At 35.3% G+C, this 72089-nt stretch overlaps 2 protein-coding genes across 2 annotated transcripts; both read left to right on the forward strand.

The window, feature by feature from the left end:
- The first annotated feature begins 28603 nt into the window (after window positions 1–28603).
- On the forward strand, window positions 28604–29650 carry LOC111992465 (VQ motif-containing protein 20). Its single transcript, XM_024024323.2, has one exon. The coding sequence runs from the start codon at window positions 28695–28697 to the stop codon at window positions 29340–29342; it is 648 nt and encodes a 215-aa protein (XP_023880091.1). The 5' UTR covers window positions 28604–28694; the 3' UTR covers window positions 29343–29650.
- Window positions 29651–57544: 27894 nt separating this feature from the next.
- On the forward strand, window positions 57545–58616 carry LOC111992553 (VQ motif-containing protein 20). The gene has a single exon (XM_024024435.2). It carries the CDS (start codon window positions 57676–57678, stop codon window positions 58312–58314), a length of 639 nt encoding a protein of 212 aa, XP_023880203.1. The 5' UTR covers window positions 57545–57675; the 3' UTR covers window positions 58315–58616.
- Window positions 58617–72089: the final 13473 nt, after the last annotated feature.

Raw genomic sequence — 72089 nt, forward strand, 5'->3', positions numbered from 1 at the left:
TGACAAAATAATAACGGAGGAGCCTGAAATAGGGTCTAGGGTCTCCCTTATATAGGAAAAGTGAGTGAGAGGAAGGGACAGATGAGACCCTTCCTTTCCTGCCCATTTTTCGTTTTCCAAAGGGTCCATATGGCTGTCCATTCAGCAACGCGCGTTGATGATCGTGGGGCGAGAAGCACAAGCGTGTCTGCGGCATTTATTGCCTGACGCCACCACTATTCATAAATGCCAGTTAATGATTGCTGCATTTTTTCTTGAGCCACGATCCTTACATCAGTTATGATGACTTGGAGATTGTGGGGGGCTATTGTGGGGAGTGGAATAGTCACCACTCGGCCCTGAAGCCCAAGAAGTAATTGGGCCATGAGGAAGAATTGGGCCTGGCCTGTGGGGAGGAAATCAATAAAGTTAAGGAAAAATATCCATGAGACTCTGGTAGGCAACAGGACAGCTGTAGTGATAAAAGCAAGGATTAAAGCTATAAAATGGAGGGGAGAAGCAAAAGGGGGGTTAAAAAAAAAGGGCACATTTAGAAGAAAAATCAGTCAAAGAGAGAAAGGGTAACACCGTGGGAATGTGAGAGTTATCTATTGTAATATCTAGGTTGAAATTGTAATATTTGTGGTCAACGAAATCAATTGCTTGAGTTTCCCATTGTGGAGTGTTTATCCTTTGTTGTTTACTTATATGTTGGTTGTTTGAATAATTAAACTGTGAATCCATGAAGAACTCCACAAGGCCAGTTTTTGCGTCCCCACACACGTATTAAAAGATTTAAAATCAACAAACAAATCAAATAAAACAATTAGAGAAACTACATTAAGAAACTCATGTGAATCCTATCAAACAAAGAAAAAGTTCATGGAAAAAACACTCACCTTACTGAAAATTATGAGTTTGGATTTTGTTTAACTTACCCCTCAGTGACTACAACACAAAGATTAGATTGATGGAACAGATGAATTAAAGAAAACAATATTTTTAGGAATCACAGCTTAAGAAAAATTTTATTTTAAAAAAGTTTTTGAGAAATCAAATTAGAACATTAGTTTTTGCCTAAGAACTAACTAAAGAGAGGTTTTGAATGTCTAAAAAGCATGCTAAGGTGCTGTGTGGGAGTTTTAGAAAAGAAAAATAGGGTTTTAGAGAAGATGGAGGTAAAAAAATAACTCTCTTTAGCTAGGGTTTTGATTGGAGACATAAGGTGAGTATTTATAAGTTAAAATTAAGGTCGAAGCCTTTTAATGGTGTTTGGACATTCCCAAGCGTCTATGGGCTGGACAACATCAAAGAATGATGTTATAGGCCTTTAAAAATGAAGTCACATTACCCAAAATATGAGTGTGTGTATGCATCTTTCGAGTGTGCGCACACACACTTGATTCACACGTGTGCATACCCTAATTCTTGACAGCTTTGATAGATGGAATTCAAACAGTCATAACTCACTCAATATAAATCAAATTAGGAAAAATTTGTGTTTAAGTTGAAACCTAGGATGTCTACTTTCCAATGAAACAAATATCACTCAAAAAATTTCTTTGTGGATCAAAAGTTATGGTTAAAGAAGTGAGCAAAGGTCTTTTTCAATATTGTTTTCAAAGCGATTAAGTACTTTTGAATTGTGATTACTTCCAAACTATTGTGAACTCTTTAATTACCCTTGTGTAGACATTGCATTTTATACCCTTTATGACTCGGGCTCCTGTTCCCTAGTGATGTTAAAATTCTAAGGCCTAAGGTTGGTTTAGGGCCCAATCAGATTATAAATTGACTTGAGAGGTGTTAAAATGGAAAATATAACTTTTTATGAGCAAATAAATCTATTTTCAGAAAATAAAAGGCCAAGGAACCCACGGCATGCGTACACAGGTCTAATGCATGCATATGTAGGCAAGGATCTGCGCATGCAACTAGGGTTTTAGTAGCCTATGAAAGGAAAGTTTTTTGCATTAAAGACTGAGCTTTGGAATGAATCCCATATTGCCTAGGAGTTGTTCCAAACCCCTATTTGTCAACTATATAAAGCCTTACATGGTATATTTCAAATATATATAGGAAATCCTAAGGGAAAACCTAAGATTTATTAGAAATAGTGAATTAAAAAGAGTTTTTAATAAAAAATCCTCAGGTCAATTTTATTTGATTAGGGCATTTCCTAGTCTTGATCTTTCAAGTTTAAGATTACTGATCACTTTTGTATTTGATTGTGAATAGATTGACTGAGAGGAATAGTCAAAATTAAGCTTGAAAATCTTTTTATTTGAGGCATTGAGTTATAAACCTTTTCTTTTCATTTTGATTATTTATTAATCTATTTTCTTGCTTTTATTTATGTGTAAATATGTTTGTTTAGTGTAAGTTTTGTTTTTCCTTGTGTTTAAAAGCATGCTTGGTTGTTAGATTTTAGTGTGTGTGTTTTTTTTTTTAATTTTTTGTGTGTGTGTGTGTTTGTTTATGTTCTGGGTTATGGTTTCTGAAAAAGTTTGCATATGCATGCTTTTTGCATGCACACGTAGACTTGCATTATGCATACGCATATAACTGACCTGCGTACGCAGGCTTATGTATACGCAAGCATACTCATGCATAGAAACCCTAATTCAGGATTTTTGCTTTTGATTCTTTGTTTCTGTCACGTCATATGCCTTTGTTTGGTTCCTTTTTATGCTTTCTAAGTCTCTGTTCCTCTATTTAGTTGTTTGTTTGTCTTTAACATGCTAGATTAGGGTTTTCTCTTTGTTTCTTGCTTTGATACCATGAACATGCATTAATATTATCATGTATTGATGCTATAGGTGTTGTGATGCAGTAAGGTAAGCAAGGTAAGACATGCATTGGTATGAACATACATTTTAATGATGAATATGATTGTTTGATGCTTGATTTCATGCCTAGATGTTTGGGATGTATTTGATAATTGATACGTTGTTTCCATGTTTCTACCATGATATGTTTGCTGCCTTGGATGAGATGTTTGCCATGATAGATGTATGCTAGGGTTCATGATGTGATGATGTGATGCCATGAGATGCTTTGATAAGAACATGTTATGGTTTGTGATGGTTGATAAGTGTGATAGATGTATGTTAGGTTTGGGATGAAATGTTGTGTTGTATGCTTAGTTGTATGCTAGTATGTGTGTGAGTTTTAAGATGCAATATTGAACATGCCTTTAAGACTTAAGACACAATGAGTGGAAGCTGACCAATGGATTGAGCGGCTTTAGGTGTCTAACACCTTCCCAAAACTGTACCTAAACTCCGAAGGCATACTCTGGTAGTAAGATTAGTCCTTCCATGTAAGGGCATTATATTCATGGTTCCTAAACCACAAAAATAGGTGGCGACTCCTTGTTTCTTTGCTCCGGTCCACTCGGTCGAGGCGTACTCCCCCAAAGGGCCAAACTATGCCTTGCACCCGCAGTTGTGACTCCATTGGGGACAGAGAGTTTGATTCCAATGTGTTCTATTTCTTAATCTTAATAAAGGCTTGTTCAATAATTTTTTGAACACACTTCACTTGGTTCTTTCGTCCCTTTACCTCGGTTGGTGATAAGTGGGAAGATAAGTACACTCCATTTAGGCCAAAGTCTTTCAAAGTTCATCCCACCAACTCACAATGTGTGCCTGCCTATGATGGGCTTTGAGTACATTAACGGTTTGCCACCAATCCACAAAGGTCCACTTAGGCTCTCAGTTGGAATCATGGCACACCTTGTTGTGAGTGGCCAACTAATCTATCCTTTTAGCTTTAAGGAGCTTACCCACACTTAGAGAGATCTTAGATCCTGCTAAAAAGAGGTTACCCTTTATATTTCTTGTTTGTTCAACCATATATATTGTGTTCACCTAATTCTAAAGGAAAAATAAAAGGTATAAAATTAGAGGATGACCTAAAAGTTATGGCATTCCCTAAGATATTTGGGATAAAAGAAAAGAGGTTCTCACATGTAGAAGGCTTATCCTAAAGTCCTAAGGTATATCTTAACTTGAAAGGTTCATAAGATCATAGCTTAATTGCTATCATAAGCCTAAATCAAAAGGCCTTTCGGAAAAGAGAACTTTGGGCTTAAGGTAACAAGTATGCTATGGACCTAGCATCCAACACCCTACAAAGTCAAAATGAAATTCCCTAATTTTGGGCCTCCTGGTTGTATGCCTAGGCCCAAAATGATGAGAAATTCATGGACTTTGAGAGGAAGACTATAGTGTATCCTAGCTAGAAGGCTACTTCAAAAAGAAAAATGATGATAATGAAATAAAGAAAGAAAAGCCCAAAGGTGATGTATACATTGTAGGCCCATATTTGAGACAAAGGGTTGAAAATCTCTAAGAACATTCTAATGAAAGCCCATGAGAGTAAGATGAGAGCACTATTGTCAATGGCCTAAAGCCCAAAAGAAACAGAGGGCAAGGTTCAAGAGAGGAAATTGAGTGATTTTGTAATTGGGCCTTCATTAAAATGGATTTAAAGACCTTCTAAGAACATCTAAAGTTAAAAACCTTTTAATTGGAACATGTACATATTAAAATTTCATTGAACTTGGCCAGTTTTCCACTTGCCAAGATGTCTGATAATTTGACTCAAGAGGATATCAATCGAATGATGACTGAAGGGAAAGTCTGCCTTCTCCAACTAGAATTCTTGTCGCAACTAAAGAGCGCTATCGGACCATGGAATTTTAAGAGGGCCTACGTCAACAATTTCTCTAAATTAGGAAATGCAGGATCATGGGAGGATCACGACTGGCTGGAATGAACCTCGATAGCATAGACAACTCAGGTCGCCCCAACTCACTTGATGCTCAAACGCGACATGGACCCTCCTTTCAACTATGATCAATACCTTGTGCTGACCCAAGATGAGGAGGAGGAAGGAGATGATGTAGTGATTAGTTATTGGAGTGAAGATGATGGTGACTGGTTTTTCGATGTGGTAGGAAGAGCAATATGGTCTAGGGAATAATAAAAGCAATGGCAAAGCCCAACCAAAGGAACACAGTTGTTTTTGAAGAAGCGGTTGACCATGACTGAAATGCGCCACCATTCCACTACCCATTGAATATCTATGACATCGATGTGCTTCATGAACTTAGTGAACTCTTCAAAATACATCTCACTGCATTTGGGCCCATGATCACGATAGTGCTTGAGGAGATATTGACTAGGAGGAACAGTGGAGGGATGAAGTAATCACAGCCTCTCATATTGCCATATCTGAAAAAGGAAAGGGAAGAGAAGGGAAAGAAAGCATGAGTAGAAAGAGGAGAGATAAAATGAAAAAAAAAAATGACAAAGATAATATAAGCAGCCTCAATGGTTTGAAAACTGAAAGGCAACCTATGCAAAAATTAGAGGAATCCTGCTGGGTTGAAAATCTAGGCAAAAATTAGGGATTATACCTAAAGAAGGAGAGGGCTCCTCGCAAAGAAGTTTGTTTCCTCCCTATGAACAACGTCCAAGCCATTGAGAGTTTCATTCAAGATCATAACTACAGGGCTTCCCTTGTCTAGATTGTTGACCACTAAGCACATCCTTTGATCTATTCGATGTGTTTCATGCACCAAGAAATACCTTGCAAGGAGACATAGATAGAAGCTGTTGAGATAGTGAGAGCATCTCCTACCAGTCACAGGAACAACCAACCGAGAGAAGTATGCAAAAACCATATGAATGTTTAAATGGTCAAGTGTACACCATTACTGTGCCACAACTAGAGAAATCCCTAAAAGGTCATAAGCTAAGTCAGCAAAGTCCTCGTCAGTGGTGGGGTGGATAAGAGTGCTAACTTCGGGTTTGCCTATGATTGCACTAAATTATTCAAAAGTGGGACATATCTCCACACTATTGAAGTGAAAAACATGTCGAGTAGGAATCCAAAAATCAGCAGCAGCACGAAGGAGAGGTTCATCTACCTTGATTTAGTGATATGGAAAGATGTAAGAGAGACCGAAAGGAATGAAAGCCTCTTTGAAACTAGGGCCAAGCTTTTTCATCCATGCCGAGGCTTCTAAAGGAGAGAATTTAACCATTGGAAAGCTTTAAAGAATGTTTTCTAAGCTTAAATTATGCTTGGTAAGGGTTTAGAGGCCCCTAATGGCTATTTTATACTTGAATAGGGTGGCTAGGGTTTTTCTGACCCATGGCACACGTACGAATAGTCAAAGCTACGTATGCATGGTCAGTACTTGCATATGCAGGCGCGCGTTTGCGTACATATAAAGGGAGGCAGAGCCAGGTTCCTTTTTCTACTTGGAGTATGATTCCTCCACCATGACCCCCATGATTCCTACAGCCTAAAGGACTACTCAAGGCACACTTAAGCTCATATTTTCAAGCATCAAAGATCAAGAGAAGCAAAATTTCATTGAATTGTACAATTATCCCAATGAGTTTTAAATTAAGCACATGTTCTAAATAAAATCATAAATGTAAAAGATGTTCTCAAATACAACCCAATCTCAAATAAAAGCTAAAATGCAGAAATACATGCTAAGAAAAAAAAAAGAAAAAAAAAAGAAGTAAAAAAGAAAAAGAAATATGTTGTGTGTCTGTGTCTGTGTCTGTCTATCTATCTGTCTGCAAGATCACCGAAAATGCCTCTTCCTTGGCTGGTAGTTAGGAGTTGCCTCTGAATCACCATCACCATCACCATCATCATTATCATCATCATCATCGCCCGGGTAGGTAAACACTCCAGGACCATAGATCAGCCAGGAGTACTTGGTCATTTCCAACTTGAGGTTCCCTGCGAGCTAAACCAGCTCCTCATGCTCCTGAACAGTGAGTTGAGTTTTGAAAAAAGGAAGTATTAGAACTAGTATTGGGATGCAAGAATGGAAAGGAAGGAGAAAGAGGGTCACCACTTATGTACTCTCAAGAAAAGGGTAGCCCATGACATTCATGTTGTGGCTAACTGCACGCTCACGAGCAAAACCATCAAGACCATAGATATAGATTGACCACGATAAGTGATAAGGGTCAATAGCAGCACTAGCAGCAAGGCCAGCCTAACATGAGTATCTCATGTGAACATCATTATGCGAAGCTATGCAAAGGAAAAAAGGGAAATGAATGAGAACGGAGAACATATATTACAGGTGTGAGGGAAGGCATGAGGTGAGTATCATTGAATTCCACATAATCCAGGTCATCTGAAACCCGCTAGGTATAGGGAATGCCATTCCTCCATAACTAATACTCAGCATCTGTCATGGAAAGCGAGGCAAGCATAAACATTGAAGGGTCCATCAGAACCTGTGGGGCATCCCCACCCACCAAATGGAGGAGTACCCTCTCCACCAAGTAGAGCATAAACATCGAAGGTGTGTGGGAAGGCACCCGCCGAAGGATTTCAAATGATTTGTAACGGCATATAGGGTTAGAGAAGGAAAACCCTAAAAGACATGTAGGAGAAAAAACGAGAGGCATTAAATTCCTAACTCACCTCATCAAAAGATAGCCCCTTGAAATTACAAGATTATAGTTTGCAAGATGAATGGGTACTATGCGTAACATGACAATTTGCAAGATGGATAAATACAGTTTGCAAGATGATTGTTTGCAAGATGAAGACATAGATACAGTTTGCAAGAGCATGATGTGTGGTTTCCTTTAAACCTAAATAACATGAGGGTGAAAATAATTGCCAAAATGGGAAGTACAAGAGTTACAAAAGAAGAGAAAAGAGAACTAACCTCAAGGAGCTTCCAAGGCCCCACAAGCTGGCACAAAGTCCCCTGATTGAGCATGTCCAAGGAAAAGTACAAGTAGACAAGACACGCCCACTCCTAGTTGGCCTCTCGAGCCTCCCTAAAGTCTCAAAAGAGTGCTAGCCACCTTAAAGATACTGTCTACCCTCATTTGGTGAAGAGATATACCCTTAGAGGGTACAGCAAAAAGACCCTAGCCATCTTGGCCTAGTCGTTAGCCGTCACCTCTAGGAAAGGCCAGTAATCTGCCTTGATGTTGATGTTAGGACATATGTGATTTCACTTGTTAAAGAACATATGTCATTATTTTATGTAATTGGCTAATCCTTTGACAAAATGCACTCAACTTGTAATTGGGTAGTTCTAGATGTTTTTAATACTTCAAGAAACAAGGTTTCAAGATCAAGTGTTGAAGTCATCAAGTCTGTCCAAGAAACAAGCTGAAGAAGTACTGAATCATTAAAGCTCGAAACCTGCTTGATAGCTACTCGATAGCTTCTATTTGTCGAGATTTATAAAATCAAATTTTCTGATCTGATTTCTTGGGATCCGTGGATGTGTCTTTGGGCCTTCTTTTCTTCTAACCCTAGGCATATAAAAGGATTGTTTTAAGGGTTGTAAAAGTGTTTACAAGTTGAAAAACATTGAGCAAACTCTGTTCAAGCAAATTGTGACTGAGGATAAAGTTTTGCCCTAGTTCATCTTTTCTGAAAAAGTTGCTGTATATGTGCACCTTTGGGTTTTGTGAGCAAGCATCTTCTTAATCTTCATCGTAGATGAACTAAAGAACTTTGTAGCCAACAACTCTTTCTAGTTGGTGATTGAAGTCGCATACTGGGATCCGCGCAATTGGTTAATCACGTACTTGGGCGCTGTGCATTAAAATTGGGAATTGGGGTAAGGGTTCAACTGTAAGTTGGTAAGGTAGTTGGGATTCCTTTACTTGTAACCGCTTGTTGAGATAATAGTGGAATTTCGGGAGTGGTGACCTGAAAATCACTCGATGAGGTGTTTGCCGTCAGGTTTTTCCCCATTCATAAACAAATCACTGTGTCATTTATTTTTTGCTACATAATTAGTTTATTGGTGATTTGTTTGTGCTACCATGTGTTTGCATGTTAAATTGATTAATTATTAACTTGGCTAATTAATTAATTGGTTTAATCACAAGGGGTCAATACGTTTGTGGCCTATCAAGTGGTATCAGAGCAGGCACACTCTGATTATGTTTAATCTTTGTTGTGTTGATCCATTGACCCCTGTTTGTCATGGATAGAGGACAGTCATTAATCATACCTCATTTATTTGATGGCACTAACTATGCATACTGGAAAGTACGCATGAGAGCTTTCCTGCAGTCATTAGATGAGAAAGTGTGACAAGCTGTAGAGATTGGCTAGACCAAGCCAACAGAAGCACTGACCGATTGGGATGAAGCAAAAATCAAGACAGCAAACTTCAACAGCAGAGTATTGAATGCCTTATTCAGTGCAGCCACCAATGAGGAGTTTAAGAAGATATCCTCCACAGAAACAGCAAAGGAAGCATGGACCATCCTTCAGACAACCTATGAGGGAACGAAGGCTATCAAGGATTCAAAGCTTCAAAGGCTTACCACAAGCTTTGAAGAAATTAAGATGGAGGAGGATGAGTCGTTTGATGAGTTCTATGCCAAACTCAAGGGCATAGTGAACTCAGCCTTCAATCTTGGGAAAACCATTCTTGTACCCAAGATTGTGAGGAAGGTGCTCAAATCTCTACCCGAGAGATTCCATGCAAAGATTACAACAATCGAGGAATCAAAGGATATTAACAAGATTCCGTTGACTGAGCTGGTTGGAAACTTGCAAACCCACGAGCTACGACTATCTAGGATTGGTAAGTCGGGTAAAGGCAAGAGCATGGCCTTGAAGGCAAAGAGCAGTGACACAGATGAGTCCTCCAATGATGAAGATTCCAAGATGGAGTCCTACATTACAAGACAGTTCAAGAAGTTTACGAAGAATGCCAATGGAAGGAACTTCGATAAGAACCGTAAGCAATCCAGTTCTACCCAGTTTAAAAGCCAAGACAAAGGGAAAAAGGATGCAAGGGATGGTGATCAGTATACTGTTCCCACAGGACCTAAGTGCTTTGGGTGCCATGGCTTCGGTCACATGAAGCAAGAATGCCCCACATATCTTAAGAGCATTGGGAAGAGTAAGGCACTTGCTGCAACCTTGAGTGACACTGAGCCTAAAGATGATTTCGATAATGAGGATAACAGAATCTTAACTACCTTCACTGCCACAGTCAATCCTACTGAAGGGATTGTTGAAGACATGGAAAAAGAAGAAGAATTCGTGGATTCTAAGTGTGAAAAGATGGATGATCAAGATGATATCCATACAGCCTATGTGAAGCTTTACAAGCTCTCTAAGAAGCATGAGAAATTGTATAGGCTGGCCACCAAGAAGCTCAGTGATGTGGAACTTGATCATGAGGAACTTTCCACAAAGTTTGATGAAGCTAATCAAACAATTGGTGCATTGAGGTTTAAGAACAATTTCTTGGCAGAGAAGACCAAGAAGCTTGAAGTGGAGCTATTTTAAGTCAGAGCTCAATTGGAGAGGACTTCAAGTGCAAAGCTTGATGAAATGCTCAGCATTTAGAAATTTGCTTCAGATCGAACAGGTTTAGGGTATGGTCTTTCTTCCTCTAATACTGCTTCTACTAGTGCTACTATTTTTGTTTCTCCTACTAATAATACTGAAATTGAGAACACTAATGTTAAAACTGAATTAGCTAGTGAGAACCTAGACAAGGGTAAATCTATCTTAGGAGCACCCCCTAAGTAGGATAAGAAAGATGTTAACAACCCTAGGGCTAAGAAGGCTAACTCTCAAAAGCCTAAACAGAAGAAGCAGCATCTCTGTCATCATTGTGGAGCTGCCAGTCATACTCGACCAAATTGCTACAAGTGGCTAGCCACTCAACATAGTAACAGTACGATCCCATTTGGAAGCCAGAATCAGCTTCAATCCTCTCTTGCCCCTCTTGGTGATCTTCTCAAAGCCCTCATGTTCCTTTTGAACTTGAACGGTTTCAATTCTTCCCTCTCACCACCAGTTCAAGGGTTTAATCAAAGGAAAGGTTCTTCCAAGTTGTGGCTCTTGTTTTTGTTTGTTGCATTATTTGTGTTTTGCATTTAATTTGAGTCAGTCTAGTTTTATGCTTTGCTTTGTTTAACATGTTTTTGTTTGTTTGTTTTCAATTTTGACTATTTTGTTTTTAAAATAAAAATTAAAAAAATTGAAAAATCAGAAAAATACAAAAACAGTGTGTGTTTTGTGTACTTTGGTACTTGTGTACCTTGGATGGCCATTGGAACAAAGTTTATAAACTTTGTATCATTTGTAGCTTAGATAAGCACTCTTATGCACAACTAAGCAAGTAAGCTTTGTGGCTCTTGTTTGTGATGAGTACGATTAAGTTATCTCTTGGACTTAACACTCGTATCACTCTTTTTGACGGATAGGACTAGAAAATCCTAAGAGGAAGACATAAATAATCATCTCACCACTGTTGCCCGCCAATCATAATATGACACCTGTATGCTTTGGCATAGCAAAAGTGCAGTGTCAAATGCTTAACATTTTGGGTATTTCGTTTCTCTCTTTTATATGCCCATGCATGATATGCTAAAATAAAAGAAAATATGCGAAGAAAATAAAAAGCAAAAAGATCAAAAATGCTTTAAATATGGTTGTAAGCGTGTATTCTAGGAGATGTGGGAGTTATAGGATGTATCTCGATGGTGATAGTCCCCATCAAACAGTTATGATTGTGTGTGAGTTAAAGTTATTTTCTCATATCTCAAATCGTCATAACTTGTATACACATATGCAATCTTGTGATGTTTTTCACACACAACACGCAATATTCTTTGTTACTTTTGAAACATGTGCAGGTACAATGTGATTTGGCCATCACAAAGGTTTTACATGTGCTAATTTATGCTCACTAAACTGTCTTGACTTGTTTTTCAAATATAAAATTGGTTAGACTTGTTTAGTGTGTGTGTGTGTGTGTTTTTGAGGATCCATGTGCTTAAATCTTATGTTTAGAGATAATTTTGAGAGCTTAATATGTTAATTGGATCATTAGTTGAGTTGTATGTTGGATTGCATTCATGTACGTGTTTTTCTCTTCTCGAAAAATTGTTTTGAAAAGCTGTCTCGACACCTCCCCGATACCTAGTTGTCTGTCGAGCTTCTCAAGCTTTTTCTTATCGTAATCTCGACACCTATTAGATTGATCGAGAAAGTTCTTGCCTCCTCAATACCTTCTCGATACCTGGTGGATTGATCGAGCTTCTGTTCCTTGAAGGTGATTCTTGTTCCTCAATACCTCTTGACATCTTCAGCTGTCGAAGGCTATTTTTCTCGACACCTACCTCGACAGATGTCTCAACACCTTTCGACACCTCATCTGTCGAGATTTACTGAAGTTTCTATATAAACTCCTTGCACAATCCGGTTCTCATTTCTATCGATCTCCTTCTCGATAGCTCTCTGTTTTCTCTCCCAAACTTTCTCATCTCACTCCAAACTTGCTCCTCAAGGTTTCTTCAAGATTTTTCAAGATTTTCTACACTTGGTAAGCTTCTAATCTCTCATTATTCATGCATTTCATGATTTGAAACCTAGGTTTCGGGTTTTTGAAAAATTTTGGGGTTTTTCAAAATTGATTAGTGTTTCTTGAAATTTTGGGTTTGGTTTTCATTTAAATGTGGTTAAAACCTCATACTTTGCATCACATATGCATTATAACTGTATTTTTATGCATTTATATGTATGCAATATGCTTATGTGCTGGTAGGATTGGATTGGGCTGAGCCCATGATGAATTTTCTTTTGCATGTCACATGTTCATGCATTCCCTATGCATACGTACTCTCTTTTCAATATATTTGATATATTTGAATTGCTTGGGACTTTTCTGAGTGTTTCTCTCTCTCTCTCTCTCTCTCTCTCTCTCTCTCTCTCTCTCTCTCTCTCTCTCTTTGTTCATGTTAGTCGTGTCTATGGCACATTGAATTGCTTGGGACTTTTCTGAGTGTTTCTCTCTCTCTCTCTCTCTCTCTCTCTCTCTCTCTCTCTCTCTCTCTCTCTCTCTTTGTTCATGTTAGTCGTGTCTATGGCACTTAAACGTAAGTCTGCTCCATCCCAGAACCCTCTGCATTCTAGAACATCTTCATCTTCTGATCCTACTCCTTCTAACATTCGGTTCCACGATGAGAATGCTCGTAAGGCTTTCTCGGAGAACTTCTCTAGACGAGGTGTTCATTCGGAATGCCAAGTCATTTTGGCGGACTTCGCTGACACTGACCTTTCCTCTGTCATTCATAGTCGGGGATGGGAGTCACTGTGTGACGTCCCGGTCACTTGTCCTCTCGTGCTTATTTAGGAGTTTTACTCCAACATGCATGGGATTGATAGTTCAATACCTCTCTTTTTCACTCGTGTTCAAGGTATGCGCATTCCTGTCACACCGCAACTTGTTGCGGATGTGCTTTGGGTTCCTAGGATAGAGCATCCTAACTATCATAGTTGTGAGCGTCTACAGACTGTGTCCAAAGATGAGCTCATGGCTACTTTTTGTGAGCGCCCTGTTGATTGGGGTGAGCGTCAGTATACACCATGTAAGCCTTTTGCTAAAGGCCCTCGCTTCATGAACATGGTGATGACTTTTGTACTCCATCCACTCTCTCACTACAACTCCATCATAGAGCCTCGTGCTCGATTTTTGTTATATCGTTTTGAGCATCTTACCATAGATTTTCCTTCTCATTTCATTCTTTCTATCATAGATGTTCATTTAGATTCGGTGTCCCGTGATAAGCTCATTTTTCTTTTCGCTATCATGAGGATCTTACGCCATTTTTCTGTCCCTTTTCCTATGTTTGATCACTTCACACACATTTGTGCCATAGACGCCACTACCGTAAAACGTAGTGCAGCGCAGTTTAGGTCGCGACAGCCAAATTCCACTCCTCCCTCCCGTCCGGCTCCATCTCGTTCAGCTTCACCCACATCCACTCCCTCCACTTCCATGGGTGATGTATCACTTGGAGACATCATGGCGCAGCTACAGCACATGGATGCTCGCCTTGATACACTTTCTACTGAGTTGTATCAGGTGAACGTTCGTGTTGGTCGTATTACACGACGGCAGGCAACTATGGGTGGTTTTGCTCTTGAGGCTACTCCTTCACCACCTCGTCTAGTGACTTCTGATTCTGATGCTGAGGATGATGATGATGATGGTGATGACGATGACGCTTTGGATGATGATGGAGATGCTAGCTCTTCTGATGAGATGTCTACTTGACACTCTTACCCTTTGTCACTCGTGACAAAAAGGGGCAGTAGTTTTGGATATTGAGAGTAGTCATACTTAGGGGGAGAGTTAGTGTAGGACATTTTGTTAGGGGGAGAGTGTTGATATGAGGGATGTAGTGAGGATATAATGTATCTTTTTCTTTTCTACCTTATTAGATACATTGTTCTTGCACTTTGGGTCTTGTGACCAGTTTTTACATATATTGTTCTTATTTTCTCTATATGTGGATGTATGTTTCTTTCACCTTCCTCTACATGTGTTGTTTCTTTTCTATCTTTATACACATGCTTCTTATTATTGTATGCAATCTGTTATTTCTATTTTACACAAAGATGCCTTGATGAGTTTTGTTTAAAGTGTTTTAGAAATACAGGTTGCCAAAGTTTACTTGCCATAAATTCTCTTCTTGCAAAGTTTTTCAAGAGTTTGTGTTAGGATAGATTTTATTATCTTCCACAAGTGAATATGAGTTGAGCGATTTATGACTTCTCTCATATGTTCATTTGTTTGTTGTGGTGTTGTCACAGATTGCCAAAGGAGAAGATTGTTAGGACATATGTGGTTTCACTTGTTAAAGAACATGTATCATTCTTTTATGTAATTGGCTAATCCTTTGACAAAATGCACTCAACTTGTCATTGGGTAGTTCTAGATGTTTTTAATACTTCAAGAAACAAGGTTTTAAGATCAAGTGTTGAAATCATCAAGTTTGTCCAAGAAAAAAGCTAAAGAAGTGCTGAATCATTAAAGCTCGACACCTGCTCGATAGCTGCTCGACAGCTTCTATCTGTCGAGATTTATAAAATCAGATTTTTTGATCTGATTTCTTGGGATCCGTGGATGTGTCTTTGGGCCTTCTTTTCTTCTAACTCTGGGCATATAAAAGGATTGTTTTAAGGGCCATCAAAGTGTTCACAAGTTGCAAAAACATTGAGCAAAGTCTGTTCAAGCAAATTGTGATCGGAGACAAAGTTTTGCCCTTGTTCATCTTTTCTGAAGAAGTTGCTATGTATGTGCACCTTTAGGTTTTGTGACCAAGCATCTTCTTGATCTTCATCGTGGATGAACTGAAGAACTTTGCAGCCAACAACTCTTTCAAGTTGATGATTGAAGTCGTGTACTGGGATTCGCGCAATTGGTTAGTCACGTACTGATGTGAATACTAAAATAGAATTATTATTTTAATGAAATGTAATGTAAAATAGATAAAAGTCAGTATGTAAAATAGAAAAAGTAGGTTCTTATACTAAAATAGACATGAATTTTGCACAAACTGATGTGAATACTCTAATGTGAAACGAGATCCTGTGCAATATCCTATCAATAATTCCAATACAACAACCTATTCCACATATTTTGTTACAACTATCTTATGCCACAATTATACTACGTGACAGACTTTAATTGGTTGTCTGTTATTATCATATGAATCCACTACTTTTTCTATATCCTCAAAGCTAGCAACATAGGAGAGTTGTGGCAAAATCTATGTAATAAGTTGTGGTCCTATAATTTTTTTATATCCAACGGATGTTTGAGATGAAAAATCAAATTCTAAATTTTTGTCTTAACGGTTTGTCTGACCATTAATGATATATATATATATATAATTGAGATCATGTGCAATTGTAATGAATGGGTTGAGATTAATATTTGGAAAAAGCAACTTTCAATCTTAATCATTAAAAAAATTAAAAATTAAAAAGAAGTAAAAAGTTAAAAAGTTAAGAATGTAAAACTTTTTGTGAAGGAAGTGGGGTTAATTGCATGGTGCAATTGAATATTGCAATTGCATTGGATCTCAATTCTTGTGTGTTAGGAAATTTAGACCCCGGTTGATAGAATTAACAAGTTTTAATCTCAAGTTGTTAATTATATTTATTATGAATAAAACTTGTTAAAACAAACAAACATCAATATCATGTCAAAATCTTGCAGCGGAAAAAATAAATAAGACAAGATATGATGACCCAGGAAAACTAATGAAACCAACCAGTTTCACAGTAAAAAACCTGGGGGGAAACTTTCCTGAATAGCAATCCATTATAGTAAAGAAAAGTTTCAGATCTAGTACAAAACCTTTGTCCCCAGACTCTACAATCCCCGTAGATGAACTCACAGCAGAAATCTTCTACCGCTTCAGAATCTCTATACTCTTCAATATATGAACGCCACTCTTTGATGATGCACGAATCCCAATACGTGACTAACTAATTGTGAGGATCTCAATACGCGACTTAAATCACCAACTAGAAGAAGATGTTTGCTACAAAGTTTTTCACTTCATCAACAATGAAGATCAAGAAGCACTTGGTTACAAAACCTTAAGGCGCAAAAATGCAATGGCTTCTTTCAGAGAGAATAAGGCATCGGTCACCTATTGCATATGTTCTCCTTGTATTCTCTTATGTGATGGCCTCTAAAATAAGTCTTATATAGGTCTAAGTTTGTGAGAAAAGAAACCCTACTTAAATACATAAGCCTGGCCCAAAAATAGAAATCTGAATTTCCGTAACCTCGACAGATAGCAGGTGTCGAGCAGGTGTCGAGAAGGTATCGAAGTTTGATGAATCTCAACAGATACAGCTATCGAGAAGGTGTCGAGGGGACAGAAACTTTCTCGATCGATCGACCAGCTATCGAGAAGCTATCGAGATTGCAATAAGAATCAGCTGAAGAGCTCGACAGATAGCCAGGTGTTGAGGAGGTATCGAGCAGCTATCGAGCTTTAAAATTCAGTACTTTCTCACTTGATTCTTGGACAGACTTGCATGACTTTAACACTTGAACTTGAAACAAGGTTTCTTGAAGTATTAAGCACATCCAAGATCTACCCAAATACAAGTAAAGTGCGTTTTGTCAAAGGATTAGCCAACTACATAAAATAATGACATATGTTCTTTAACAAGTGAAACCACATATGTACTAACATTGTGTGTGTGTGTGAATATAAGGAAAAGATAAAGAGTCTAGCTCTATGCTATAAGCAATTGATGTGGTCACCTAAGGCCCTAATTAGAAAAAAGGCTCCAAATTTTAACCAATAAGGTTATTTCTTTCATTGTAATAATATTAGTTTAGCCCAAATACTAGTAAATAAATAAAATAATTTTTTTTAATAAATGAAAAACAAAGAAAAAGAGAATTCTATGTCTATAACATTTTTCACAACACTTTTACAACAAATCCTAAATGGCAAGTTGTTACAAGCTATTATTGATGGCAAAAAACTAATCTTAGTGGTAGGTTCAAATTAGAACTAGTAAAATTTAACACCTAGGATTTGTTGTTAAAAAAAATTGTGAATGTAGCACTGAGAGAGAGAGAGAGAGAGAGAGGGAGAGCAATACAAAAAAAAAAAAATCACAACATTTTTCACAATAGTTGAGTTGACAAACTTTTACTAGTTCTCATTTAGGTCCACCACTAACATCACTCTTTTACTTTCCACTATCAATCTACCACATTAACAGGTGTGAAAAGTTTTTTCAAATTTTTTGCGTCTATAGACTTTCTAAAAAAAAAAAAAAAAATCTATGTGGTTCATGTTAATTAGTAGTAATTTTACATCTAAAATAAGATAATTAGTTTTCACATTAGGTCCTCAAATGCATCAAGCCACCCCTTGGATTGAGAAACAATAGTGTAAGGCTCACATTGATGGATCTTGTGCAATAGTTTGCACACAATACAATACTCAATCATCCATGAGTTTTACTATTGCATCTTGTGTCATAGCCAGCTAAGCTATTGCATGATTTCTTGATTCATCAATGAGAGTCCTCCACCCTTGTTCCCTGTCTATATGCTCTTTATCTTTCCCTTATTTTCAAACCAAAAAATAAAAAATAAAAATCATTAATTATTTAAAAATAAAACAATAAAATGAAATCCTATAAAAATAAAACCAATAAAAAATAACTAATGTGATTTTGGTTGGTAGCCTACGACTGGAGAGTCTCAAATAATATCTTTACTATTCTAAATTATATATTACAACTCTATATCTCAGACGTGCCCCTCATGGAAGGAGTTCTCTCTCACCTAGGGTGAGTCTTCCTCTGTTGCTGTCACTAGATACAGTCTTTTGCTTTCTCTTTTCATACTTTCGACACTACTCTAGTCTCCTCATGGATTCCAATTTTATTGAACGACTACAATGGATTAAGTTAACAATAGAGGAAGGCGAAGTTATCCAGGTCCGTCCTAGCCAAAGGGAGAAGATCATCGAGGAATGCTCACTTAGCCTCTTTGGGAGATTCTTAACTAGTAGACTAATTAACCTAAGGCAGCTAAGAATTTACTTCGTAATAGTTGGAAATTTGGACCTGACCTAAAGATACTAGAAATTGGGGAAGGGCTTTTACAATTCAAGTTCAACATGAAAAGCCAATTGCAGTGGGTACTGAATAATGGGCTATGGAGTTTTGACAATTCTTTCCTACTATTGAGACGATGGGAGAAGGAATGACAGTGGGAATGGTTTCTTTTACTCATTGTCCTTTGTGGGTGCAAGTATAGGGACTTCCATTTGATCTTTTCACTGAAGAAGTAGGGCCAGACATTGGAATGGGGTTGGGAGGGGTTATGGAAGTTGACTATAAGGGATTCACCTCTAATCGAGTTAGGTTCCTTTGGATATGAGTCAAGATCCCATTAGACAAGGCTCTTTGTCGTGGGAGTCAAATTAAGAGCCCGAAGGGAGATATAGTATGGGTGGCTTTCAAATATGAGAGGATGGTTAGTTTCTGTTTTCATTGTGGAATGATCGAGTATGAAGTAAATATTGTGAAAGGCTGAGGGATAGGGAAATTCTGGACTACTGGTATAAGGAATGGCTGAAGGCCAATTATCAGAGAGCTGGAGAGGTTTATAGAAGTAGAAATCAAGGCCAAACAGCGGCAGAAGTAGCAGCCAGACCTAATACCAATCCTAGGGTTACGCCACAAGGTGTCCAGCTGCCAACGGATATCTTGGGTAACAGTTTCGAAAATCTCAAAAATTAAGGCACTGATATGGAAAAAACCATGTTTCATGTTGATGGTGGGGAAGTTAACAAGGATAGAGGTTCCTTTCCTAATATAACGAAGGTGCAAACTATGGATAAGGCAGAGAAATTGGTACATCTCGATTTTGATGGAGACAACTTATTTAGCATACCTATCCTTTATGTAGGGTCCACCAAAATCCCTAACCCATGGGAACATGCAACCATGGAACAAGCACATGATGCCATAAGTGTGAAATGGGTAGTGCAAAACGCTGAAGGCAAATCTAAAACAACAACATGGAAGAGAGTTGAATGCAAGGTGGGGAATACACAGTCTAGACTAAAACAGGGAAAATAGTAGGGATCGAAGGAAGCAAGAGGGAACAAATACAGGATGTCAATACCATTTTTCTTAATAAAATGACAAGAATGATTAAAAGAACATAGCACCAAACTTTCTCAAAATATTTCAACATGAAACTACATACTATATACTATGAGCTTTCAAAACACTATTACAAAATCTGAAAATCCAATCCAAGGCCATATGACAAGCCACCATAAAGATTTTATGCCACGAATACATTAGTTATGCCACAAAGACATCAAATTATGCCTCGAAGACATTAGTTTATGCCATGAAGATATTAGTTATGCCACAAAGACATCAAGTTATGCCATAAAGATATCAAATTATTCCACGAAGACATCAAATTGCCACAAAGACGGGGTGCCAAGATACCAATCTCACAAAGACTACGGCATTTGGCTGGGGTAATCACACCTATCATGGCACAAGGGTAAAGACAACATAAAGCTCACAGCTAAATAAAATTGAAACTCACAATTCATTTCCAAGTAGTTCATAAAACTTTATAATATCCAAGCATTTCACAAAGTTCCCACATTGTTCAAAATCATTTCTTGTCAACAAGATGTTTTTTCAATTTCCCAAATTATACAAGTTTAGATAACACATCTTTAGTATTTCTAAATAATACCATAAATTCAAGAAATACATTATCAAAAGAATTCAAAGATGCTTATCTTTTTCTATGCCAAATACTCATCATACATTTCCCCATATGCAACATTAAACATGACTTGCTTTCATATATAATCATATATAGTAAGGTCACAACACAACACTTTTTAAGAAAACATAGTTCCAAAAATAATTTTCCAAAATGTGTTTGACCCAAAAACAATGTTATGCAACATGGTTATTTTCTAAAAATCATATTAAAAAGCTACTTACCTTGCAACCCGCAAAAAGCCTAATTCTCCAAGCTCCAAAGGAGATTAGCTAGAACCTGAACAATACAAAGCAAACTTATCATGATAAATATCAAGCTTGATATTGCATCTAGCTACAAATTAGAAATCACTAAATAAGAAATTACTTAGGCAAGCCGAAATATTTAACCTCACAAGTAATGTCTTCCACTTCCAAAGTTTCTCAACAATTTAATTTACAAGTGAATGTTCAAATAGCGTTGAAAACACTATGAACGTTTAGACCCCCAAAATACAAATTACCAATTCAAGCTTTATATCAAACAATGTATGTGCGAAAAATGATTATAAGCTTATACTAGAATTGATAAACAATCTATACCAAATAAAATCACATCCACAGCAGAAATTAAATGGCAAAGATTAAGGGAAGAGAGATGCAAACACAAAGACAACACAACGATGTGTTATCGAAGAGGAAATCGAAACCCTCGACGTAAAACCTCTCCTCCACCCTCCAAGCGGTCAATAATCCACTAGAAAATGAAGTTGGGCTATATGAACAACAATAGACCCTCCAAGTCTAATCTACCCAGGTACTTAAGCCCTCTAAGCTTCTTGTTCCAACGAGGTTACGCCGAATATTTGTCTTTTCTAGCTTACCAGATTCCGCTATAACCCATAGTATCAACTAATAACCATTGGTCCCTTCTTAACTGCTTCCTAAAGCACCAAATAGCATTCTCATAGATGTAGGTATGGTGAGAAAAGGATTTGGGTAAAAACCTCTCAAGGATGTAACAATGGAGAGAAAAAGAGTAGAGGGATTTGAAGAGTCTCTATGTAAAGATTGTGGATGAATCAATCTTGTTTTTCTATAGGGTTTCTCTCTCAAAATTCTCTCTAGAAGCTTTCTACATTTTGTGGGTTTAAAGGATATTTATACTTGGGTGAGAAAGGAATGCGAAAAGTCAGTTTTTCCCAAACATGGTGGTCTGGCGCTTGGCTTTGCGACTTGACTAAGTCGCGAGATAACAGAACGGCCAGGCTGGACTTTTTGTCCTGCAGTGCTCCAGCTCGTGCGACTATTCATCTTCTCGCACGCTTCACTCGTGTGCTACATTTGGCAGCTTGCCAGTCGCGAGTCACCCGCGAGTCCCAACTGTGAATCTCTGCATCCTTGCATAATCTTGAGCATTTCTTCATACTCTCTCACTCACTACCCTTACATGATTCCCACCTAAATACAGGATTACTAATTACTAAATTACAAGCAAATTTGGCACAGAATAAAACCAATACAATGGTTGATTAAATTCAACCTTACAACAAGGCATAGACTCCAATTGTTAGACTTAAATCATTCAAAGTATTTACCCTAACATCAAAACCTCAACACTTTATAAGTAGTTCCCACAAGATTTACACCACATCAACAAGAGACTCATGATACCAAAAATCACAATATCCTCCAAGACTAACAATTCAAATTTTTAACTAGCTCCAAATAAACAATAATAATTATACTTACCATCTATTTCACATTAGAAAGCCAAAACCCCCAAATCTTTACCATGGGTAAACCTCAAATTGCTACCATTGTACAAAATTCAAAAACAATTCACTAGATATGTCCACCAAAACAAAACCCATATACATTAACACATGAATATCAATACCAAAACTTAGATTAGAAGAATCTCTAGCAAAAACATATAAACCCACCAAAAATATTAGAAATTTTTACCTCAAATTAAAGATGTGAAGATGCAAACGTTCCTAAGAAGTTTTTCTGGTGATATTGCCAGAAAAATGATTGTAAAGATGGTGGTGTGGAGTGGCTACCGGTGGGAATGTGTGGGAGTGAAAAGAGTATTGTGTTTGTGAGAAAAGAAAAGAAAAGAGAGCAAAGTGAGGTATGGCCGGCCAAAGAGGAGTGAGATATTTTGTGGTAGGGAATTAAAGCACGGGTTGTGTTTGATGTTGGCAGTGGTCCCTTGTGTGGCGATGATGTCACAGATACTATTGCAAGAATGTTCCCTACAATATCATTGCTGACAATGCTGTTTCTGACAACATTGGTTTGGCTCGAGCTAATGTAGAAAGAACTACACTTGATGCAATGCACATTGCTAAGAAAGACTTGCAAGAAGGGGACTTCATAGATGATAATGACTTTATTGATGATGAAGTCAATGATGAGGACTATAGCGACAATGAGTACAATGACGATTAGTAGTGTAATGTACTTAGATTATCCTTTGAACTACTATATTCCTATTATAACACTTCATATTTAAATATGCATTTTGATTGTCACCTATCCTATGTTTTAACTTATGTAAATGGAAACTCAATTGATTCCCATATGTGTGGCCTAGTAATGTGCTTGTTGTGTGCTATAGTGTAAAGAGTTTGTTTTTGATTGGTTTTAAACATTGTAAAGAAATAGTAAAATCAAGGTGGATTGGTAGAGACAAAGATGACACACTATTGTACTAGATTCATGTTGATATATATCCTTCAAATGGTCATGACTTGGTTAGTAAGAGTAAGAATAGGTAATACAATTTCATCTTGTTTTGAGGATTGTTTTGTGACTTTTTCCCTCTTATAATTATATTGGTTCAATTTATGAGTATAACGCGGTTGATATCTAGCATATAGGGTTGGTTTTTTCTAGTCTGACAATATGATCAATGGTAGCTTGGTGTGTGTGTGTATATATATATATATGTAACATTATGTTTTTTATAACTATCAAGTATGTATTGTTTAGTTATTGCACACAAGAATGGGAAGGAAACAGGGGCTTGAGTTCGTTGATGTTGGTCAGTGCTCCTCATAAGTAGAATCCAATGAAGACCATGCAATCCAAGAAGCCCCTCCAATTGAGGATGACAGACGACATTCCCCTGGGAGTAATAATGAGACACAACCACCAGGTTTGGGTTATTTTGTATGATCTCAAAAAAAATATTGATGGAGATAGGTGGACTAACCAATATCCTCAGATTTTTTTAATTTTTTTTATTCATCTCTAATATAGAAAAAAAAAAATAGAACAGAAATGAAAGGAAAGACTTGCATTTTGAGAATACAAGTTCTGTTTACAATAAATAAAACAAGCAAGTCACACACACACACACACACACATATATGTGTGTGTGTGTGCGTGTGTGTGTGTGTTTTAATTGGTTAAGGTTCATTAGAACTCACATTACCTGGAAGACAGAGCATTTTTATTTTCTGACTACTTGGAAGAATGAGTTACGCATGCAACTAGTTGCAATTCACACTATGAAGCAAAAACAGTAATATTCAACACGTTTGAAATAAAATTGGTTGACCGTTGGGTAATCAACAAAAGTTCTTTTGTACATAGTGAAACTAAATTTGCCACTTTGTTATATTTTCAAATTCTCAAGTTGAACAGTATATTATGTTTTGAAATTCCCAAGTTTTGTCATGTAGAAATTATTGGAAACCTAATGGCTTGTTTGATCACCTTTAAAGATAGTTAAAAAATTTTAGCCAAAAAATTTGATACGGTCAAAGAACCATTTGAATATATTGATGATTTTGTTGACAATTCATTGTCTTGGTATCATTGTAATTTTATTTTATTTTGTTGGTGTTGTATTAGATACTGAGGACATACCCGTAGCTAGAGCAGACAATGTACGTAAAAAACGCGAGCCTAACAGGTTTGATGACATTTGGCATCTTCTCCTGGGGAAAAAACTCTTCTTGGAAGTAAATAAAGCAAGCCAGTCGATTGGAATAAATGCTAGATCTTGGGCAAGGTGGTTGGGGACACTGTCTAGGATGTCAACCATGTGCCCAATTAATTATGTTCATTGGCCTTTAGTGCCACAACAATACAAGAATCTGTGTTGGGCAGCCGTTCAGGTATTAGACTAAAAGCAACATTGAAAGGGATTTCTTTATTACTTTTTCTAAGTATTATGCAAGTTTGTTATTATGTTGAAAATGTGATGTGTGTTAACTCAACTTTACACATGGTAGGAGTGAAGGATAATTCCTGCAAACTGCATCAAACCCGCCAGGAAGAGGAAGTGAGCTTTGTCACAAATTAGGAAGATGTGGAGGAGCCAAAGCACAGAATTGAAGGAGAAGTACTGCATGGAGAGCATTAGTAAGGAAGAGTTACTCTAGCTAAAACCACCAGAGGTTGATGCCGATCAATTTCACATATTGGTGGAGTACTAGTTTTCTAAGCCGGGCATGGTAATAATATTTTCAGTATTATATATGTTTTGCTTTTATATGATCTATATTTAAGAGTATTATATATAGTAGATTCGAAGAATATACTAGCCTTTTGTTGTAATTGGTAGTAACTTTGTTCAAATGTTCATAAGAATTGTCTAGAGATAACAAAGAACGGCGTAAGAAGTAGAAGGAGATGCATACTTTTGGATCCAGAAGCTATGCTCAAACGGCGGAACTCCTTGTAAGAACAAAATTTTATACATTACTAACATGCAAAAAAATGACAAAACTAAAGTTATTTTACTTTTTAAAGTAGAACAAAATGTGTTTCAACACCATTGCTCTAATTTACCGAATGTAATGACCATGTTGTAGGAATAAAAAGAAAGGAAGGCAAATAGAGAGAGCAGAGCTTTATAAAGTGGTGTATTCACACAAGGATGGTACTGCTATGATAGCAAAAGCGAATGCAAACATTGTAAGTATTATATAGACAGTACATGGAGAGATATTATACATTACTCATGTTGTCAAGTGTGTTAGTGTAATCGTTGCTAATATGTTGTCTACTTTATTTATGAGTATTAGGCAAAGATGAGAGAGCTATTGGCATAAGGATCACAGTTGCAGGTGAAGCCGGTGTGGGAGGCGTTCTATGGCGGTTGGATGATGCATTTGCACAAGTCATAGGTGTAGAAAGAGGTGGCCATGTCCAAGGGTTAAGCTTTGGACCAACCCTGTCTGGCACTCATACGAGGAACATGGAAGACTGTACACCACCATCGACATCCACTGCAATAGACCAGAAGGTTAAGGAGCTGACTGCTGAAGTATAGTTGAGTTGATGGAGAAATGCAGTTGTGTTGAGTCCTTGCAAGCTGAAGTGATGATGATGAGGAAAATTTTTTCTCAACTCAAGCCAATGTTTACTATCTCTTAGGTAAAAAGTTTGAATTCCATTTGCCACGTTTTTTATAACTTGGACTTGTAACAATATTTATAGTGTTGCTAGGGAATATTGAGATATAGGTGGATTGCACAAAATATAACAAATTGCACCACCGGCATTGATAGCATTTATAGCATAGAAATATATATGGTGCTACCAAATTATTAAGCACATTGATAACATAGAAACTGCCTTTAAAGCAAAAATACGTGATATTTGGCTAGCATTTTTCACTGTGTTGCGCTGAGAAATAGGAGATGGATTTGTTTGATGCAAGTTTGATTCTTACTTATGTTTGCTGTGAGTTTGATTCCATGCAAAGTTCAAATAGTTCCTTTGATGTGAGTTTGATTCCTAGCAAAGTTTGATGTGTTCAACTAAATTTGCCATGTTATTCATGTAGTTATGTAATGTGTGTTAGACTAGTGATATTGTGTCATTCAGCTATTAACATTGCTGTTAAATATACTAATTAATTTTGTGTTTATTAATTTGTAGGATGGTGATGATGATTCGGCAGTGGATGTCCATTCTTCTTGTGATCAACGCTTATCATCCAATGATAGACATTAGGTGATGACGACGTAGGATGTGGGCCTTATTTTGGAGTAGCTAGTGTTTCATTTTTATATTTATAATAAAGTTTCAAACTTTGATATATGTCATAGTTGGACACTTTATTATAACATTCTAGACAATTGGAATGTATTCTTTTGTGTATAACATTCTACATAGTTAGAATGTATTATTTTGTTCATAACATTCTACACATTTGGGAATATTATTTTGTGCATAACATTCTAGACATTAGAAATGTATTGTTTTTTATATATATTTATTGATATGGTATTATTAAATATAATTGGTTCGTTGGTTTAAAGTGGTATTGTATTTTGATTACATTACAAGTACTTGGAAAATATGTATTACAGGTTTATTACAAGTGATTGGAAAATATGTATTACAAGTTTATTATAGGTGCCTGGAAAAAAAAAAAAAAATTCCTATAGCAGCGCTTTTTAACTGTTGGAATAGGCAAATTGCAATAGTTTCGTTGATCACCTGTACAGGCCGTTTTGAAACTGTTGGTATAGGTAGGACCTATTACAGCGCTTTCAAAAGCCCTGTAATAGAGTGCAATTCTATTTCCATAAACAAGGCATATTACGGCGTTTTAAAAGCACTAGTATATGGCTTATATATATATATATATATATATATCCTTAAATGACCTATACCAGCGCTTTTGAAAGCGCAGGCATAGGCAATACTTATTACAGCGGTTTAAAACCACTAGTATAAGTTGTTTTTCTATTTTCGTAAATACCTTGAAGGGGCGGTTTTAAAACCGTTGTTATAGATACACCTATACTGTACCAATGTTTTTTGGGGCTGTCCTGATGGTTTTGTAGTGAGTGCAATTAAAAAAAGCATATAATTTGGGATAAGTTACATAGTTGGATAGGAGGGTAGGTTTTGGGTTTTGGGGCACATAGTGGAGCACCGGGAGTGAGACATGAGATTTTAAAATGGAATGGTGCAATTTCATGCTTCTTTCTCTCTGACCTATTGATTATGTGCTATGGATCAATCTCAACAAATTTTGAAATATATATATATATATATATATTTTATGAACATTCTTCACTCATCATCATAACCTTCACATATCAATAATCAATGTTAAATCTAAAATGTATGTATTATCCATATATCTATTACAATTATTACTTCCCCAACCCCGGCCCTTACAAGTTCAAGTGGATTTATCAAATCCAATTGTTCACCAGTGGCTATGTATGTATGTACGTGAGGGAATATGCTTCCTAATTGGTTACTTACAATTCCTAATAAACTCAGCATTTCCCATTTGAAGCATGAAATTTTCTCACTAGTGTTGTAAACTCAAGCTGGCATGTTCGAGGGCACAAGTGGCACAAGTATCGCATTTAATTTGTTTTACTGCCTAGTCGCTACATAATAGCATCGATGACTAAAATTTTAAAGACAGAAAGCAAATGAATACATAAGATTAAATGGTTCTTCCAAACTGAATCCAGATAAGATCATTTTCATTTATATAATATAAGTTCTTAATCACATGACTAATTATATATAGTTACACAACTGACATAGTAATTAACTATATAATAGTTAGAGCAATTCTATTGTAATGTTCTTAAAATTCCAATCAATCATAGTTAAATGAAATGTTCAAATTTGAACACATAATCAACATTTAAATCAAAATATTATATGCTAAAATACAAAGTTCACTCTTTAAGTTTGGCTGAAATTTATTTAAATTCTCTAACTTTACTTTCATTTAATTAAATTGTTTAAGTTTCAAATTTATTTAATTCAAGCATTCAGTTAAATTTCATCAAAAATTTACCGTTAAATTTACAACTAACTAATAAAAAAAATTTCCAAAAAAAAAAATTAGAATAAAATTTCTTACATGAAAATTTTTTTAAATTAAAAAAAAATTATTAGCAACAAATTTTTAATGGAATTAGATTAAAAGTTTGAATTGAATAAATTTGAAATTTAAAGAACTCGATTAAAAAAAATAAAGTTAAAAGCCTAGAATGAATTTTAGTTAAATTTAGAGAATATAATTTACATTTTAACTTATATTATATTTACTAATACTATTTCGGTATTCATTTTAAGAGAATTATCACACGCATTTAAAACACAGGTGAATGACCTCAAGAGGGAAAAAAAGAAGAGAGAAAAAAATAGTATATACATTGATAGATTATCTATGCATCTCTCCCTCCACCCAAAAAAAAAAAAAAATCCTACTACTTTAGACAACTACGGTGCCTCTGTCGAGCCAACGAAGACGCCGAAGTGAACAACTAATTGTAGCGTCCAAAAGATTCTAACCGCTAAGCTTTAATATTTCAATACCTTATATCATACTCTTTTTTTTTATATGTATGTATAAAATATGTATATATGAGCTTTCAAAAAAAAATATATATATGTATATATGTATGTATGTCAACGGTCAGAATCGCTGGCTATAAAAATCTTCTTAATCTCTATCTCAAACAAACCTCCTATATATGCTCTGTTCTCTCTTTTTCTCCCTCTTCATCTCAACAAACCCTTCCATTATTTATATAAGACAGCCTTTTCTTTTTTCCATATTTGGATCAAAGAAAATCTCAACAATGAGCCCTCCAAAGTTTCATGTTGATCATCATGATAAGGTTCCAAGGTGGGAGATGATCAAAGGTCCACGTCCATCTCCATTGAAGATCAACAAGGAGTCTCATGCCATTCACAAACCATCTTTTTCTTCGTCACCTTCTTCGGTTTCTGATTGTGTTGCTACCACAATGTACAGGCAGCAACAGAGGCAACCGGTTATTATATACACTCATTCTCCAAAGATTATCCACACTGAGGCTCGGGATTTCATGGCTCTTGTCCAGAAGCTCACGGGTCAGACAGGATCCAATGATGATGATGACCAAACTGCTGCACTGCCAAAAGCCCAGAAGAGTTTGTGTGCGAAAGGAAATGATCATAATAAGGTGATGAAGCCTGTTGGGCATGATGATAATAAGACATCTTCTGCTCTTACCGATGAGAATTGTGGTGACATTAAGTCAATTTCGTCATCCTTTTCACCAATTCTAGACCAAAACAATCCATATTTTGCTGATATCCCTTTGTTTACCCCGAATTCAACTAATTTCTTCTGCTCACCTCGGCCGGTTTATAGATATCCTGATTCAGCCTTCGTGTCTCCAAACATAGGTAACTTGATGTCACCATCTGTTTTAGAATTTATAAAAGGGCTGCCAGATCATTGAGATGGAGTGGACTGTTTTAGGTATTGGATTGAAGGGGCTTAAGTCAGTTTGTTTGCAAATTGCAATTTTTCCTTTGCATTTTTCATAGATTTTTTTTGTTTTTGTTTTTGTTTATGTTTCTGTTTCTGTTTTTGATGTTTCCAATGTTATAGATATCGGTCAGATAGAGGTTAGATAGCATCGGATGTCAATTATCAAGAAATATATTTGATTCTTTGGCCACCAAAGGGAAGATATATTGATCTCCCTCTCCTGATAGGTGGGGCATTGATTTCTAATAAATATATAGTGTAGTGCATGCTTTTGAAGATCAAGTTTTCATGCACATCTGTCTATTGCTCCTTCCTTATTACATCTTCATGTCTTGGGACTGGAGGATCCATTAAGAGTGCAATTTATTTCAGTGAAGAAAATAATACCATACAGTAATTAGTGGTGGAGCCAAAGCCAGTTTCCAAGGGAGGACAAATTAAATTTTTTTAAAAAAATTTAAATTAAATTCAAAGAATTACATACATACATATATATTTTTTGAAAGGGGGATGTTCATTCATTTAAATGGATAGAGAATCATGATACAAAGCATCCATGGCTGGTGGTGGAGAATCCTCCATCCAGTACAAATCCTCATCTAGTGTAAATCTAGCATGTTGAGCCAAAGCATGTGCTACCCGATTCCCACCCCTCCTAATACAACCAACAGCAGACCAAAGCAATCCCCTCAACAAATGACGAATATCATCAACAACATTACCAAACAGCGAATTATTTTCTGCAGAAGAAGAAATAGCATGAATGACGTTACTGTTATCACCCTCAATGAGTAATCTATAGAACCCAGCATCCACAGCAAACTCTAAGGCTCTCCGGCAAGCGAGTAACTCTGCTTCTTCACTGGTGTGTACAGCCGGTCCACAAGCAGTCATAGCAGCCATTACCTCTCCCTTTTCATTTCAAATAACTGCTCCTATCCCTGTTCTGCCTAAGTCCGAAAAACAAGATGCATCAAAATTGAGTTTATACGCCCCTGATGGTGGTGGTTGCCAAATCTCTCCATGAGGTTGCTGCCTTGACTGAACGTTTAGCTAGTTTTGAGCATTTTTAAATTCTTCAATGCACTCCTCTGCCCTTTTGTTCAAGCAAGTTGGATTTTTCATCTTCCCTCCATGCAGCAAAGAATTTCGCTGATTCCAGATCAGCCACGCTTGAGTCCAGAACAGCTCAAATTCTTCTAAGTTCAACCGCTCCACAAGTTCCTTCATCAGGTGCAAAATATCGGACTGACCATGCTTAAATTTCTGTAGCTTACGTATACTTCCAGCCCAAATGTCTTGAGCCACTAGACAATCCCACAAAGCATGAATGGTAGACTCCGATTCTGTGGTGCACACCGAGCACTTATCTTCATAAATTACTCTTCTTCTAGTCAGATTTACGGCAGTTGGTAAGATTTCGTGGCAAGCTCGCCATGCAAAGACTCTTATTTTGTTAGGGGTCCGTAACTGCCAAATTATATCCCAAACCTGTTTTGCAGCACAGCCCCTAGAGGTTCTAGCCCGAGCTGCCTCTATAAGGATTTTTCTTGCCACATGGTAAGCAGATTTTACAGTAAAGACACCCCGTGAGTTATGCAGCCACACTATTGTATCAGCAACATATCTTCTGCTCAATGGAATTTGACAGATTGCATCGGCTTCATCTCTGTGAAATATGGTCCGAATATCCTCATATCTCCATACATTCAGTTCCGGATTGATCAACTCACACACCATCAACTCTCCCCAATTATCTTGGGTCGGATTTAGAACCTTATTTGTGGGGAAATTTGGGATCCACTTATCCTTCAAGGCATTGATTGAGACTCCATTACCAACCCTCCAACAATGGCCGGAGTGAAGAATAGGCATTGCAGCCATCAAGCTTCTCCACACATACGAGCAATTAGGTGATACTTTAGCCTCTAAGAAATTTGATCTTGGAAAGTACCTTGCTTTAAAACATTGATAGAGCAATGAATCATTACCTTGGACCATCCTCCAACCTTGCTTGGCCAATATAGCTAAATTAAAAGCTCTTAAATCCCAAAATCCCATTCCACCCTCTTTCTTCGAAATCGTCAGCTTATCCCAACTCTTCCAGTGAATTTTCCGTTCATTTCCCACCTGACCCCACCAAAATTTTGCACATAGAGCATCTATTTCATCACAAAGTTTCAAAGGGATTTGGAACACACTCATAGTGTAAGTAGGTATGGACTGTGCCACAGCCTTGATGAGGATTTCTTTGCCAGCTCTAGACAGTAGCATGCCCTTCCAACCTTGAAGTTTCTTCCAAATTCTGTCTTTCAAGAATGAAAATGTGGGATATTTGGCCCTACCAATCAAAGTTGGGAGACCAAGGTAGGATTCAAACCGGTCCACCTCTTTCACTTCAAGAATTTCCAAGATCTGACCCTTCTGCCTCTCTGAAGTATTACTGCTAAAGTAAACTGAAGACTTTTCCAGGTTAATACTTTGCCCAGAAGCTCTTTCATAGGTTTGGAGGATTTCTGCTATGGTTTCCCCTTCATTCTGAGTTGCCTGGCAAAACAACAACGAGTCATCAGCAAACATAAGGTTCGTGACCTTTGGTGCTCCTCTGCAAATGGAAACTCCCTCAATCCACAATCAAAGTTGGGAGACCAAGGTAGGATTCAAACCGGTCCACCTCTTTCACTTCAAGAATTTCCAAGATCTGACCCTTCTGCCTCTCTGAAGTATTACTGCTAAAGTAAACTGAAGACTTTTCCAGGTTAATACTTTGCCCAGAAGCTCTTTCATAGGTTTGGAGGATTTCTGCTATGGTTTCCCCTTCATTCTGAGTTGCCTGGCAAAACAACAACGAGTCATCAGCAAACATAAGGTTCGTGACCTTTGGTGCTCCTCTGCAAATGGAAACTCCCTCAATCCGCCCTTCTGATTCTGCTTTATTCAGTAGTGCAGTCAAGCCTTCTGCACACAATAAGAACAGGTATGGTGATAATGGATCACCCTGGCGGATTCCTCTAGATGGATGGGTCAAACCATATGGCTTCCCATTAATTAGAATAGAGAAGGATGGTGTTGTCACACAGCTCATCACCCTCTCTATCCAAGCAACCGGAAACCCCAGCTTCTCCATAATCTTTCGAAGAAAGTGCCACTCCACACGATCATAGGCTTTACTGATATCCAGCTTCAATGCCATAGAACCCTTTTTCCCTTTTTTCCTGGAATGCATGGTGTGTAGTGTCTCATATGCCACCAACACATTATCTGTGATCAACCGCCCCGGTACAAAGGCGCTCTGAGTGGGTGAGATGATCTGAGGTAGTACCTGTTTCAACCTGTTTGCCAACACCTTGGAAATAATTTTGTAAATAACATTACACAGGCTAATGGGTCTAAACTCAGACAATCTCTCCGGATTTTTTACTTTAGGGATAAGCACAATATTTGTATGGTTAATATCAGGAAGCATATTACCATTATTAAGAAAATCTAAAACAGCTACAACAACAGAATTCCCAACAACATGCCAAAATTTTTGATAAAAGAGGGCATTCATACCATCGGGTCCTGGAGCTTTTGTTGGTCCCATTTGAAACAGAGCCACCTTCACTTCTTCAGCAGTAAACTCAGAAGATAAAAATTCTCTCATATCATCAGTCACCGTACCCTGCACTGCATTAAGGCACTCCTCCATCTGATCCTCTACTCCTGCTTGGAAGAGATTCTCAAAGTAGGCTGAAGCTACCCCAACCACCTCCTCCAACTCTTCCACCCACTGCCTATGAATATTCCGAATACCCTTGATATAATTTCTCCTTCTTCTTTGAGATGCTTTGGCATGAAAAAATTTGGTATTTCTGTCCCCATGTTTTAGCCAATTTATTCTAGACCGTTGGGCCCAGAAAATTTCTTGCTTCTGTAGAAGATCATCCATCTTTTTGCTCAACCCCAAAAATTCTGCTTTTGATTCTTCAGTCAATTCGGCCTCATTCAGTCTATCTAGCTGTTTCTGAGTTTCTTTGATAGCACTGGTATCCAGATCAGTAATTGGAGAACCCCAAGCCATAAGCTCTGCTCCACAGACCTTTATTTTTTCCTGTATTGCTGCTAAACCAACCCTTTCTCCTCCTGCATTCCCCCAAGCCTCCTGAACAATCTCTTCGGATTCAGTACGGAGCAACCAAGATTCCTCAAACTTGAAGCTTCTCCCCCGTTGCTGCCTTGGTTGTTTAAAGGATTGAACATGTAGTAGAATGGGTAAATGATCAGAAGCATGAGTTGACAGATGTACAATTTTACTTAACTGAAATCTATCTGTCCATTCCTTGTTTGCAACCCCTCTATCAAGTCGTATCTTGGTATTTACTTCACCGGGCCTCTTATTACTCCAGGTGTAAGGATACCCTATGTATCCTAGGTCTTGAAGTTGACAAGAATTTAAAGCCTCCCTAAAGGCTTCAATCTGAGAAAACTGTGGCTGCCTGGCACTTTTCTTTTCTGAAGCTTGCAAAAAGGCGTTAAAGTCTCCAATTACCACCCATGGTCCCACTACAAAAGATTGTAAATGCTTCAACAATCTCCTAGAATTTTCTTTTTGCTGCGCTTCTGGCCACCCATAGAAACCTGTTAAATACCACACAAAACCATCTTCTTCCGTGACTTTTGCCAAAACATGGTTAACAGTGAAATTAATTACCTCCAAACTAACTTCGTTCTTCCATAAAAAGGCTAACCCTCCTCCAGACTCCGGATTTTTAACAATGATTTTATTTTGAAACGGTAAGTCTCCATACAAATTGTTAAACCTGTCTTTATCAAGTCTTGTCTCCATAAGAAAACATACTGTGGGAACTTGTTCCCTCACAATCTTGCGAAGGCTTCGACCTGTCCAAGGGTTCCCAAGCCCTTGGCAGTTCCAACTTAACAGCCTCATTGCTCCCGGCAAGGGTGGCTCTCCACCCCCGCCGATCCATCATTGTTGATATCCTCCTCAGTGCTCAGTCTACCTTTCTTCAGCTTCTGCTCTTCGAACTGCAGCCCCTGTGTTTCACGTACATCTCTTTTGCCTAGTCCAGGTAGTGTAATTGAGTTGGTGAGCCCACCTAAGCCAAAATCCATTCTGTTTATACGGGTCCATGTGCTTTTGGGCTTTAGTTGGCTAGGCCCAATCTGGACCGGGTTTGAAGGGACACTCCCAGCAAATAAATTCTGGGTTTCTAATGGACTATACTTCACGTGCTCTCCACCTGTTGTGTTATTAGTCATACCCGTTTCTTCAACTTCAGAGAAATCCATGACTAGATGAGCATCCTGCTGAAATTTAGGGACAGTTTCCTTTAGTGCAGAATTTGTATCCATTGTGTTTGCATGGGCATTTAATTCCGAGCTGTCAACGTGTCCAGCATCTATTCCTTTTCCCTGAATCACGGTACTATCCTTAACCGTTACCCTAGGGTTTTCATGGCTGAAAACGTGCGCCGCCATCGTCCCCACCGGCCCTCCTTGCTCTGCCTGGGCAGCCCTCTTTTCTACCTCACAGCCCGTTCCTTCCTCAGAGGCAGAATTGTGACTTGCTTCTCTATTACCTGAGGCTCTTGGCCGACCCCGCACTGCCCTTAGAAAATCACCGTATTGGTATTCTATTCGACCTCCATGTTTCTCCACATCATAGTGGGCAGCACAGTGCTTCAGATCATGGCCTAGTATTCCACAGTAGTGGCAAAAAATGGGCAGCCGCTCATACTTGAAAGAGATCCATGACTTCACACCATCTGAACCAGCTATATAGCCACCCCTTCGAATCGGTTTTGAGATTGGTAGGGCCACCCGGACTCGCATAAACATGCTGAGATCATCTTTTTTTTTCTTCCATTCCACCTCCTCTACCTCACCCAATCGACTCCCAACTTCCTTCGCTACTTGAGGGGAAACCATATCAAACGGTGCCCCCCATATTTGGACCCAAAGTGAAGCAGCCTCCAGTCGTATATTTCCCACAGTCATTCCTCTATTCCACCGTTTCAATAATAATAATTGGTTATCAAATGTCCAGGGGCCTCCTCTCAAAATCCGATCCAAATCAAACTCGGATTGAAATTTGAACTGGAAGAGATTCGGCCCTACTTCAAGGATTTGCAATGATTCATTCAAACCCCATGCTCTCCTTATAGTATTCTTCGCAGCCAGTTTGTTATAGGACTTACATGTAAGGAATTTTCCAATCAAACTCAAGTGACAACTTTCAACAGCTTCCTTTCTTCCTTCATCAAAGATAGCAATAGTTTCTTCCTCTTCAACAGTTAACTTCATCTTGTCTAGACTATCACACACCTCATCCTCCATTCTTTCTTAGTAAAAAAGTGGTAGAAGTTACCCTTTGCACGTAGCCAAGGGAGGGAGAACTCGTACTAGTTACGAGAGAGAGAGCTCCACAAGAGGGAGAGCCACACCTTTGTTTTCTACTATACATACATATATATTAATTATACATAAAATATATATGTACCTGATTTTATGTTACTTTTTCATACATAACAACCAATTCCACAACTCCCCTACATGTCATGACACCTCATCACACATAGGCCCACCAACACCAAGGTAAAGTAAAAAAGCCTTCATTCGGTCATTCCTCATTCTAACTTGAAACTTCACAATTTCATCTGCTGAATGCGAAATCCCTGCTAGAAGAAACCTGAAAAAACTCATTGCAGTACCATCTAAACAAACAAAATCTCTTATTCTAAACTCACATACTCATTAATCCCTCCTCCCCTCAACACAAATTCCTAGACCAACAAGACAAATTTTAACCTTCAAAGCATCTGTTTGATACTTACCACTCCACTCCCTTAAATCCCAATGTGGTACAAGTTGAGAACACAAAATCTCTTATGATTAGCCCACATCCTGAATCAATGAGATAATTTTAAAGTGAAATTAAAACAACTATCCTAGAGGTTTATCAAAATGACACCCTTCTATCAAACATTTGTATAAATAATACTCCTTGAGGTTTCTATAAATATAAGTTCACTTTCTAGTACACTGTTACTTCCTTAACAAAATATTTCATTTAAAAAAATATATATATATATTTGTTGTCACTTCTACAGGTCTAAAGGAGGGGGTATCATTTATACAAATCTTACACAAATCTTATGAGATGAGAGTGTTATTTTGTCCATATTTAGGGTATGATTTTTTTTTTTTAATTTTTTTTTTTTATATATATTCCGTAGTTATTGTGCCCATGATAAACACTGGGTAGCCAAATATATATTGTTAGGAAAGTTAGTCATAACCTTATTTTCCATATTTATACAAACCTCAATCGAGAAGTTTCATTTATACGATCAAACACATTGTATTTACCAGCTTAGTTAACATAGAAACTTAGCTTTTAAATGGTATACAAATCAGTCACCAAATCCGCTTCACATAGATGGAAGGCATGTTCCAAACCCATTTTGCATGAATTAACTATAAACAAATTTTATCATTTAAAGAAAGAAGGAAATTCTTATTTTTCACTATAAACAACTCAATTACAATAATTTAAATAATAAATTTCACAATGAGAAATAATCAGCAGTTCATTAAAAAAAAGAGTCACTAATTAAAGGGAAGTTACTTCCAATATATTCACCAAAATTTTAAAGTTGTGATACCTGGAATCGATATTTAGATACACAAATTAATTCATTACAACAAAACTTTTGCAACCAACCCAAGTTATGAATTTTTTAATATGGTTTAAATTTCTCCACGCAAACAAATCAATGAGAGAGGAGTACGAAAAAAATTAGGTTATTTGTGGAACTATGGTAAGACTATCATAAAATTTTACCTAATAGTTCCTAGAGTACGTACTTATAGGAAACAACTGGACAAAATTGCTAAATGCCCTGTTTGGGAAAACTAAGCAGCATTTTGCCCTGTTTGGGAAAACTAATTAGGAAAATGCCCATCTTTTGAAACTTGATTTTCTCAAAATCGAGTTATAAAAAAAAAAAAAAAAAAAAAAAATCTGAAGCCCTATAGCGGCGATTTTAAGGACCTATAATGACATTTTCAGGACTTATAGTGACGTTTTGTAACTCGACCTTCATTAAATCGAGTTATAGGCAATTTTTTTTAATTTTTTTTTTTGCCTATAACTCGATTTCATATAGGTCGAGTTACAAAACGCCACTATAGGTCCTGAAAACGTCACTATAGGCTCCTTAAAAACGTCGCTATAGGGCCTTACTCGATTTTTTAAAAATCAATTTCCAAAAGAGGGGCATTTCCCTAATTTGTTTCAAAAATAGGACAAAACATTGCTTAGTTTGCCCAAACAGGGCATTTAGCAATTTTGTCCGGAAACAACTTATTAATGTCTTTAATGTTTTAAGAACTACAAGTTCTTGGGTGGAATTTGGCCCAACGTGAGATTCATTATTCTTGTTTTGGTGAGTTTGACATAACAGGCCTTTATTAAACTTGATTGTGCATTAGAGAGAGTCACATTCTCCCGTAGCCATATGGCTCACAAATAGCTTTGTTAGTAACCTTAATTTCCATAAATTTTCTAATTTTTTCAAATTTTCTTTGTTGTATTTTTTTTTCCCCTTTTTCTACAACTTTTCATGAACCACATTAGGTTCCCACTCGATCTTTTAAGTAGAATCCAAATATACAATTAGTGTTACAAAAATCTACTATTAATATCACATTTAGGGAAAATTTAAATACTATTATATCCCCCCTCCCCCAAGATCAAGTTATTAACATCCTGAAGTCAATAATCTAACTCTATAACCTTAAATTCTTTAAAATATGAAGTCATAAACACTCTCAAATGACTTAGATCATTCTGTTAGGTTCTAAAGAATTAGGAACTAATGTATTAGAACTTCATTTTGTAATGTTGGCAAATCATGATCAAAATGATTTTAGCCTTATTTAGACTTGCTCAAAGTATGAGTTTTTATGTAAAGTTGGAATCGAGTTACTGTAGGATTTATTGTGTAAGCCTGTTGACGTGTAGGGTTTTATGTTTTGTCTTAAGTATAAAAGGAAAAGCCCTAGCCACGTTTTTAGGTTGCTCTTTATGTTGTGTGTGTGAATCTTCTGTGAGATTTAGAGGTGTTTGCCTTCACACATACTTAGGATTATCAAGAATCAAGACTGTGTCAAGAACTTAATGATTAATTTAGTTGCAGATTCAAGAGTTTAAAGATACACGAGCAAAAGTGCTTGTACTTGCTGGGAATTCAAGAAAGAAGTAGTCTGTAGACTTGGAGCTGTCATGTAGTCGTGGTAGTAAGTTTCTTACTCTAGGTAGCAATAGGATGTTAGTGGTCTAAGTTGCTATTATGTAAACTTCAATTCTTTCATAGTGAATTCGGTTTACCTTGAGGATAGTTAGGTTAAATCCTCCCTAGGTTTTTTACCGGTTTGGTTTTACTATGTCATCATATCTTTATGTTCTTTATTTTTCACATTTTACATTGATATGATATATATTTGTATTAACCTAGATATGATAATTTGACTAAGTAATCACTCGGCTAATTAACTAGGTTAATCTGGTTGTGTTTTAAGGGATCTAAAAACGTACAAGTGGTATTAGAGCAGGTAGCTCTCTTGTTGTAGATCCTTTGATCTAAGAGCTGATCCTTGACCCCGGTTGTCATGGAACACAAACACTCTCTTGTTATTCCACCTCACTTTGATGGGAATAATTATGCTTATTGGAACGTAAGGATGAAAGCATTCCTGAAATCTATTGATGAGAGAGTCTGGAACTCCATTGAATACGGATGGGAGAAGCCCACTACTCCTATGAGTGAGTGGCAAACTTCTCAGAAAGAAGTAGCCGCTTTCAATAGCAAAGCTATGAATGCTATCTTTAATGCTGTTTCTATGGAGGAATTTAAGAGAATCTCTAATGTTGAGGTGGCCTATACTGCTTGGAATATCCTCCAAACTGTGCATAAAGGCACAAAGGCAGTTAAAATTAATAAGCTACAGCAATTAACAACTAGATTAGAAAGCATTAGGATGTCTGATGATAAATCTTTTGATGAATTCTATGCTAAACTTAATAATATTGTTAATTCTGCTTATAATCGGGGTGAAATCTATGATCAACCTAAAATTGTTAGGAAGATTCTTAGATCTTGGACTGAAGATTTTAGACCCAAAGTGACTGCCATCACTGAAAGTAAGGAGAAAATTGCTTTTTGCCCCTTTCTGAAAAAAAATCCAGCATTTTGCCCTATTTCTCAAACTAATTAGGGAAATGCCCCTCTTTTAAAAATCGAGTTTCTGAAAATCGAGTTAGGCCCTATAGCGGCGTTTTTAGGGACCCTATAGTGACGTTTTAAGGACCTATAGTGACGTTTTGTAACTCGATTTTCATAAAGTCGAGTTACATGCAATTTTTTTTCTTTTTTTTACCTATAACTCGATTTTATGAAAATCGAGTTACAAAACGTCACTATAGGTCCTTAAAACGTCACTATAGGGTCCCTAAAAACGCATGAGGTGCGACACCAGAAGGCCTAACCCTATGACATTTATAGCTCGCTCTCAACTGAGGAACCCTCTGTTTAAGAAAGGTGGCACCTATAGAAGTGATAATATGAACAGGCGCAGACGCCGGAAACTCATCTAAACTGAGATGTAACAAAATCGGTGAATAAAAGCAGGGAAGAAAAGAGCATGAGTAGTATAACTACTCCTATGAACCTCAGTCAAAGAACAAATGAAAAGGTGAGCAAAGCTCATAAGAGCATCAGCAACGAGGGAATACAAAAATGCACAACGCTCCAAAGGAATGGTGTGCAAGTGAGAGATAGGCTACAAGGAATGATAAGCAATCTAAAAGAAGCGATAGTGAATCTCAGTGAGCTCAACAGTAGTGATCCAAGGATCAAAACCCTACTGGATAGAAGACCCAATGATGTAAGACATGATGTCGTCTAGGGGAGGAGACTCATCATAAGGGTAGATAGGATGCTGGACCATAGGTATCCCAAGAGCATCAGCCACTACTGAAATAGTAATGGTGTACTTTATACCCCATATCCAACTCTTAACTTGAGTGTTGGAATCATAGGTGTGGATAGAAAGGTTCGAGTAGAACTCTCTAATCAGGGTAACTAGAGGTGGATGAGAAATATCCAACAATGGCAACCAGCCCCTACGCTCAAAATTACGCCTAATCTCAAGATCAAGCTCATCTAGCAAAACCTTTCTCACATCCCAAATATTCCTCTTAAGGTTAAGCTTCTCATACGTCACTTTGTTTTTCTCACTCGGAAACCTTTCACTCTCAAAAGAAGGGAAAAAGAGGAGAAGATATTCCTATTGGCTCTAGTCTTCCTAGGCATGGTGCTAAGGAGAGGGCAAGACACACAGAAAAGAACCAAAAAGAAACAAAAGAAAAACCAAGGGTAGACTACAAGTTAGCACATAAAAATAGAAATAGCAATTCTATATAATGCATGAAAAATATAAGCAAATGATGCATGCTCTAATGTAGTGAGAATAAGTTCAATTTAACTTCAAAATCACAAAATTGGCTTGAGCATAGAGTTTATATCACAAACCCCAAAATTTTGAAAAACGACTTGTACAATTTTCAAGAAATTGGCCAATTGATCATTAAACAAGATAGGTAATACAATATAATGATCATAGAAGTCAATCCAACAAGCCAATTTCATCAAATTAAATCTAATTGAAAAAAATCCCCAATTCGGGTAGTTTCAAACCCTAAAATTGCAATTTTTCACAAATCAACAAATTGATAAAATTAATTCACATAAATCAGTTGTATAACATCCCATAACAAAAACCCATTGATCAATTGTGAGAGAAAAAGCTTGAATCAACAAAAATCCCAATTTCCCTTAGGTTCGAAATTTTCCTTCAATGCATGGCAAAATGCATGGAAAAATGAAAATAAGTGAAAAAGGAGGGGTATAAAGGTCTTACCGGCCTTAGAGGACAAAAACCTTGCAAAAATTTTGAGGGAAAACGACAAAAAATTGATTTGAAGCCTTGACTGATCGAGTAGAGAGAGAAAATAGTTTTTGAAAAAGTTTGAAAGTGATAGAACACGTGAAAAACAAAGGTTTTAAAAAACTCTCTATACGACTTTCGATTGATTGAAAAATAGGTTCGATCGATCGAAAATGCTTCGGTTGATCCAACATCAATCGAGCACCAATTGAAACAGATAGAGGCTAACCAAAATTTGATCACAATTTCAATCGGTCGAGAAACAGGTTCGATCAATCAAAATTCTGGAAAAAACAATTTTTTGAAAAACAAAGCAATTTTATGCAAAAACTCTTCAAAGCATTAAATATTATGAATAAAATTCATGAGTATGAGATGAAATGCTTTTCAAAAACACTTGTTTTGAACCTAGTTTTCCCAAAATTAAGATTTTCAATCAATTCACCTTAAATTCTCAAACAACATACATGGTTAGCATAAAACTCAAGGAATTTTTCAAACTTGGTTGGCCAAACCAAAATCACACACAATAACATGTACAAAGTTTAGCAAAGAATAACTTGTGTAGTGTGTGCAACTAGCAAAAACTTGAGATACATGTGAGGTGATATGTGAACAGTAATCAATCACAATCTCTACAAAATTCATCACATAGAATTTGAAAGAGACTATCACCTAAAGAGGTACATCATATAACTCCCACATCTCCTAGAATAAAAACTTGCAATCATGTAAGTTTCTTGATTTGCATCATAATGTATACACCAATTTTATTTAATCAGAAACTTATTAAATATAGCCGAGATAATGTACACACCAATTTTATTTGATTTAAAGTTATTATGGCCCAATAATGTACACACCAATTTTATCATTTAAACCGAGGTTATACCTTATATTCTTTTTGTGCATGTGCTACACTTTCTCGAGTACAAAATCTTACGATATGCACTAAGGTATTCATGATTGGCTAGTAAATAGTGGTGAGATGGTTATTTATGCCTTTCTCAAAAAGTTCAAGTCTGGCAATCAAAGGCATGTGACTTCAAGATCAAAATCATGTGATCAAAAATTATAAACATCTTTCCATATAACATGCATTAAAAAGCTCAAACTAGTAAAGTGCAATAAATAAGCTCATCCAAGATAAACAAAGTACATACACATGTTATGTAAAAATAAATTGGCCAACCTTGATTTCAAATCTAAGAAAAATAATGCAAAACACATTTTGCTTCCTTTTTTTTTCTTTTAAAAAAAAAAAAAAAACAATTCTAGAATGAAATACACGAATGTTATATAATGCAAATCCTAGAAAAACAAAGAAAAACAGAAGCAACAAAAGAGAATGGTTACAAAGAATAGAGCAATGAAGGATAAGGACCATGTCAAAAAGACTCAAATAGATCAATCATTTTGCATCCAAAACTTTTTAGATGCAACTTTTGCATTGGAGTTACTCTTCACATTAGAATTTTGAGCAACTCCAGAATTGGAATAAAGGTTTAGAGTCTTTACCAATAAGTACCATAGGATCTTGTGCTTGAGGCACATGTACTTTTGGTTTTTTTGCTCGCTTAGCAACTTGTAGCTTGAAACAGTTTGGACGAATGTGCCTAGACTTTCCACAAAAATGACAAACTCATGCAGGCTTATCTTGCAACTTGCCCTTAGGAGGATTAGGAGCCTTAGGTTTAGACTCTTGAAGATCAACCCTAATCTTCCTAGGAGGTGTAACTTCTACAAATTTAGCAGCCTCACTCACAGAGGGTTTGACAACCTCACTCATAAGGGGTTCAGTAGAAGGAACAAAATTTGTGGAATAGGGTTTAGGCATAGAGATGCTTTCTACAAAACCTAAGCCAGTTTTGTTAGAGGGAGACTTTTGAACACTTAACATGTGATCAAGTTTGGAGCTTGCAAACCTATTAGATCGTTCTCTAGCAACAGATAATTCCAGTTCCAAATTCTTAGTTTTATCAAGCAAAAGCACGTTCCCAGTCTTCACATTATTCAACAATTCATTAGCATCTAACAGTTTCACAAGCAAATTTTTCTTTCCAAGTTCAAGAGATGCAATTTTATTTAGACCTAAATCAACACTCATAGCATCCTTTGCAGCAACTTTGCAAAGTTTATTGTAGACTTCTTGTAAATTTGCATCCTCAGAGAGTTCCCCATCAGAAGGGTTTTCTTTAATAGTAATACTTTCATCAACTACAGCAATAGCAGTGAAAGCAATGAAGTTTCCATCCTCATCACTATCAGACCCATTGTTAGAAACTTCATTATCACTAAGGGTTACAACCATACCCTTACCCTTAGACCTTAAGAATGTAGGACATTTAGATTTCACATGACCATATCCTTGACACCCAAAACATTGTTGACCCATAGAATTATTTGAAGGTTGACCTACTTTTTCTTTAGGTTTTTCAGTGTTATTAACCTTTGTGGGAACATTCCTCCTAAAATTTCTAGGTTCAACAATATTCTTACCTCTTGCCCTTCTGTTATTATTCTTAAGAAAATTTCTTAGTTCTTGGCAAGGTTAGCAATCTCTGTAGTAGAGAGCTCATCATCAAATCCGTTCACATCAACATCATCAACAGACTTAAGTGTCATTGATTTGGATTTGCTAGTCTTAGGTAGGTCCAACTTATAAGACTGAAGAGATCCTACAAGTTCATCAACAGGGATGGAGTTCACATCCTTACTTTCAGGGACAAAATTGCTTTTTGCCCCTTTCTGAAAAAAAATCCAGCATTTTGCCTTATTTCTCAAACTAATTAGGGAAATGCCCCTCTTTTAAAAATCGAGTTTCTGAAAATCGAGTTAGGCCCTATAGCGGCGTTTTTAGGGACCCTATAGTGACGTNGATATGATGACCCAAGAAAACCAAACCGGTAAAAAACCTGGAAGGATTTAACCTAACTATCCTCAAGGTAAACTAAATCCATTATGAAAGAATTGAAGTTTACACAATAGAGACTTAGTCCGATAACATCCTATTGCTACTCGACCCACGACCATATGACAGCTCCAAGCACAAGCACTCCTGCTTATATATCTTTAAGCTCTTGAATCTGCAACTGAAACAATCACCAAGTTCTTGACATAGTCTTGATTCTTGATAACCCTAAGTATGTGTGAAGGCAAACACCTCTAGATCTCACAGAAGATTCACACACATAGCATAAAGAGCAATCTAAGAATGTGGCTAAGGTTTTCCCTTTTATACTTAAGACAAAACATAAAACCCTACACGCCAAATGGTCTTGGGCTGAGTTAGAAATTCTGTAGAAAAACAATTTGCACGACTTTCAATCGATTGAGTCTAATTCTCAATCGATCGAGCCATGCAGATTTACACAGTAAATCCTGCAGTAACTCGATTCCAACTTTACATAAAAACACATACTTTGAGTAAGTCTAAATAAGACTAAAACCGTTTTGATCATGGTTTGACAACATTACAAAATGAAGTTCTAATATATTAGTTCCTAATTCCTTAGAACCTAACAAACTCCCTCTTTGTCAATCCGTGAAAAAACACAAACTAACAAAATGCTCAAAGTTTACATAAAAACAGCCCATTACAAAAATATTGCCTAACACAACAAATCCAACCTAACTATTATCTATCAGTTGCAAGTGTAGACAGTAGCACGACTGAATCTACTTGTATATTCCTGAAACACTCAACAAACGCATAAACGCATGTGTGGAAAATAAAAGTAAAACAAAATTACTTCTTGATTTCACATAGCACAAAATAAAGACATATATCATGAATAACCTCATAAATATAAATCAATAAGCAATGTGCAACAAGAAACATATACAAACAATGTATCTCCCCGAATCATGGATAACCCAAACAAAAATACATCATGAGCCAAAAATGTAGATAGAAAATGAAGCACCTAGATACAAACTAAAAGCTCCATAACTCCAAAACATCAAAAATCTCCCCCTAACAACAAAATCACCTCTACAAATGTACTCCCCATTTTTGTGATGAATTGCCAAAGGGCAATAAAAAATCATTATCAAAAGGAGGTGGCGGAGGCGACTGTCTAAAATGCTTCAAATCTGCTCTTAAGGCACGAAGCTCATCAAGCATGTCCACCAGAAACTGACCATGAACCGCCTGAACGATCATGATAGTCTCCAACTTACGTCAAATGTTTGAATTATCCAAGGCAGAAGGTGGAGGAATAGCAGTAGTAGCAACAACAGCATCAACAAACTCCTCAGTTGTAGTATCACCTATAGAAAAGGGAGGAGGAGGTGCGACACCAGAAGGCCTAACCCTATGACATTTATAGCTCGCTCTCAACTGAGGAACCCTCTGTTTAAGAAAGGTGGCACCTATAGAAGTGATAATATGAACAGGCGCAGACGCCGGAAACTCATCTAAACTGAGATGTAACAAAATCGGTGAATAAAAGCAGGGAAGAAAAGAGCATGAGTAGTATAACTACTCCTATGAACCTCAGTCAAAGAACAAATGAAAAGGTGAGCAAAGCTCATAAGAGCATCAGCAACGAGGGAATACAAAAATGCACAACGCTCCAAAGGAATGGTGTGCAAGTGAGAGATAGGCTACAAGGAATGATAAGCAATCTAAAAGAAGCGATAGTGAATCTCAGTGAGCTCAACAGTAGTGATCCAAGGATCAAAACCCTACTGGATAGAAGACCCAATGATGTAAGACATGATGTCGTCTAGGGGAGGAGACTCATCATAAGGGTAGATAGGATGCTGGACCATAGGTATCCCAAGAGCATCAGCCACTACTGAAATAGTAATGGTGTACTTTATACCCCATATCCAACTCTTAACTTGAGTGTTGGAATCATAGGTGTGGATAGAAAGGTTCGAGTAGAACTCTCTAATCAGGGTAACTAGAGGTGGATGAGAAATATCCAACAATGGCAACCAGCCCCTACGCTCAAAATTACGCCTAATCTCAAGATCAAGCTCATCTAGCAAAACCTTTCTCACATCCCAAATATTCCTCTTAAGGTTAAGCTTCTCATACGTCACTTTGTTTTTCTCACTCGGAAACCTTTCACTCTCAAAAGAAGGGAAAAAGAGGAGAAGATATTCCTATTGGCTCTAGTCTTCCTAGGCATGGTGCTAAGGAGAGGGCAAGACACACAGAAAAGAACCAAAAAGAAACAAAAGAAAAACCAAGGGTAGACTACAAGTTAGCACATAAAAATAGAAATAGCAATTCTATATAATGCATGAAAAATATAAGCAAATGATGCATGCTCTAATGTAGTGAGAATAAGTTCAATTTAACTTCAAAATCACAAAATTGGCTTGAGCATAGAGTTTATATCACAAACCCCAAAATTTTGAAAAACGACTTGTACAATTTTCAAGAAATTGGCCAATTGATCATTAAACAAGATAGGTAATACAATATAATGATCATAGAAGTCAATCCAACAAGCCAATTTCATCAAATTAAATCTAATTGAAAAAAATCCCCAATTCGGGTAGTTTCAAACCCTAAAATTGCAATTTTTCACAAATCAACAAATTGATAAAATTAATTCACATAAATCAGTTGTATAACATCCCATAACAAAAACCCATTGATCAATTGTGAGAGAAAAAGCTTGAATCAACAAAAATCCCAATTTCCCTTAGGTTCGAAATTTTCCTTCAATGCATGGCAAAATGCATGGAAAAATGAAAATAAGTGAAAAAGGAGGGGTATAAAGGTCTTACCGGCCTTAGAGGACAAAAACCTTGCAAAAATTTTGAGGGAAAACGACAAAAAATTGATTTGAAGCCTTGACTGATCGAGTTTTTTTTTTTTTTTTTTTTTTTTTTTTTTCCACACTTTACATTGATATGATATATTTGTGTTAACCTAGATCTGATAATTTGACTAAGTAATCACTTGGCTAATTAACTCGGTTAATCTAGTTGTGTAAACTTCAATTCTTTTATAATGGATTCGGTTTACCTTAAAGATAGCTAGGTTAAATCATTCCAAAGTTTTTTATCGGTTTGGTTTTCTTGGGTCATCATATCTTTATGTTCTTTATTTTCCGCACTTTACATTGATATGATATATTTGTGTTAACCTAGGTTAATTTGATAATTTGACGAAATAATCACCAGGCTAACTAGGTTAATCTGGTTGTGTTTTAAGGGGTCTAAAAACGTACACATTCTAATCATAAAAATTTCCAAAATTCTAAATCCTAAACCATGAAAATTTTATACGATTATTTGTATTTGGAAGGATTTCTTAACTTAGAGAAGACTTTTATTGATCATGACACCAAAATTCAACTTCAATCTTTTGCCCATTGTATACTTCAAGGAATCTTATCTCTATAACCCCTTTCAACTTCGATTAGCCCATAAAATGATGGAAGATTATTAGACTAACTAGTTTCTCTAATAATGTAAAATTGATTGATTTACCAGGTATGGAGTTTGAGGAACTTAGCCCTATTTGATGGAATTCAGCCTAACTTGGAAAGAACTATCCTTAAATTGATGAGGCATTTCCAGGAACATTGAGAGCTTCTCCTTTGCCTAACCTGTTGCCAATTTCTCCAAGGACAAGGAAATGGGCAAGCCCAAACCGTGGATTAGACAAGTTTAACTGTGATGCAGCTGTAGGATCAGACAAATCCTTTATACCTATTGTCGCAAGAGATTGGAGAGAGGAATTGGTTTTTGCTCATACTAAACGGTAGAAACTAACGTCCCTGCCCAAGTAGAAGCAGAAACATTAATTGGACCTCTTAGCAAGTAATCAACCACAACATTGGCCAAGCATTGATTGAGAGCAATTCAAAAGTGTGCAGTATGGCACATCAAGAGCCAATCTCCCATGTTCCTTGGAGAATCACAACTATAATTTTAGATACGTTAAGGTTGAAAGCTCTTTCTGTTAGCTAGGGGGAGATTTTTGATGTTTTGGAGCTATGGAGCTTTTAGATTGTATCTAGGTGCTTCATTTTGTATCTACATTTTTGGCTCATGATGTATATTTGTATGAGTTGTCTTTGTCAATACGTGACGAAAAGGGAGAGATTTAGATGAAATGTGGGAATATGTGGGAATCCTGTTTATTTTGTTTAGGGGGAGTTGAAATTGTTTTTGAAAGGGGGAGAAAATAATTTTTTTATGTATCTAACTTAGGGGAAGAGTTAGTTTGCATAGTTGTTATTTGCTTTAGTTTGTTTATTTTGGTTTACTTGTATTTTCCACACTTTCATTTATGTGTTTGTTGAGTGTTTCAGGAATATACAGGTTAATTCAATCGTGTTGCTATCCACACTAGCAACTGATAGATAGTAGTTAGGTTGAATTGTTTTTGGTTGGGCAATTTAATTTTAATGGACTATTTTTGTAACTTTGAGCATTTTTGTTTGTTATGTGTTTTGTCACGGATTGCCAAAGGGGGAGTTTGTTAGGTTCTAAAGATTTAGGATCTAAATGTATTAGAACTTCAATTTGTATTATGTTGGCAAACTGTGATCAAAACATAGAGTCTAGATTTAGGCTTGCTCAAAGTATGTTTATTTGTAAAATTGAAATCGAGTGATTGCAAAATTTATTGGACTAAATCTGCAAGCCTCGATTGATCGAAAGTTAGACTCGATCGATCGAACCACGTGCAGATTTATTTTTCTATAGAATTCTAGTTCAACCTAAACTCTACTTAAACATACTGGGTTTCAAGTAAAACACTCCTATATATAAAGGAAACCCTAAAATGTTTTTATAAGGTTTTTTTTTTTTAGAGAGATTAGAGTACCTCTTGTGCCTCTTTTGTATTTAGGATTTTGTACCTAAAAGCTTTCTAAGGTTGCGGTTGCTCTTTATGCTATGTGTGTGAATCTTTTGTGAGATCTAGAAGTGTTTGCCTTCACACATACTTAGGGTTATCAAGAATCAAGACTATGTCAAGAATTTGATGATTGTTTCAGTTGCAGATTCAAGACCTTAAAGATATACAAGTGGGAGTGTTTGTGCTTGTTGGAAATTCAAAAAAGAAGTAGTCCATAGACTCGGAGCTGTCACGTGATTGTGGTAGTAAGTTTCCTACTCGAGGTAGTAATAAGATGTTAGTGGCCTAAGTCGCTATTGTGTAAACTTCAATTCTTTCATAGTGAATTCGATTTACCTTGAGGACAGCTAGGTTAAATCCTTTTCAGGTTTTTTACCGGTTTGGTTTTCCTGGGTTATCATATCTTTGTGTTCTTTATTTTCCGCACTTTACATTGATATGATATATTTGTGTTAACCTAGATCTGATAATTTGACTAAGTAATCACTTGGCTAATTAATTAGGTTAATCTGGTTGTGTTTTAAGAGGTCTAAAAGTGTACACTTTCACATAATGTGAAGTTCAACTAGATTCCTAGAGATCTAAATAGGGCAGCTCATGTTCTTGTAAAATGGTATCTTAATAATTGCTTGGCTAGTATTTTTGTTTTAGGCTTTGCTCCTATTTTTATTGATGTAATTCTTCTTTAGCAGAACCTTGATATTGATATGTAGTTGTTTGTTTTGATTTCTGTTTTGAATAAAGGTTTTCAACCTTCCATCAACCAATATATTTTTTTTCTTCCTTTTGTATTACAAGTTACAACAGTTACGAGGACCTTTGAAATTTGAAAGATAAAGGGATTTACGTCCAATTAGGTAACCCTTCCAAAACACGCATTAAGCAAAAGAACAAACAATAATTAGCGAGCACAAGTATAGATAGAGACTTCATTTGAGAAAAGGATACAATTCAACTCCATGCCAAAACCTTTCTTGTAATGTAATTTCCTTTAGATTAATATAGTCTCGCTTTTAATGTGGTTTTGTTTATGATGATGTCGAAAATCGTCAATAAGCCGCATAATCCTCATGTGCTCAAGACAATACCTGCACAACACCGAACAAGAAGACCTTAGGTGAATACCAGTGTAGTACCGACCAAAGATGCTCCGAAGGTTAAGTCAGAAAGAATTTCTACAACTCTAGAGTGCTAGAGTTTGGGTTAATTATGCGTATCTTGTTTTTTGAGGGTTTGGGGTTTTTATAGTAGGGTAGAACTGACTTCAATTTCTTGGGCCAGAAGATATTTCCTTATGTAGAAAATCTTCAAAAATGTACGTATTTTGTGGGATTCTTCCCATATAGGGGTTTCTTGACTAGGGTCAATCGCAAAGTGCAAGACATTTCCATTTAGGATCCCTTGGAGTTCACTTAACCCATGTGGGTGCCACGCGGCTTTGACATCCATTGCCCTTATTTCCATATATTAGGGACCCGTCCGCATAGGACTAACCATCATGTATTTTCCCCCTCCAGAGCCTCAGTCCGTTGTCTTACACGACTCATAAATTTAGCATCGTCAGTCTTCTTTGGATGTATCTGTCATACCATGATTTTATCCCCTTAAGTTTATATTAGAGATATATTAGCCCAATATTTCTGTGTGCAAGCTAAGTCTCCTATTTGTACTAAAAATCTATTAACTATAGTTAATGTGTGGCTAGTCTAAGATTTAGCCTTTTATATGTTATGTTCATTGTAATACAGGATTTGTACTATACTCTCATATATTAAAAATGGAGTGTTTCTTCCGTGAACGTAGGCCATTAAGCTGAACAATGTAACCCTCGTGTATTCTTGTATTATATATTTTATACTTCTACTTTAGCTTCCGCTTTTGAATTTATTCTAGCACATTCAACATAATATACCAATGCTAATATATATTTACCAGTTTCATCATTATAATTTCCTTCTGAGTTAGTTTGTATTCGTATTCAGATACAATTAATTTAATTTCAGATCAACTGTGGACAACGATAACCATCAATTAACTTGAAATTGTTAATGATTTTAAAAACTAGAGATACAAAATTTATTTATTAAAATTTCTGTATCATTGTTTTGATTAATACTAAATTTGAAGTGACGGAGAAAGAGCACCGCTAAACACTCTCCGTATTATATTTGGCCTGTCAACATCGGCAGTATTGAAATATTAGCATTTCATTTGTTTGACTAGCCGTGATTTGAAGTTTCCTCGGCAGTGTAGTCAAAACCCACCCCATAAAAAGGCACAAAGATGACTTCTTAACTTCTAATTCTGCACTAGTTCTGTAAACTTCTACATCTTTTTCACTCTTTCTTTTGTCCATATATCAATATCAGCCCTGCACGTTTTATTCCATTCATACGCTCTTATCTTTTCTTTATTTTCATACACACAATATATATATATATAATTAATTAATTAATTACCAAATTGAGTTTTCCTTTGGTGCTACTAAACCTATAGTTGGAGGCCCATGCGTTGGATCCTGAATCAATTGCGTCATGCTATTGCTAGCAAAGAAAAATGTGAACAGAGCTCATGGACCAACTAAGCTTCAGTTGACTTTTATTTAGCAAACTGATTAGAAAAAAATCTTACAGATATATAAAATTATCTTTGTTTTATCTTCAATTAATAACATAATGATAATAAGTTTTTTATGTGTTTTTTAAAGTTGAAGTTCTTGATCAACCTATAAATAAAACTTCTGAAAGATTGACTTTTGTTGCTTACCAACCATACGTTTGAATGAGTGTTTCAGATTTGATCCAAATAAAAAATGTCGGATTAAATTAGCAAGTTGAATCTTGAAGAGACAAGAATTACAGAGGAGGTTTCCCCACACAATTAGAGATCATTTTTTATACAATAAGGCAGGGTTGGGGAAGAGATGAAATTGTACTATATTAATTGGACTTTGAATAGAGGGAGATCTACCTTTCTTCCCCTCCCGTCTCCTTTCCTTCCATCTCCTTAAGTCCAAGGGAATTAGTGTTTGACCACTTTTGTGATATGAAAAAACACAAAACAAGAAAACAAAAATAAGTGTTTAATTACCACGTATGTCAAACTTGGATCAAGCCTTAGCACATTGTAAGCTTTGTTTGTTATGAAGTTTTAAGCAATGTTAACCCGCATTGCCCTTCTGTCCACTCTTTCACTCCTCACCTTCGCTTTCTTTTGTTCTAAGCTTATGCATTGTTCAACCTAACTGCATATATTCACGTCAAATTATATATGTGACAAAATTTAGTTATAAAATTTGTTGTAACCTAAGTATACAATCTTACTCAATATATTTTTATTAGAGGTGAATTTTGAGAATTCCATCATTGGATTGCATTTTCTTCTTATATCTTCCATGCTTGAAAAATTTTAAGAAAATTAAAGATCAATAGTTATGCTATCAATAAATTGTTTTAATTGTTAGCTTTTGTAGTTTAAAATTATGCTTAAAATATAAGCTTATAGATCATATAGTAAATAATATCTGATTGACACAAAATTTGGCATATGTATTAAGAGTATAAAGAATATGCAATTCAACAATTAGATTTTCAAAATATATAATAATGTTTATTTTATGCTGCAACCAATTTTGCAACTAAATTTCGTCTATATATATATATATATAAGCATTCAAGTAGTACATCACATGTACTTCCCCAACTCTTTACAAGTTCAATTTGGATTTATCAATTAATCAAATCCAACATGTGGCTTCTCCCCAAAAATAACAACAACAAAAAATTACGAGTGGCTTATCTAATATCCATGCATTCACCTTAAATATGATCCCTATAATTGGTTACGCACAATTCAAAACATATACTGCACATTACGAATTTACAGCATGAGCTTTTTCTCGCCTGTGTTTAGTAAAGTCAAGCTGGCATGTTTCAACTTTCAAGCCACAAGTGGCACAAGTAGCGAATTGTTTAACAGCCTAGTTGCTACATAATTGCATCAATAACTAAAATTTAGGAAATTAAAAAAAAAATTAATCCAAATTAATTGCACCATTTAAGTTGGGTGAATTCTTCTAAAAAAAATATGGTGAATTGACATAAAATTTAACCTTTATGTTAAATCAGCCATTCCTTCTATTGTTTTCTATAGAAACTACTAAGTCTAATTCAAAGACTTCCATTGTGAATAGTGGCAGTTTCATGTAAGGCAATGGGCAAAAGAACCAAACTTTTACTAATACTAGTATGCTCAAAGGCTCTTCTATTTTTTTTTATAAAACAAAAATTTTCACCAAAATTTTAGGAGAGTGATGAATATTTAAAAGGTTAATAAAAAAAATACCTTTCTTAAAGAGAAGATGGTGTATAGTAAGATAAAAGTAGAGGAAATAAATGGAGTTGTGGGAAGAACTTGGAAAAGAGAGATAAGAGTTATGAGAAAAAAAAAAAAAGATAATAGGAGATTAAATCAAACATATGAGATTAGTTCAAAGAAAAGGAAAATACAAAGTAATAATTAAATTAAACAATATCAAAGGAAATGTACCTTTCTAGATGAAGAGATGATGATGAATTGAAAAAAGAAATTGAGGAAATCAAAGTCGTGCAAAGAAAGTAAAAACTGAAACGTGAAATATATATATATATATATAAAGAGAGAGAGAGAGAGAGAGAGAGAGAGAGGATTTTAAAGCTCATAGTAGCTCATAGCTATTTTTTGTTCTATTTTGGATCATATGTGGGAGTAAGAAATTTGAATTCAAATAAAATAGGTGAAAGATGTCAGGGAGCTTTTTTTTTTTTTTTTTGGACGCGTGTTTCAGTTTGAGTGTTTTTTTTTTTTTAATAAAAAATCCTCTTTTTTGTTTAGATGAGGGACTAAAAATTTGAATTCAATTAAAAGGCAATCAACATGTGTGTGTTGGATTATAAGAATCTATTTTTATATGGAGATATATAGAAAAGATTGAGATAACGATAAGGATAAGAAATTTTTAATTTTTTTTTGTATTTTTTTAAAGAAGCAGTAGGATAAGGCCTAGTATTTGAATTTAGGAAAAAATCCAAATTTGACCCTCTAACTTCCAGCCTTTTTCATTTCAGTCCTCTAACTTTCAGTTTTGTTATTTCAGTCTTCTAACTTTCAATTGTTGTCAATTCGGTACTCTATTAGACCTCAGTTACCTACTGCTGTTAAGTGAGTCAAAACGACGTCATTTTGATTTTTTTTTTAATTAAAAAAAATTAAGAAAACTATTATTTAAAAAAAAAAAAAAAAACATTCATTTTTTTTTCCAATTTTCTCTCTCGTCGAACTCTCTCTCGCTTTCTCTTTCTCATTCTTAATCTCTCTCTCTCACAGTGCCATGGTGCAAGGCCTCACTGCTATTGTGGCCTCCACCCATAACCTCCTTGCCACTGCCGGCATCCACCTCTCCATCTCTCTCTCTTCATCACTCACTCCACCAAAATCTGAAACCCAAAGTCTCATACCCCTCTCCACCAAAAATCTAAAAGCAAAGAAAATAATCTCACACCCTCTCCCCTATAATCTCAAACCTAGACTTCATACCCAAAATGCCATGATCATCTCCTTCATAATCTAGGTAGTATTGACTATAGCCCTAAACTGCCAATTTTGGGGGAAGAAGGGAGAGTCCGTTTGGGTCGGTAGGGGCAAGAAGAGCGAGAAGAAAGATAGAGAGAAAACAAACCAGGAAGAGCGGGCATGGCACAAGAAGGGACGAGTTTAGGCGTTTTCTCGACCTCGACGAGGCACATGCAGCAGTTTTCGGCGATGGAGAGGCAACTATGGTAGTAGAATTGAGGGATATTAACGTCGTCGATTTCGCAGGCCCTTTGGGACTTTCACGGAGTACCCATCAATGAACACTTCAATCGCGTCTTCTAGGTTGGGGAAATGGACTCGGGCTCTGGCCATAAGGGACCTAGACAATGAAGGAGGGGGATCTGGAGTCGGGTGGAGGCCGCCGGTTGCAGTGAGGCCTTGCACCACGGCACTGTGAGAGAGAGATAGAGAATGAGAAAGCGAGAGAGTCCGACGAGAGAGAAAATGAGGAAAAAAAAAGAATTTTTTTTTTTTAATAATAGTTTTCTTATTTTCTTAATTACAAAAATTATTTTTTTTTTAAAAAAAAAAGCGCCAAAATGACGTCGTTTTGGCTCACTTAAAGATAGTAGGTAACTGAGGTCTAACAGAGTACTGATTTGACAACAATTGAAAGTTAGAGGATTAAAATGACAAAACTAAAAGTTAGAGGACTGAAATAAAAAAGACTAAAAGTTGGAGGGTTAGTTTTGGATTTTTGCCTTGAATTTAAATAGAACACAAATATTGAATTGGAATGGATTGTGAGGTAAACAATTTTTTTTAACCTTTCTTTTAATTTATTTATGGATTTGAACGTATGTTTGAAAATTGAAAGTGATGTAGTATGGTTAGTGAGTTTTATTTTAGGGGGAGACTTGTGTCCAGTGGCCAGTTCCACTAGACATGGTAGGATACGGACACGTGTCCAGTGGAACTGGCCACCGGACACAAGCTCAACCCTTTATTTTATGTATTTGTCTCCAAGTTTTGTAACTATTTAAACTTAGGGTGCAGGTGGAGTTTTGAACTACATAAAAATCCAATCCAAAAAAGGGAATCCTATTATAAATACTATAGATATATTACAATTTAAGGACTAAACTACAAAGAAGAAGGAAAAAAAAAAAAAAAAAGAGAGAAGGTATTAAAGTGAAATCCACCCCATAAAATGATGTAATTTGGATTTTAGTCTAAAAATAAAAATAATATGTTCTTCTAATATAATATTTTAAATGACCGTTAAGGTGCCTAGAGTTTCGTACTCAACTTGTTGATATGTGTTGGTGTTTTCAAATGAGACATTCAAGGTTGAAATCATTTTTTCTAATTATTGAATAAAAAAAATAAAAATAAAAAGAAAGAAATAAGAAAAAGAAGACCGTTAAAATAACTTTTTAGGGCTTTTTACGTATATCATTCTTGAACTTTGACATGAGGTCAATTTAGCCCTTTACAATTTCTATTTGAGCCGTTAATCCCTTGAACTTTAAATTTGTGACAAATTAGATATTTTATTGGTACTTTCAATTAATGATTAACAAATTTAATCACATATTTTGCAACTAATTAATCTGCCACATCATTTATAAGTTTGAAAATGACATTATTAACGTATAAATATCATGTGATTATATCCATTAGGTTTTTTGTAAAATATACTGACACATGTGTGATTTGTCACAAAAATAAAGTCTAGAAAATTAGAGTGTATTTGGGAAAAGCTTTTATGATTTTTACCTTTGCTTTTTGTCACACATTTAACATAAAAGTTACTAAAAGTTATATCTTTTGATAAATATTTTGCAAATTTGTTTGCCTACAACTTTTTTATTTAGCTTTTATCTTAAAGTGTACATTGTAGACAAAAATGTGGCTAAAATTTGTCACTTTGGGAAAAAGTGACTAACATTTGCCACATTTTTTTTCTTACCGTATACACTTTATATGATACTATTCATGTAAACAAATACTTGTCTTTTATCTTTTAGTTTTTATGTAAAATATTTTAGAACTTTATTATTTTAAATTATAAATATACTTTTAACATATTTTGAGCCAAAAAAAAAAAAAAATCATCAAAAAACTAAATAAACTGATTTAAACGCACACGCAAATAAGTTATTCCGAAACGCATTTGTTTAAATCTAAATCTAAAGGTAACATTGACAATTATATCAAAGTATAATGATGGTATTTGAAAAACTCCAAAAGTTTATAATACTAGTATAATTTACAAATTACAACATCCATGACGTCTCTCTTCTTTTTCTTTTTCTTTTTCTTTTTTATGGAGCCATGACGTCTCTTAAAAAGCTATATATCAAACATTATAGTTTTTTTTTTTTTTTTTTGGTAGAAAATCATTATAGTTTTTAAACTATAGTTAACTTATCTTTTATTTTGAGAAGACTATAGTTAACTTATCTATATTTCTATACTACTACAGCTGAACCAATTGCGAGGTTGCCGGCGAGCCGACGATGACGCCCAAGTGAAAGCGTCTAACACCTTCTTTCCATTAAACCCTAAGATTTTATATCATCCCCTTTTTATTTTATATACAATATATTAGACATAAAAATATGTATTATATATCTATGTATGTAGTCAACGGTCAGAATTGCTGGCTATCATAATCTTTTTTATTCATTCCTTTCCCTCTACAGTCTCCAATCCTAACAAATCTCCTATTTATGTTCCTATCTCTCTTTTCCTTCTTCTTCTAACCCCCAACAAACTCTCCCACTCTCTCTCTCTCTCTCTCTCTCTCTCTCTATATATATATATATAACACAACCCTTTTTTGCTTTTTCCATATTTTGGTTCCAAGAAGATCTCAAACATGAGCCCTGCAAAGTTTCATGGTGACCATGAGATTTCAAAGTGGGAGATGATCAAAGGTCCACGTCCATCACCATTGAATATCAACAAGGGGTCCCATGTCATTCAGAAACCATCTTTCTCTTCATCATCATCTTCTTCTTCGGTGATTTCTGATTGTGTTGGTACCACAATGTTCAGGCAGCAACGAAAGCAACCAGTTATTATATACACTCATTCTCCAAAGATAATCCACACAAAAGCTCAGGATTTCATGGCTCTCGTTCAGAAGCTCACGGGTATGTCACAGCCCAATGATGATGATCAAACCCAGAAGAGTGAAAAGAGATTGTCTGCGAAAGGAAATGATCGTAAGGTGATCAAGCCTTTTGGGCATGATGATCGTAATGATTCATCTTCTGCTCTTACTGAAGAGAATTGTGGTGATGTTAAGGCAAGATCGTCATCTTTGTCACCAATTTTTAACCAAACCAATCCATATTTTGCTGATATTCCTTTGTTTACCCCGAGTTCAAACAATTTCTTCTGCTCACCTAGGCCTGTTTATAGATATCCTGATTCTGCATTCGTATCGCCAAACATAGGTAACTCGATGTCACCGTCTGTTTTGGAATTTATAAAAGGGCTACCAGAATATTGAGATTTAATATTGGAGGGGCTTAAGTCAGTTTGTTTGCAAATTGCGACATTTCCTTTGCGTTGTTCATAGATTGCTTTTTGTCTTTTATTGTTTTCAGGTTTTTTTATTGTATTTTTTGTTTTATGTTTCCAATGTTATAGATTTCGACCATATAGAGGTTAGATAGCACCGAATATGAATTACAAGGGATTTATTTGATTCATTGGCCAACAAAGGGAGGATTGATCTATATATCTCTCCTACTGGTTGGTGTGTGGCACTGGTTTGTTATACATAGAGTGGTGCATATTTTTGATGATCAAGCTTTCTTGCACATATCTTTCTATTTCTCTTCTTCCTTAGTAAATCTCCATTTCTTGGGATTGGCAGATCCATTGAGAGTATAATTTATGTCTATGCACAAGATAAAATCATACAGCCCCGTGGTGACGCCACGGTTTGCCGTTGTTAATGCTACAATTCCATGGACAAAAGTTTTACAAATTTCAAAACTTGGTGTGTGGCATTGGTTTGTTATACATAGAGTGGTGCATATTTTTGATGATCAAGCTTTCTTGCACATATCTTTCTATTTCTCTTCTTCCTTAGTAAATCTCCACAAAGGATTTATTACATCACCTTCACATAGGATTTATCGATGACATTAACTGTATTGTACACCAATTATAATTTGCCACATCAACTATTTTGTGAAATTTGATTTGGCTTTAAACTTACTGTTGTTAGTTTGACTATACAAATGTGTTTTGTGCTGTAAACCATATATTAGGTGAGAACTTCATCAAGCTCAACGCAGTCAGCAAGTCCTTTTAGGTACACCAATACGCCATTATGATCCATGAACTCAGCCTTAGTTTCCAATCTCAATCCTGATGTTTTTGGCAACCAAACAGATGTGTACGTTTTTAAACCCCTTAAAATACAAGATGTTTAATCTAATTATTTAGCCAAGTAATTACTTAGATAAATTATTCAGATCTAAGTTAACACAATCAAATCATATCATGTAAGTAATGCAGAAATATAAATAACACATAATATGATAACCCATAAAAATCAAACCAATAAAAAACCTGGGGAGGATTTAACCTAACTTTTTTTAAGGTAAAATAAATCCACTATAAAGGAATTGAAGTTTGTGTAATACGACTTAAACCAATAACATCCAATTGCTATGTATAGAAAACTTACTACCACGACCACGTGACAACTCCGAGTCCATGGACTACTTATTTCTTTGATCCACTATAACCACAAGTACTCCCACTTGTAACTTTGAGACTCTACTTAAAGGTTTTAGATCTTCTTGAAATTCTTTACGTGGCAACTAAAATGATCACCAAGTTCTTGGCATGAATCTTAATAATCCTAAGTGTGTATGAAGGTAAACACTTTTAGATCTCACAAGAGATTCAATACACAGCACATCAATAACCACCAAAATGTAGATAGAGTTTTTCTTTTNAAATAATCAAAAATCAATCATCAGATGTAAGTTCACTATATCATGTAAGTAATGCAGAAATATAAATAACACATAATATGATAACCCATAAAAATCAAACCAATAAAAAACCTGGGGAGGATTTAACCTAACTTTTTTTAAGGTAAAATAAATCCACTATAAAGGAATTGAAGTTTGTGTAATACGACTTAAACCAATAACATCCAATTGCTATGTATAGAAAACTTACTACCACGACCACGTGACAACTCCGAGTCCATGGACTACTTATTTCTTTGATCCACTATAACCACAAGTACTCCCACTTGTAACTTTGAGACTCTACTTAAAGGTTTTAGATCTTCTTGAAATTCTTTACGTGGCAACTAAAATGATCACCAAGTTCTTGGCATGAATCTTAATAATCCTAAGTGTGTATGAAGGTAAACACTTTTAGATCTCACAAGAGATTCAATACACAGCACATCAATAACCACCAAAATGTAGATAGAGTTTTTCTTTTTATATTTGGAGTAAATATAAAACCCTATACGCCCCCAGACAAAAGAACTTCTCTTATAAGGAAGGAAGGCCTCAGACAAGCACCTTATATGTCAAACCAGGCTTGGGCTGAGTTGGAAAAAATTTGTAGAAAATAAATTTGCACGAGGTTCGATCGATCGAGCCTTGCAGATTTAGCCAATAAATCCTACAATTCACTCGATTCTAACATTACAAATAAACACACTTTGAGCAGCCTAAATCTAGACTATAAGTTTTAATCATGGTTTGCCAACACACTACATATTGAAGTTCTAATACATTTAGTTCTTAAAGTCTTAGAACTAAACAAGATGGATGTCAGTTAAAAAGCATTGTTTGATGCAAAATTTATGCTTCACAATAACTTCAAATCTATGTCCAGGTTTAGCTTTGAGACAATCTCAATGATACGATTAAACTTTGTGTTGTAGAGTATTAGTTTTGGAATTGGTTGAATGAAAGAGAGTTTACAAATGTGTGATTGTTTAATGCAAGAGTATTGTTATAATTACAAATTATTTTACAACACTTTTATTGTTGTATTCAAATGTTACTGGTTTTATCTGGATCAACCACTAATATCACTTTTTCACTTATCAATAATTACTCACCACATCAACAGTTTGTAAAAAAAAATTCGACTCTAGCATTTTCGTTAATGCAAACTCAAGAGCCGTAGTACGTGAAATTAAGAGTATTTCGAGGCTATGCAACAAACAACAAATTACTTAGATGCTCTGCCTAACTAGAGAAAAAGTAAACTCAAGGCTAAAGAAAACTAAATTGTAGGAAATATTAAAGTACAGCAGGAAACTTATGTTCATTAATGTAATCAAATGAGTATGACAATGTGAGAACCAAGTCCTAAAAATGACGGGGCGATCAAGTCTTCATTGTGATTACTCAACCAACAATGTAATACCCCCTAGATTGAGTGTTTTACAAGTGGAATTTCCACTTATTTTAATTAAAAGAAGAAAAGAGTTAAAAAAATCTTATTAAATACCTCTTTTTTGAATAACAATGAAATTTATATCATTGTTCAAGAAATTGTCTAAAATTTAAAAAAAAAAAAAAAAAAAAAGTTACATCGTTTATTTTTCTAGTTACAATTTAAAAAACTAAAATTATATGGCTTGTTTTCCTAATTGCAATCTATAAAAATGAAACTGACACTAGTAAATAACTAGTCCAATTATAACTCAAAGCATCTAAATTTGGAAGTTATGTTGTGAAATGAGAAGGTGTTAAACACCAATTTCACTTGATTCGAAGGATGATCTTCTAAATTTGAATGGATATATCATGTTATGCAAAAAACATATACTCCTTCATAGGACAAAATTGCCCTTTGTCCTTTTCGAGCAAATTATATAGTCTTATGCCCCCTTCCCAAACTAATCAGAGACATGCCCTTCTTTTAAAACTCGATTTACTACAAATCGAGTTAAACCCTATAGTGACGTTTTAAAGAAGCCTATAGTGGCATTTTTCAACTCGATCTCCATGAAATCGAGTTATAGGTAAAAAAAAAATTGCCTATAACTTGATTTCATAGAGGTCGAGTTAAAAAACACCACTATAAGTCCTTAAAACATCACTATAGGCTCCTTAAAACGTCATTATAAACTCCTTAAAACGCCACTATAGGGCTCTAGAAAACTCTTTTTTTTTTTTAACTCGATTTGTAATAAATCGAGTTTTAAAAGAGAGACATTTCTCTAATTAGTTTGGGAAGTGAGGCGTAAGGCTATTTAATTTGCCCGAAAAGGGCAAAGGGCAATTTTGTCCCTCCCTCATATCATTATCATGTATATCACGTATCATTGCTAAATAAAGTTTATGCTCATCATATGATCATCAAAATATTTTTGCAGCATATATATTAAATTTGTAGCCTGTTCATGATACGACCCTAACATATGCATTCATCACATATCTCACGCAGCCGCCGCACATGTACAAAAAGTATGTGGCTTAATTATCTCCATTATATACACGTAGCAACACCATGCTTTTATCAAAAGACAAAGGGTATTTCCTTGTCCTTCTGGTCCTAAAATGAAAAGAGCTAGCTAGGAATGTATGTGTATTAATTGACATGGCAAACGGGTGGGTCAGGTCGGGTTCGGGTTGGGTCAATTGGATTGCGGGTCAAACGGGTCACGGGTCATTTTAAGCGGGTTAAAATTGGGTTCGGGTCAATCAGGCTGCGGGTTGGGTCAAGTTGACCCGTATTTTTCACATGATTTTTAAAAAATAAATAAATAAAGAAACAACATGTATTTGCCATTTGGGAAGTTATGCAACAAATTACTTAATGTAAAATGCATTATTTTGAATTCACCATTTATATCAAGAAAGAACATAGTTAAACTTATTAATACTTATTCAATAATTTTAAAATTACACTAATCCTGACATTGCTATCTAAACAAAATAAGACAAAGATAAGTAAAACAAATACACAAGTTTTATTTCTACATAATATCAACATCTCGAAACATAAAATAAAATTACAAATGACTTATTGGATAACTCATTTGATAAAGAATAAAAACATATAAGAAATTTACAATCTTGAAAATTAATTTTATAATCTATTATCAATTGTAATTGACACTCTATTTCAATTTGAGATATACATTATAGTTTGATTGCTTACTTATTTATACATAGTCTTTTTTATGAATATCATATAATTGTTAAGCGACACATACTCTAGGATATATTATAATTTACTTTGAAAAGTCATTTATTTTGGACATAAATTATTAAAAAATAGGTCTAAGCATTTATAATTTATGCCAATTTGATACTTTGGCTTCACTATTTCCATTCTTGTGAATGTTTCTCACACATGTCTACAATTTTAAATCTATGTTTTCAACTCTACAGACTATCTTGGTATGTACTTTGCTGTTTGATATCTAAAAATCTTTACTCATTACAGAATGCTCAACCACATGCATTTATCTTTCAATTAATTTGCATGTAGTTATGTAAATGTATCAATTATTTCCTTAAAGCTCACAATAAACAATTAAACCAATATTGTCTTAATTTTACTTTTTTTTTTACCAAAAAAAAAAGTTTTAAAATAATGGTTTGGGTTCGGGTCGAGTCAGGTTGACCCGCAAAAAACACAGGTCGAGTCACGGGTTAACTGGTTTTTGCTTCGAGTCAAAAAAATCGAGTTTGGGTCGAATATTTTTCAAGTTAGGTCAGAAAATTCTGACCCGTTTTGCCACGTCTATGTATCATCACCTAGCTAGGTCCTACACTCAAAACTTCATTATTTGTCGGCTTTCATCTAGAAATCATAACAACTTTGATATATTAAAAAGTTTTGGTTCGCATGGGCAATCATCATTAATTCCCCCTAATGTTTGTGTCAGCTACTACGTATGTACTTTCGCTCCCTTCTTCTCAGTGAGAGCAGAGAATTTATTCCTAACCTACACCCATCTTTTCGTTGTTGTGGTGTTCATATTCTCTGTTGGGGTTTGTGGAGACTTGTTAGTTGTGTTTGATCCGGATGACAATCCAACCCAAAATAATGTTGCGTGGTTTTTAATGGGAGATTTCCTGAGGCTTAGTCCATGAAGCGAAGGCTTGAGCCGATAGGCCTAAGCTGTAGTTTTTTTAGAGAGAAAAAAATAGTACTGTCACACTTGTACTTTTTCCCTAATAATAGTAAAACCCCGGCAACTCCATAAACGTAGGCAAATTGCCGAACTACATAAATACTGTCTTGTGTGTATGATTATTTTTCTTTGGTGTGTGTCTTTTCTATTTTGTTTCTCATAGATTTGGGAATTTCTGTTAATTCCCTACATTCTCAATCCAAGACCCACCTAAAACCTAGGGCTGATCATAAGGCTTCTTCGATGCAAGCGAGACATAACCCCTAAACCTTGAGTGCTTTTAGGGTTTGAGAAGTATGACATAATTAAAGACATTCTATATATGCAAACTTAGATTTTGCAAAATAAACTACAATATTCCTACCTCACTTATGTAAATAAGTAAATAAATTACAGAAAAATAAGCCTAACCCATCTCACACAAAGAGTGGGTATGCAAAGTCTCTCTCTCAATCATTACTCACTACACAGTCTACACCAAGATATAATTATTGCCTCGAGATTTTTCTTTTTTCAACTTTTTATCCTTTTAATCTTTGTACTTTTAATTCTATTAACTTTTACATCTCACGTAGATGTTGTAATTTCATGATTACACCAGAGTGTAAATCAATTATATTTGTTTACCTATAAAAAAAATGTAATTGTTTAGTTCTTAATTTCTATTTATGTAGATGAACATGGGCTGGGATATATGATCCAAAATGCACGTAATCGGGTCAAAGATTTAGCCCATAAAATCCCTAAACGCCATCCCCCAACCCAAAAACCTGATGAATTGAGAAGTATGGAACATGGAGAACTTTTAATATACTATTCTATTTTAATTTTGAAAATCAGTGACCAAAACCATTCGTAGATATTTATTTAGAAAGATTTCCAATGTTGGGTTTTTTTCAATTAAAGAGAAGGCTTTGATTTTTTTCCTTTTGTCTCGAGTAACCTTTTACCAACGAGATGAAGGGTTGGAGAGAACGTTACCTTGATTATACACCAACCTAATTAGGCGCAACAACCAACTTACAGGTCCAAGAAATTATTGTATGTCCACCAAATACAATAATGTAGCACTTCACTTCCAAGTACACTTACGCACTCTTCTCTAATTTATTATCAAGGAGCTGCATATTATCCACGCTATTGGTGAAATTTCTATCCATCACCATGGACCAAGTAATAGAGTTATGCATTTATCCTAATATTATTTTTTTAGTAACTGTGTAATTTTTTTTTTTTTTTTAAATAGTTTCATCTTATGATATACATTCTTGTTAATTATTATTTATCATTACACTAAGATACCAATTAGTTTTTTATGTTAGCAAAAATAGAAGTTCAAATATTTTATTTGATGTCAAGAGACTTTGTCAGTTAAGTTAGCTAGAATCCACTTGCGTTGTTTATTATATATTCAATTCATGAGATTTCTTTCAACTATCATCTCTTTCTATCCCAAAATATAAATATAAATAAAAAGCCTTGAAAAAGCCTTGTTTAGCATGATTCTATCAATTTCCATTATTTATTCTAGCGTATTGACATTAGTCATCAGGTGTATGTTAGTAAATTATTTGTAAAAGAAAAAGGCCTAAAAAAAGAAGAATCTATCGTTGGCATAACTGCCGATTATTGAAGCGAATTTTAACAAGGCATATTTGCACGGCATTCTACCTTTAAAGGGCATAAAAATCTGTTAGGTTCTAAAGATTTAAGATTAAATGTTTAGAATTATATTTTGTATGTGTTGGCAAACCGAAAACAAAACATGTCTAGTCTTTGTATTAGGCATTGCTCAAAGGTGTATGTTTCAAGCTTCAAGTTCGAGTTGACTATAGAAAAGAAGAGTTAGAATCTGCCAAGCTCAATTAATCGAAAATTAGGTTCGACTAATCGAAAATCGCAAAAATCAGATTTTGCAAAATTTTTAAACAAGGCCCAAGCTAACAGAAACGTTTAAGGTCTCAGTCCAACTTGTCCACATATAAAAGGAAAACCTTAATTACGTTTTATAGACCTTTGGAAGACTTGTGTGTTACTCCTTGTGAGATCTGAAATGTGTTGTACCTTCTAACTACACAAGTGTCTACTAGAGCAAGATCTACAATCAAGCATTGGTAGAACCTAGTTGCTGCTACAAAGATCAACAACTGAATGTGATTTGAAACCTTTGAGTGGGATCTCAAAGTCACAAGCGTGGGTGCTTGTGTTGCAGTAAGTCCAAGAAGAGAAAGCGATCATAGATTCGGAGTTTGCACGTGGTCATGTCAATAAATTACTACTTGATATAGCAATAGATTTAGGGTTAAATTTGATTGTAAAAATTTCAATTCTTTTATAATGGATTTGCATTACCTTGAGGATTTCTAAGTCAAATCCTCCTCAGATTTTTACCTTGAAACGATTTGTTTCATTGGTTTTCCTAAGTCATCATATTGTGGTGTTGTTTACTTTTCCATTGCTATGCATGATATGATTTATTATTGTTTAACCTAGATCTGAATAATTAACCTAAGTAAACACTTGGATAATATATTAGGTTAAACAATTTGGTTTAAGGGGTCTAAACAAACAAACAAGTGGTATCAAAGTAGGTTAGCTCTTGCTTTTAGGTTTCTATACCTAGAGTTGATCCTTGACCCCTACTATCATGGAACACGATCACTCTCTAGTGATCCCTCCTCACTTTGATGGGAATAACTATACTTATTGAAAGGTTAGGATGAAAACCTTCTTGAAATCTATTGATGAGAGAGTATGGTTCTCTGTTGAAAACAGTTGGGAAAGACCAACCACTACTATTGGAGAATGGGCAATTGCCTAAAAAGAAGCAACAAGCTTTAACAGCAAGACTATGAATGCAATATTCAATGTTTTTTCTTTGGAAGAATTCAAGAGGATCTCAAATGTGGAGATTGCTCACATTGCATGGAAAATCTTGCAAATAGTGCATGAAGGCACTAAGGCAATAAATATTAATAAACTACAACAGTTGACCTCTAGATTTGAAAGTATTAGAATGTCTTATGATAAGTCTTTTGATAAATTATATGCTAAGTTGAATGATTTTGTCAATTTTGCTTTTAATTTGGGTGAAGTTTATGATCAACCTAAAATTTTTAGGAAAATTCTTAGATCATTAACTGAGGACTTTAGACCAAAAGTGACTACCATAATTGAAAGTAAAGATGTGGACTCTATTCTTGTAGATTAACTTGTAGAATCTCTTCAGTCCTATGAATCTGACTTACCAAAAACTAACAAATCCAAATCTATGGCTTTAAAATCTATTGATGATTGTGGATTTGATGATGAACTCTCATCTACTAAGATTACTTATCTTGCCACGAACTTTAGAAATTTTCTGAGAAATAATAATAGAAGGGCAATAAATAGAAACAATGTTGATCCTAAGAATGTGAAGAAGAATGATACAACTAAAAATAACAATTCTGAAAAATCAAAAGATAAAGTTGTTCAATCTTCTAACAATTCTTTTAGATAACGGTGTTTTGGTTGTCAGGTGTATGGTCATCTAAAATCTAAATGTCCCACATTTTTGAGATCTAAAGGAAAAGAGGGCTGTCACCTTAAGTGATGATGAAGTTTCTGATCATGAGTCTAAAAGTGATCAAGAATGAAACTTTATGGTTTTCACTACTACTACTATAATAAGTGAAACTGAGACTGCTGATGAGAACCCTTTTGATGGGGAACTCTCTGAGAATTCTGACTTACAAGTGGCTTATAACAAGCTTTGCAAGGTTGCAGGAAAGGATGCCATTAGTGTTGATCTAGGGCTGAAAAAGATAAACACCCTTGAACAAGAGAAGAAAAATTTGTTGTTAAAACTGTTTGATGCCAATGAACTCTTAAATTCTGTTAAGATTGAGAACATGTCTTTGATGGAGAAAGTTAAAAGTTTAGAATTTGAATTGTTTGTTGCTAGAGAACAACTGAATAGGTCTTCTAATTCTAAACTAGATAATATGCTAAATGTTCAAAAATCTATTTCTGATAAGACAAGATTAGGGTTTGTTGAGAGTGGTTCTACTTCTATTGTTCATCCTCCTAAGTTTGTACCTACTACATCTACTTCTGCTGTTCATCCTTCTTTATTCGAAGTTAAGGTACCTAATGAAGAAGTTCTAGCTTCTAGAAGAACTATGGTAGATCTAAGTAAGTCAAAACCTAAGAATACCAAACTATCTAGAAGCAAGAAACAACACAAACCTCAATGGTTTTGTCATTTCTGTGGTGGAGCTATGCATACACAGACAAATTGCTTTAAGCTGCAAACTTCAAAGCAAGCATCCAAACAAAAAGTGTTTGTGCCAAGAGTACAAGATCCTATGGCACTTAGTCATGAATTAGTAAAGGTTCTTAACCTTTATGCCAATACTGGAGTTGAGATTATGGCTAATTCTAATAGAAATCCCAACTCCAAGTTTGCATCTAAAAGAGTGTGGATGCAACAATCTCAGTGAGTCTGTCTGACATGGTCCTTAAGCTAATTCTCTCAATCTCTCATGACCAAAAATGTTTTTCATTAGGGTTTGCATTTGCATTATATTCATGCATTTCATTCTAGGTTTGCTTTTGATTTTTTTTAATTAAAAAAAATTAGAAAAAAAAATGTATTACACATCTTTAAGTTGTGTAATTGAGGTTAGCTTATGAAAATTGTATTTTTATGCACTTTGCTAGTTTGTGCTATGTAGTGCTTAATTTGTGCGAGTTATTTATGGTTTTTAAACACATGCTCTTGATTTTGAAGTCACATTATTTTGATTGTAAGGACTAAAAAATACTAGGAGAAAGACATAAATAATCATCTCACTACTGTTACTCGCTAATCATGAACACCTGTGTACAAATCATAAAAGCCATGTTCAGTAAGGTATAGCACTTGCATAGTAAGATATTTAAGGTGTTGCTTTCAAAATAAATAAGAAAAGCAAAAATCAAAAAGATAAACAAAGAAAAATATGCTTCAAAAGAAAAAGGAAAGAAAAAACAAAATTGCATGGTTGTAAGTGTTTTCTAAGAGATGTGAGAGTTATATGATGTAACTCTTTAGGTGATAGTCACTCTCAAACTTATGTGATTGATAATGTGGAATTTGTGCTTATTTACCATCTACATATCACCTTTCGGGTATCTCATAAACTTATTAGTTGCACACATCACAAGCAAATCTTTGTTAAACTCTGTACATGTGATTGTGTGTTAATTTTTGTGGCCATCCAAGATTTAACTTCTTGATATGTCTAATACTTTTTTGGGGTGTGAGGTAAAAAGTGTGTGATGGAATTTGTTTTGGCTTAACAATGAAACTTTCTTTTAAGGGAAATTTTTTTTTTTTTTTAAACCTTTGGAGTCATTGACATGCACCCCATATCATAAAAACCTGTTTTCCAAATGGTTCTATAGAAACTTTCTAGGTTTTTCAAAAAATTTTGATTCTTCAGGATTCGATCAATTGAACCTATCTTTTGACTGGTCGAAAAGAAAAATAAAAAACCCAATTTTAAGGCTTAAACTCTCGAGTTGTATCAATTCGTCTCGATCAGTCAGATCTGTTTTTACATGTTTTTTGATTCCTATCTCGATTCCTCTCAACCAATCGAAAATTGTATGTTAAAAAAAAAAAATAGAAATTAGATCACAGTTTTTTAGAGTTTTATCTTCATCTTCTTCAATTCCTTTCTCGATCCCTTCTCACTCAAAATTTATTTTTGTTCTTTTTCTAAGTTAAAGTCGCAAAGGTTTTCTTCATTAACACCAAGTAAGACTCTTTTACCCCTTCTTTTTGTTTAAATTACATGCTTTCATGCATTTTCATAAAATTTTAAAATATAAAAAAAAAATATATATATATATATATAGATATATATATTGAACTAAAGAGATTTTAGGGTTTTTGATGATTTTGAGTGTTTTGATCCAATTTGTTAGATGGATTTTTGTTCATGCATCATATTAACATGATGCTTAGGCTTCAATTTCAAAATTTTCATGATTTCTTCAAATTTTCAAAATTAGGGTTTATGTGTTCTTGAGAGAATTGGAGATTTTGTTCAATTGGACTAATTTGATTGAAATTGACCCTCAATATTGCTTAAATGAGTGATTATAACATACTTGTTGTGTTATGCAATTGATCAATATAAAATTTTTGAAAAATTAGGGTTTTCAAAATTGGGGGATTTTGCTAAATTTCTAATTTTCTTGGTCAATTTTCAAAATTGAGATGAAATTGAACTGTTTAAGAGCATTAGATCATGCATCATATAGTTTTTCAAAAATTTCATGTTATCTTGTCTCTAACTCTATCTAATGCAGGCTGCCCTTGGTTTTTGTTTGTTTTTTATTTAAACCTTAGACATGGCTTCTAAGTTTGGTAGGAAATTCAAAATCAAATCAAATAGAAACCTTGTTTCTTCTTCTTCTACCTCTCCTTTGGTTGATAGGGTTAGGTTTCTTTCTACTAAGACTGAGGAAGTCTATGAGACCTTAACCAAGTATACGTCTATTTGGGGAGAGAGAGAGATTGTACTAGATGAGTTAGATCCTTCCATACATAGGAATCTAGTATCTAGGAATTGGGTGTCTTGGTGTGATGTTTCTGATTATCCTCTTGCGCTTTGATTAGAGAGTTTTACTCGAATCTCTCTATTTATCTTGAGGTTACAGGTGGTCATTATTTGACTACTTGGATTAGAGGTAAAGAGTTTAGGATTATTAAATGTTTAGTTTCCAAAACTTTAGGTGTACATTTAGTTCGTAAACCCACTTATCCGTACACTAAGTTTCCTCTAGTAGATGATATCATGTCTTTGCTTTATGGTAAGTCAGTTTCTTGGGGATTTGAACTAAGAATAAACTCATGTGAGTTTACTAAGCTTAACTATCTTTATTTAAGGATATCCTGCCATAATATCTTTCCTATCTCTCATGTTCATATTGTTCCTATAGATAGGTTTGCTTTCCTTTATGCTCTTATCATAGATGGGTCTATGTGTTTTCCTTTTCTATTCATTCAAACTATTGTTGATATTTATAGGAGTAAGTCCAAAGCACAAAAGCTGTTTTTTCCTATATATATATAGGGTGTGGAACTTTCTAGGGTTATCTAACTTTTCTCCTCTAAAGTTAGTTGATATTATTGGAAAATTTGGTTTTGCATCTCATACAAAACACACAACGGAAGAAACAATCACGAATCTACTTCATTCATGAGAGATAACATGTAACCTTGAATTCTAGAACAAAGAATTGAAAGCATACCTTGATGCTACGAAATTCAAAACTAAGACTTGAGAATACTGTTAATCTTCATCTCAATTCCACATGGTGCCCAAGAAGTGTGGTCTCTCAATCAGTCTTTATGTATGTTAATTCTCAAAGAAAGATTTTCTTCTTCTCCTTGTAACTGTTTTCTTTCTTTTCATCATACATACATTCTAACTACCTTGGTAGTTACTTTATTTAATAACTCTTATTATATAAAAATTGATTATCTAATTGGGTTAGCCTTCTAGGTCTATCCAATTGGGCTTTAGTTTGTGGCTTGAGATGAGACCAAAAGGAACAAATAAGACTCTAACTCCAATGGGCCTTGGGCTTTTCTGTCAACTCTTGACAAGTCTAAAGTTACCATTAATTGTATTTAATACCACTATATACATATAATTGCACTCAATGTCTTATTAATAAATTATATCTCAAGACTTTAATAATACCATTTGACCCCTTCATGAAATATCCATAGTGAACAAAGTCATAAAAAAACTATTACTTTGTAAACAACTATTTTATTTTTGAGTACTCGGTTTAATCTTTTAGTTATTCACATTTATTGAAATCCAATTTCAATAAATATACGTTTTAGTAACTCCTTACTAAAATGAGCGCCCTAAATAACCAATTCCTATTAAACTTATCTCAAGGGGATATTTTATGTCTCTATAAAAAAGATTATGGATTCCATCTTGAGAATATGCGTTCCCTCAACACTACGTGTGGTTACCCAATATACTGAAGTTTTGACCGTGAATATTAGATCTCACTCTTTATATATCAAAGTAACCTACATTTCATGATCAGGTCCACTACCCTCTCAGGATTAAGAGTTTATGAAA

Source organism: Quercus suber, unplaced genomic scaffold (assembly GCF_002906115.3).
Source record: "Quercus suber isolate HL8 unplaced genomic scaffold, Cork oak 2.0 scaffold_734, whole genome shotgun sequence".
Taxonomy (NCBI): Eukaryota; Viridiplantae; Streptophyta; class Magnoliopsida; order Fagales; family Fagaceae; genus Quercus; species Quercus suber.

Excerpts from the sequence above, each read along its gene's own strand:
- LOC111992465 (XM_024024323.2), top strand. The coding sequence starts at position 28,695 with ATGAGCCCTCCAAAGTTTCATGTTGATCATCATGATAAGGTTCCAAGG.
- LOC111992553 (XM_024024435.2), top strand. The coding sequence starts at position 57,676 with ATGAGCCCTGCAAAGTTTCATGGTGACCATGAGATTTCAAAGTGGGAG.